The sequence below is a fragment of the Leopardus geoffroyi genome, chromosome X (genome assembly GCF_018350155.1).
Source record: "Leopardus geoffroyi isolate Oge1 chromosome X, O.geoffroyi_Oge1_pat1.0, whole genome shotgun sequence".
In the NCBI taxonomy this organism is placed as follows: Eukaryota; Metazoa; Chordata; class Mammalia; order Carnivora; family Felidae; genus Leopardus; species Leopardus geoffroyi.
The window spans coordinates 84,687,892-84,759,980 of NC_059343.1; the positions used below are offsets into that span (position 1 = coordinate 84,687,892).

The 72,089-nt window shown below is 39.3% G+C and overlaps 2 protein-coding genes and 1 long non-coding RNA gene across 10 annotated transcripts; 2 read left to right on the top strand and 1 right to left on the bottom strand.

The window, feature by feature from the left end:
• Positions 1-4,834: 4,834 nt before the first annotated feature.
• LOC123594929 lies at positions 4,835-13,850 on the bottom strand. The gene is made up of 3 exons (XR_006710948.1): positions 13,561-13,850; positions 12,708-12,871; positions 4,835-4,880 (listed from the first exon to the last, which is right to left on the bottom strand). It is a non-coding gene; the product is annotated as an uncharacterized LOC123594929 (long non-coding RNA).
• Positions 13,851-50,930: 37,080 nt separating this feature from the next.
• On the top strand, positions 50,931-52,952 carry TCEAL4 (transcription elongation factor A like 4). Of its 3 annotated transcripts, none has more exons than XM_045471955.1 (3): positions 50,931-51,056; positions 51,667-51,736; positions 52,078-52,952. In XM_045471955.1, the coding sequence occupies exon 3, from the start codon at positions 52,105-52,107 to the stop codon at positions 52,783-52,785; it is 681 nt and encodes a 226-aa protein (XP_045327911.1). In that variant the 5' UTR covers positions 50,931-51,056; positions 51,667-51,736; positions 52,078-52,104; the 3' UTR covers positions 52,786-52,952. The 3 variants fall into 3 exon arrangements, with proteins under 3 accessions (XP_045327911.1, XP_045327912.1, XP_045327913.1); XM_045471956.1 differs by having other exon boundaries at positions 52,083-52,952; XM_045471957.1 differs by lacking the exon at positions 51,667-51,736 and having other exon boundaries at positions 51,034-51,056.
• Positions 52,953-58,917: 5,965 nt separating this feature from the next.
• On the top strand, positions 58,918-61,620 carry LOC123594926 (transcription elongation factor A protein-like 3). 6 transcript variants are annotated; one of them, XM_045471950.1, is made up of 3 exons: positions 58,918-59,373; positions 60,293-60,362; positions 60,732-61,620. In XM_045471950.1, the coding sequence occupies exons 1-3, from the start codon at positions 59,363-59,365 to the stop codon at positions 61,359-61,361; spliced, it is 711 nt and encodes a 236-aa protein (XP_045327906.1). In that variant the 5' UTR covers positions 58,918-59,362; the 3' UTR covers positions 61,362-61,620. The 6 variants fall into 6 exon arrangements, with proteins under 6 accessions (XP_045327906.1, XP_045327909.1, XP_045327910.1 ...); XM_045471953.1 differs by lacking the exon at positions 58,918-59,373 and adding an exon at positions 59,544-59,743 and having other exon boundaries at positions 60,737-61,620; XM_045471954.1 differs by lacking the exon at positions 58,918-59,373 and adding an exon at positions 59,544-59,731 and having other exon boundaries at positions 60,737-61,620.
• The last annotated feature ends 10,469 nt before the right edge of the window (positions 61,621-72,089 follow it).

The window sequence follows — 72,089 nt, forward strand, 5'->3', positions numbered from 1 at the left end:
TTCCTTAATGCTCCTGGATATTGATTTATATTGAGGAAACTTGCCTCCACTTCCAGTTTATAGAATAATTCACCTATGTTTTTTCTAATACTCATATGGATTTTTTTTACATTTCATTCAGAACCAATTGGAATCTATCCTGCTATTAAGAAAAGATAAATGGGCCCCTATTTACTTTTTAAACTTATGGTTATCTATCTTAATACTACTTCTTAATCGTGCATTGTATCTCCACTGGTGTGAAATGCTATTTTAGTCATCCTCTAGGTTTTTTTTTTTTTAATGTAATTGGGCCTATGTCACTATTTTCTATCGTTACATTAATCTTTCTGTCAATTCATGGGCCAATAAAATTAAAAGGATCTTTTTTCTTCCACTAACATGGAGCTTTCTCTTTAACACAGGAAACTACGCTTTCTTCCTAGCTCTGCTCTCACTTTGTCTCAGTTCCCTGAGGGCTTATATTGATTGGCTTGAATTGACTTTAATGTGTTTAGCATGTAAAAGTAATTTATAAAACTATAAATAGATGAAGCAATCATAATCTTAAAAATGTGTAATTATATCTGCATAGTGGAATAGAAAAATATACAAATGATCACAGTGCTTATCCATAGGAAATAGACTTTCAAGGGTATTTAATGATTTTTTTTTCCTTTTGTGCATTACCCACTTTTAGCCATAATAAAAGTGTCTTGGTTTTGAAGGTGAAAAAATAATAATAATGAATAAATATCCCTAAACCTACCCATAGGGAAGTGGCTCAACATCAGAATGGGGAACATCCCTAAACCCAGGGAATTAAATACTAGGTGGCCCCAGAACTAATTTTTGAATCTATATGACAGTGTCAGGGACAAAATAGATGCCTAAGGGAAGTGCAAGCATGTTGCTCAAATAAACCTTACATTCTCAGGGGACTTCAACACCCCACTTACAGCCATGGACAGATCATCTAAATAGAAAATCAGCAAGGAAACAATGGCTTTGAATGACACACTGGACTGGATGCACTTAACAGATATATTCAGAACATTTTATCCTAAAACAGAAGAATACACATTCTTCTCGAGTGCACACGGAAACTTCTCCAGAATGATCACATATTTGGGATACAAATCAGCCCTCAACAAGTACAAAAAGATTGAGATCATACCGTGCATATCTTCAGACCACAAAACTATGAAACACAAAATCAACCACCAGAAAAAATTTAGAAGGGCGCCTGGGTGGCTCAGTCGGTTGGGTATCCAACTTCGGCTCAGGCCATGATCTCAAAGTTTGTGGGTTCAAGCCCCGCATCGGGCTCTGTGCTGACAGCTCAGAGCCTGGATCCTGCTTTGGATTCTGTGTCTCCCTCTCTCTCTGACCCTCCCATGCTCATGCTCTGTCTCTCTCTGTCTCTTGATAATAAATAAGCGTTATTTTTTTTTTATTTAGAAACACAACAAATACGTGGGGACTAAAGAACATCCTACTAAAGAATGAATGGGCTTACCAAGAAATTAAAGAGGAAATTAGAGAGTACATGGAAGCCAATGCAAATGATAACACCACAGCCCAAAACCTCTGGGATGCAGCAAAGGCGGTCATAAGAGGGAAGTATATAGCAATCCAGGCCTTCCTAAAGAAGGAAGAAAGGTCTCAGATACACAAGCTAACATTATGCCTTAAGGAACTTGAAAAAGAACACCAAATAAAATCCCAAAACAGCAGAATATGGGAAATAATAATGATTAGAGCAGAAATCAATGCTATTGAAATTAAAAAAAAAAACAAACCACAGTAGAACAGATCAATGAAACCAGGAGCTGGTTCTTTGAAAGAAAACAAAATTGATAAACCCCTAGCCATACTGATCAAAAAGAAAAAGGAAAGGACCCAAAGAAAAAATCAAGAATTAAAGCAGAGAGATCGCAACCAACACTGCAGTAATACAAACAATAATAAAAGAATATTATGAGCAATTATATGCTAGTAAATTGGGCAATCTGGAAGAAATGGACAAATTCCTAGAAACATATAAACTACCAAAACTGAAACAAGAAGAAATACAAAATTTAAACAGACCCATAACCAGTAAAGAAATCAAATTAGTAATCAAAAATCTACCAAAAAAACAAGAGCCCAGGGCCAGATGCCTTTCCAAGGGAATTCCACCAAACATTTAAAGAAGAATCAACACCTATTCTTTTGAAGCTGTTCCAAAAAACAGAAATGGAAAGAAAACTTCCAAACTCTTTCTATGAAGCCAGCATTACCTTGATTTGATTCCAAAACCAGACAAAGACCCCACTAAAAAGGAGAACTACAGACCAATTTCTCTGATGAACATGGATACAAAAATTCTCAACAAGATACTAACCAACCTGATCCAACAATACATTAAAAGAATTATTCACCACGACCAAGTGGGATTTATACCTGGGATGCAGAACTGATTCAATATCCCCAAAATAATAAATGTGATACATCACATCAATAAAAGAAAGACAAGAACTACATGATCCTCTCAATAGATGCAGAGAAAGCATTTGACAAAATACAGGATCCTATTTGATAAAAAACCTCAAGAAAGTAGGGATAAAAGGATCATACCTCAAGATCATAAAAGCCATATATGAAGGACCCACAGCTAATATCATCCTCAATAGGGAAAAGCTGAGAGCTTTCCCCCTAAGGTTGGGAACACAGCAGAGATATCTGCTCTCACCACTGTTATTCAACATAGTATTGGAAGTCCTAGCCTCAGCGATCAGACAACACAAAGGAATAAAACGCATCCAAATCGGCAAGGAGGATGTCAAAATTTCACTCCTCGCACACGACATGATACTCTATGTGGAAATCCCAAAAGATTCCACCAAAAAACTGCAAGAACTGATCCATGAATTCAGCAAAGTCGCAGGATATAAAATCAATGCACAGAAATTGGTTGCATTTCTATACACCAATAAGAAGCAACAGAAAGAGAAATCAAGGAATTGATCCAATTTACAATTGCACCAAAAACCATAACATACCTAGGAATAAATCTAACCAAAGAGGTGAAAAATCTATACACTCGAAACTATAGATAGCTTATGAAAGAAATTGAAGAATACACAAAGCAATGGAAAAACTACAGCAAAATCCATGTTCATGGATTGGAAGAAAAAATATTGTTAAAATGTCGATACTACCCAAAGCAATCTACATATTCAATGCAATCCTTATCAAAATAACACCAGCATTCTTCACAGAGCTAGAACAAGCAATCCTAAAATTTGTATGGAACCAGAAAACACCTCGAATACCCAAAGCAATCCTGAAAAAGAAAACCAAAGCTGGAGGCATCACAATCCCAGACTTCAAGATGTATTAATTACAAAGTTGTAATCATCAAGACAGTATGGTACTGGCACAAAACAGACACTTAGATCAATGGAACAGAATAGAGAACCCAGAAATGGACCCACAAACATATGGCCAACTAATCTTTGACAAAGCAGGAAAGAATATCCAATGGAAAAAAAAAGTCTCTTCAGCAAGTGGTGTTGGGAAAACTGGACAGTGACATGCAGAAATATGAACCTGGACCACTTTCTTACACCATACACAAAAATAAACTCAAAGTGGATGAAAGATGTAAACGTAAGACAGGGAGCCATCAAAATCCTAGAGGAGAAAGCAGGCAAAAACCTCTTTGACCTCGGCCACAGCAACTTCTTACTCAACATGTCTCCAGAGGCAAGGGAAACAAAAGCAGAAATGAACTATTGGGGCCTCATCAAAATAAAATTGGGAAAAATATTTACAACTTACATCACAAATGGTTATGTTAAAAATATATAGATAGTCATGAAAAAATGAAGAGAGAAATATCCATACACACACACACACACACACACACACACACCAGGAAAGAACAAAGGAGCAATACACACAAACAAGTATTTCACCAAAAATTCCCTAAACATCTAAAATTGCCCAACCTAACTCAAGATAAGACATTCAAAGGGGGGAAAAACCTACCTCTTCTCACCAATTAGATAGTCTGTGAGGAAATCAGCATTCTCATGCATCACTAAAGGTAATATAAAATGGTACAAACCCTGTGGATGGAATTTGAGCTCTCTAGTAAAATTACATATGTATTTCCTCTTAGAACCACTAATCTCTCTTTTAAGAATCTATCCTAAAGAAATAATACCAAAAATGAAAAGGCATACGTACAAGTTTATTCCTTAAAGAAAAATTCATAACAGCAGAAAACTAGAAACAAACAGCTGTCCACCAATAGTGAGTTGTATGAATAAGCTATGGCACATCTATATCCTGGCATACTATGCAGCTAGAAAAGCAATGAGAAAAGAAAAAAGAGAAAGAAAGAAAAGCAATGAGGACTCCCTCTCTGTACTGCTATGGATATATTGTTTGGTGAAAAAGGCAAGGCGCAGAAAAATGTTTAGAGCTGTTTCTGTCCAATACAGTATTCATAGCCACACAGGTCTATTTAAATTTAAATTAGTTACAATAAGTGTAATTAAAAAAATCAGTTCCTTAGTTGCAATAACCACATTTTAGACACTGTACACACACATGCAGCTAGTGGCTACCAAGTTGGATAGCACAGATACAGAATATTTTCATTTCTGCAGAAATTTTTATTGCACAACACTGGTGTACAATATGGCATCTTTTACAAATGAACAGGGGAAAGGGGCGCCTGGGTGGCTCAGTCGGTTAAGCGTCCGACTTCAACTCAGGTCACGATCTCGCCGTCCGTGAGTTCGAGCCTCGCGTCGGGCTCTGTGTTGACAGCTCAGAGCCTGGAGCCTGTTTCGGATTCTGTGTCTCCCTCTCTCTCTGCTCTTCTTCTGCTCATGCTCTGTCTCTCTCTGTCTCAAAAATAAATAAACGTTAAAAAGATTTAAAAAAATGAACAGGGGAGAAAACTAATATATGTATATTGCAAATTATATCTTTTAAAACTGGAATGTTAAAACCCAACTGATAAAGAAGATGTGATTTATATATACAATGGAGTATTACTCGACAATCAAAAAGAATGAAATCTTGCCATTTGCAACTACGTGGATGGAACTAGAGGGTATTATGCTAAGTGAAATTAGTCACTAGTCAGAGAAAGACAAATATCATATGACTTCACTCATATGAGGACTTTAAGATACAAAACAGATGAATGTAACAGAAGGGAAGCAAAAATGATATAAAAACAGGGAGGGGTACAAAACAAAAGAGACTCTTAAATATGGAGAACAAACAGAGAGTTACTGGAGGGGTTGTGGGAGGGGGGATGAGCTAAATGGGTAAGGGACATTAAGGAATATACTCCTGAAATCATTGTTGCACTATAAGCTAACTTGACATAAATTAAAAAAAAAAAAAAAAAAACAAAACCAACTGATAAAAATGATTACCTATAAGGTGACAGAGGAACCTATAAGCCCAGGATGGAAGGAGATGATGTATATTACCATAAAAATATAATACATATTTACAGGCCCCATGTAGTAAAAAGGACAATCAATAGTGACCAACCCAGTAGCAATGAGCATCTCTAGTTCCCAGACTTAATCCTCTAAAATATTTTCCCCTAAAAGAACCAGGTTTCCTTGAAGAAATAACTGATTCCAGATGACCCTGGACCAAACAGCTCATATCAGAAAGCATATCATAGACACAAAAGCCAACCCAAAGAGGCTCCCACAGGCCTAAGATAGAACAATTGAACATCAAAAACATTAATGACTGAAGACTAAAACCTCAAGTATATAAACATCTAGAGTTCATGATGACATTCTTAAAGAAAAAGAAACAACACACGAAACAAACTCATTGTTCACCTTTGGAGGATCCAAGGAAAACAACTCATTATTTTAAAAAGTGGACATAGGGGGTGCCTGGGTGGCTCAATCAGTTAAGTGTCGACTCTTGGTTTCTACTCAGGTCATGATCTCACGGTTCGTGAGAATGAGCACTGTGCTGACAGCAAAGAACCTGCCTGGAATTCTCTCTCTTCCTCTCTCTCTGCCCCTCCCCTGCTCACTCGCTTTCTCTCTCTCAAAATCAATAACTAAACATTTTTAAATTTTTTTAAAAATTAAAAGTGGACACAGTGCAAAAGAAGTAAGCATTCATCCTTCCCTTCTGTGTGGACCATACCACAGTGTAACCATGTAGTTGACAAAAGGAGTTTTGTTTTATAGAATCCTAACTAATAAACGCAGAAGAAATTATAGAATTAAAACATCACTCCTTATATCTGTTAAATTAATTTAAATCTAAGCAATTATCTTTAAGCTACAAAAAACCTGAGTTTACAGGTGGATTGAAAATTTAATAAAGGATGGATCAGGCTGACAACACCTGACAGCACATGGGGTAGAAAGGAAAGCTAGAGGAACGGAAAGCATATGAAACACAGAGGAAAGGGATGAGCATGTTCTCGCCTGTCCCCACTCAGGTCACTGGAAGCTATGCAGTGATGCTGTGCCTCTTCCGCAGCTCCATCCCACAGCCCCCTCCCTGCACACATCAGTGACACTGAAGTCTTCACATCATGGAAATGTGGGTTCATCCCTGCTTGCTGTTTCATGTCCAAGTATTCTCTCTGGTAGTCATGCTATAATGTTCATGTCAGGGCATCACGTTGACAGAATGAAGGAGGCAAAATTAGAATGAGGAACTAATATTTTGAGGTCCTCCTACATCCCCATGCTATAGGTTGTTGTTTTCAAGTTATTTTCAGATTTTTTTCTTTAAATACTTAAAGTGATGATCTGAGATGGACATTATTACTTCCTTTCTACAGATTGGGAGATACTCAGGCTCAAAGAACAAAATCCATGCTCAAAAAATTCTATGGAGGAAACAAGTGGACACAGAAGCTAACTTGAAGGGGAAAAAACTGGCCAATTCTGTGACAATGTGACCAACAAAACAAATAATTATAATGCTAGATGGTAACCCTTTCAGCAAAATAAGAATCTATGAGGCATAATAGTTAAATAAATGGATGAGTGAATGAATGAATGAATGAATAAATAAATAAAAGGGGACAATGGGAAGCTCTACCCAACATTTGAATGTCAATTAATATATCTAGAAGGAATGACAGAATTATAAAAGCAACACTTAACAACTATCATAGTAATGGGTGATTCAGATAAGAATCATAAATGCATTTTCAGGCTGTACCAAGTCCCACAGGAGTCACAGAGCCACAATGGTAACCATGCTGGCCAAGAAAAGCTCAAAAAAAAAACCATACAGCAACCATCCTGATTTGTCTCCTTACATGCTAGCAACTGAGGAGAACTGACATAACTCACAGTAACTCACCACACATATTCCTCATAATACATATTCCTCACAGCTTCAACAATACACACACACACACACACACACACACACACACACACACACACACAGTTATACATAATCTCTCCTCCTTATCACCCAATAACCCATAAATTCATCAAGGTGGATTTATTTGGGGATAAAGAAGGAAAACTCCACAATTCAATTTTAACCACACATATAAGGTTGAACACTACTAATCTATTTCATTTTAGTGACTGATTTTTCTCGAGGTGACCTATAGAATTTTCTCTGGAACATTTTTCTCCCTATGTTTAAGTACTTTGCCAATAATATCTAAAAACTAATATAGAAATCTAGGCAAATGAATATTGTGAGGATAAATTTTATGTGTCAACTTGGCAGGGCCACAATGTCCAAATATTTGACCAAACATTCTGGATGTTTCTGTGAGACTACTTTTGAAGAAGATATACATTTAAACGGGTCATCTTTGAGTCAAGCAGTCTGCCATAAGGTGAGTGGTCCTCATCCAATCACTTGAAGGCCTGAACAGCCTAAAGGGCTGATTTCCCCTGAGCCAGAAGGGATTCTGCCAGGAGACTGCCTTTGGAATTCATCCTCAACATCAGCACCTTGTGGTTCTCTAGCAGACAGCCTTCAGACTCCAATTGTAACTCACTCCTCAGTCTCCAGCCTGCCAGCCTTCCTTATCAGATTTTGGACCTGCCAACCCTCCACAATCTCATGAGTCAGTTACTTAAAATAAATCTCTATCTATATATAAACATGCTATCGTTCTGTTCTTCTTGAGAAGTCTGACTAATACAGGTGTTAAGCATCAAGTATCTTTTCTGACTTAGAGTAACATGTGCTTTCAACCAAAAAGATTCCTGGCAATAATTGGCTACTGACAGTGCAGTGAAAATGTAATACCTGGGAAATGTAATAAAAATACTACCATTGAGGGAACCTACTGAATGGAAGAATATATTTGTGAATAATATATCTGGTAAAGGGTTAATATCCAAAGTATATAAAGAACACATACAATTCAACAGCAAAAAAGAAAAACCCACAAATAATTTGATTTAAAAAATGGGCAGAGGACCTGAAAAGACATTTTTCCAAAGAAGGCATAGAGATGGCCAACAGACACATGAAAAGATACTCAACATCATTAATCATCAGGAAAATGCAAATCAAAACCACAATGCGATATCACCTCACATCCATCAGAATGCCTAATATTAAAAAGACAAGAAATAACAAGTGCTGTCAAGGATATGAAGAAAAGGGAACCTTTGTGAACTGTTGGTGGGAACGTAAATTGGTACAGCAACTGTGGAAAAAAGTATGGACATTCTTCAAAAAAATAAAAATGGAACTGCCATACAACTCAGTAATTTCACTACTGGATATTTACACCCCTCAAAAGAAAATACTAGTTTAAAGAGATGTAAATAACCCTACATTTACTGCAGCATTATTTACAATAGCCAAGATATGAAAGTAACCTAAGTGTCCATGATAGGTGAATGGATAAAGAAATGTGCTATACACTCACACACCCACACACCCACACACACACAGTAATATTACTCAACTATAAAAAAGAATAAGATCTTGCTATTTGTCACAACATGGATGGACGTACAGAGTATTAAGCTAAGTGAAATAAGTCAGAGAAATACAAATACAATATGATTTCACTTATATGTGGAATATGAAAAATAAAACAAATGAACAAACAAAAAAAGCAGAAACAGACTCATAAATACACAGAAAAAAAATGGTGGTTGCCAGAGGGGAGAGGGATGAGAGGATAGGCAAAACTGGGTAAAAAAAATACTGCTGCTGACAGCAGCATCAGAAAGTATGGGGGCGCCTGGGTGGCGCAGTCGGTTAAGCGTCCGACTTCAGCCAGGTCACGATCTCACGGTCCGGGAGTTTGAGCCCCGCGTCAGGCTCTGGGCTGATGGCTCAGAGCCTGGAGCCTGTTTCCGATTCTGTGTCTCCCTCTCTCTCTGCCCCTCCCCCGTTCATGCTCTGTCTCTCTCTGTCCCAAAAATAAATAAACGAAAAAAAAAATTAAAAAAAAAAAGAAAGTATGAACTACACAGAGGTAATCTATATAAGACAATTATGTCCACTGATGTGCAAGGACTATACTCTGAACAGTGCAAAACACTGCTGAGACAAATTAGACAAGGCCTAAATAAAGGAGGGACATATCATCTTCAGGGGTCAGAAGAGTCAGTATCATGAGGCGCCTTGGGTGGCTCAGTCAGTTAAGCATCTGACTCTTGATTTCAGCTCAGGTCATTTGTGAGATTGAGCACCACTTCAGGTTCTGCATTGACAGCACAGAGTCTGCTTGGGATTCTCTCTCTCTCTCTCTCTCTCTCTCTCTCTCTCTCTTCCCCTACCATGTCTCTCAAAATAAATAAATAAACCTTTATAAAAAACCCTCAATATCATTAAGATGTCTGTTCACCCCACGGTGATCATAGATGAAATGCAATTCCAAAAAATCCTAGCATTTTTTTTTGAGAAGAAATTAACAAGCTTTTTCTAAAAGTCATGTGGAAATACAAAGCGCCTAGACTATGAAAACAACTTTGAAAAAGAAGAAGACAGTTGGAAAATAAGCATTACATTATTTTAAGACTCATTATGAATCTACAGTAATCAATACAATGTGCTATTGGGACAAATGTAGAAATGTATATCAAAGGAACAAAATGAAGAGTCTACAAATACCCACACATATATAGATAACTGGTTTTTGACAAACCTACAAAGTCAGTTCAGTGAAGAAAGGATAGCCTTCTCAACTAATGCTTCCAAGACAAGTGTGTATCCATATACACAAACATAAACTGTGATCCATATATTGTACCATATGCAAAAGTCAACTCAAAATGAATCACTAACAAAAGTATAAGGGCTAAAACTATACAAATTCTAGAAGAAAACACAAGAAAAAATCTTGTGGCCTTAAGTGAGGTGAAAATTTCCTAGATATGACACCAAAAGCAATATAAAAACCAAAAATGAACAAATTAAAACTTAGATGTCCTCAAAATTAAAAACTTCTGTTCTTTCAAAGACACTGCTGGAAGAATTAAAAGGCAAGCTTCTGACTGCAAAAAAAATATTTGCAAATCTTATGTCTGATAAAGAACTTGTATCCAGAACAAAAAACCTTGCAAAGTCAATACAAAGAAAACCAACACCAAATAAATAAGTGGGCAAAAGATTTGAAAAGATGCTCCACCAAAGAAGGAATACAAATGTCAAGTAAGCAAATGAAAAGATGCTGAACATCATTAGCCATTAGGAAAATGTAATCCCACTATATGCCTCTGAGAATGGCTAAAATAAAAACACTGACCATACCAAGTCCTGACAGAGTTGTGGAGGATGGAACTCTCATATGCTACTGGTGACAATGAAACATTGCACAACCATGTTGCAAAACAGTTTAACACTTTCTTACAAAGTTAATTTTACCAATCCTCTTATTATTTTTTTAATGTTTATTTCTTTCTTTTGAGAGAGAGTGCAGGGAAGGGGCAGAGAGAGAGGGAGACAAAATCCGAAACAGGCTCTGGGCTCTGAGCTGTCAGCACAGAGCCTGACATGGGGCTCAAACTCTCAAACTGAGAGATCATGACCTGAGCTGAAGTCAGATGCTTAACCGACTGAGCCACCCAGGTGTTCTTACAAATCCTCTTAATAAATACACTTCAGCATTAGAGAGAGAAAGCATATGTCCAAGCAAAGACATATCTAAATGTCCATAGCAGCTTCATTTATAAGATTGAAAGCAACCCAAACACCCATTACCAAGTGAACAGAAAGAACAAATTGTGGTATATCCATAAAATGGAATATTAGGCAATAAAAGGAAGGAAATATTAACGCATGTAAAAAATGGATAAATCTACAAATAATTAGGTTGAAGGAAAGAAGATTGGCAAAACAGAATACACATTGCATGGTTCCATTCACATAAAATTATAGGAAATAACCCTAATCCATAGTGACAGAATATCAGTGGTTGCCTGAGAATGGGGTAAGAGTGACAAGGAGAGAAAGACTGGAGGGAGGTAGATGGGAGCACTACAAAGGGACATGAAGAAGTTTTTTGAGGTGGTTATTTTCATTATCTTGACTGCAGTATTGGATTCAAAAGTGCATACATATCAAAAATTATTAAAGCAAAAACTTTAAATGTGTATATTTGTATTTATATATTCATAATTCTGTGATGCAATTAATTAAATGAAAGATTCCCACGATTATGTTCTTATAGTATTAACAGATCCACCCTATACATCTTGTCAAATTGATCCATGGTACATAGAACCAAAACAGAAATAATCATTTCCAATGAAATATATCCAAATATTTAGGGAAAGCTAATGTCCATTTCCTTCCAAAGTACAGAAAAACTATTAAGAAAATAGTCATAATGATATCAATGAGTAACTGGTTATTTTAGGGAACATGGTGTGGCTGAGTATCATTATAATAGGGCAAACTCTAGGGTAACAAATGATTTTTAAAATATTAAGTTCTAGGGGCACCTGGCTGGCTTAGTTGGTGGAGCATGTGACTTGATCTCGAGGTCATGAGTTAGAGCCCCACACTGGGTGTGAAATCTACTTAAAAAGCAAAACAAAACAAAATGAAATAATAAAATAAATAGTACATTCTAGTTACTGACATTTTAAACTAATACTTGGAAAATTTCTGGCTCTTTAAAAAAATGTCATGGAGGCAAACCATAAGAGACTCTTGAACACTGAGAACAAACTGAGGGTTGATTGGGGGTAGGGTAGAGGGGAAAGTGGGTAATGGGCATTGAAGAAGGCACCTGTTGGGATGAGCACTGGGTGTTGTATGGAAACCAATTTGACAATAAATTATATTTAATATAAAATAAAATTAAATAGAAATTAATTTAATTTAATTTAAAATTTAAAAATGTCATTATATAATGGAAGAAAACTCTGATCACCAGGGGGAAGTCTATATTACAATATCAAATTGCTATGAGGATCTAACAACTGCATATTTCCACACCCATCTATGAGGTACATGAGAATTGCCTATTTATTATTTATATGGTGAGAAAATTTTAAGTATATTTATTGTAAATGCATGTTAAAGACAAACTTCCTTCACCAACTAGACAATTATTTTTCAGCAAAAAAGGGTTTCTCTAAGATGGACCTCAAGGGCTACTACAAATCATATAGCTGCTGAAGGAATGAAATTCCACCTGCTAAACTCTTCTCCCATTAGACCACTTTGTGAATCTCACAAGAGCTATTCCACATCATACTTTTTGCTTAGAACTATTAACTCACTTGTGCCAGGCATCAATTTCCACCAGGGGTGTGAAGTGTTGGGGTCTCCTGAGAACTGCTGACCTTGAACCTGGAGTAGAAGCTTCAGCAGCCATCAGGACACACATCCTCAGAACCTGCCCTCTTCACGCACCTGATATGAGCTGGGCCACCGGCATGAAGAGCTGCACAGGGAGAAACAGATCCAGCAATCACTATGATTGGGCTCAGCACCATGCCAGACACTGGGTTAGTGGCAATGACACTGATACAACTGGGTCGTGATTGTAACAACCACATGTTTTATTTTTAATTTTTTTTTCAAACGTTTATTTATTTTTGGGACAGAGAGAGATAGAGCATGAACGGGGGAGGGGCAGAGAGAGAGGGAGACACAGAATCGGAAACAGGCTCCAGGCTCTGAGCCATCAGCCCAGAGCCCGACGCGGGGCTCGAACTCACGGACCGCGAGATCGTAACCTGGCTGAAGTTGGACGCTTAACCGACTGCGCCACCCAGGCGCCCCACAACCACATGTTTTAATGGGCTTCTCACGGAGCCTTTTTTTCCTCCTTTCTTATTTATCCTCCAAAAACAAAGTTGAAAAGAAGTAAGAAATGGCCTGAATTCATACAGACATTCATGAGCACACAGTAACCACAGGGCTATGAGTTCACTCATTTGTATCACTGGCTGTTTTCAGCAATCCTGTGGGTGAAGCATTCTCATCCCCGTCTTATAGAGGGCTCGGGCTCAGAGTCCTTATCTGTCTTAACTCCCGCGTCTCTGTCTTTAAAGGAAAGCATCTCCAGGACACCCCTGGGGCAGGACCCACACTAACTGCGCCCGGGCGAGAGATTCCCAATGGTTTTACCTACGAGACAGCGGCCGTGCCGACTCCCAAGGCAAGAACGAAGCAACTTGGATCTGAATCCCTTTGTCTCCTTCCATCCCAGGGCGGTTTAGCCCCGACCGCGGGGACCCACACCCTCAACAACGCCCCCAAACACCTGAAGGCGGGCCCCTGCTCTGCTATGGAGGGCACTTCTGTCTCTATTAAAAAGTCGTCACAAAGGGGCGCCTGGGTGGCGCAGTCGGTTGAGCGTCCGACTTCAGCCAGGTCACGATCTCGCGGTCCGTGAGTTCGAGCCCCGCGTCAGGCTCTGGGCTGATGGCTCAGAGCCTGGAGCCTGTTTCCGATTCTGTGTCTCCCTCTCTCTCTGCCCCTCCCCCGTTCATGCTCTGTCTCTCTCTGTCCCCAAAAAAATAAATGAACGTTGAAAAAAAAAAAAAAAAGCCGTCACGGTCGCCACATGACGTCAGGTTTCTATGCTAACCACGAAGCGTGGGCCAGACCTCCACACCCATAATGCCTCTTCACACTCCTCTACCTGGTCACCCAGAGTTGCAAGCAAAGCACCTGACTTTTCAGGCCATCACGTGAGAATGCATAGTAATTAGAGGCACCAGACTGGGATTGAGCAATTTATGGAACTCTCCCCGTGTTGAAGGAACAAAATATGTCCCTGTCTTCAAGAATTTTGCTTCCTTTGAAGAGACACTAGGAGAGTATCATCAATATGCAGAGCCCCAGGGAGATATCTTAGGATTCTGGAAGGTAAACTAGCCCTCGGAGGGTAAACATAAAATTCAAGGCCATGCTAAGCAAGTAGCTATCTGTGGCAGAAAACTGAAAGATTGTCTATAACAATGTGACTGAACAAAAAAAAAAAAGTCACTGATTGATCTAGATACATACACAAATAATGTCATTTCAGAAATCTCAGAGTAATTTCAGGGATTCAGGCCTATACTGTTACAGTCAGTTAGTAGGCAGACACCTAGACAGTTGAACCACACATTGTTTTTTTTTCCTGGGGAATTCTTATCTTCCATTTCCCATATTTTCTTACAGGTATAGGGACATCTACAACCAAACACATTTAACATCTCTATACACTCACTCCCAAAAGAATCACTTACCTGATTAATGAGGTTGGAAGGACAAATGACTTGCATGGCTCAAGCCCTCTCTCTTCAAAACTGTAGCAAGCTGCCCTTATGGAGCACGTTTTCCTCTGCCCTCGGGATGATTCTAAAAATAGACTTACAGGTCTTCTTCCCTTTTCTGTGTCTTGCTGTCTCCCCAAGTGTTCTTATGGTCTTATTCCAAAATGCGTGGGCCTTTAAGGAACACCCAAAATACACCCCTTCTCCACACCTGGGCTCTTAAAACACCTAAAAATATGAAAAAGGAATAAAGGAAAAGTATATCTACTTTATTTTTTATACAGGTAATACTGGAGAATGTGGCTTAGATTTGCCACAAGGGAATTAGGTTTCCTATTAATGAACCCCAGAATTGGACAGACATTTCTATCCATCAGTGCTGCACAGGGGCAGTCAGAAAAATCAAGGACTACAATGCATATATATCTGCTGTCTCTTGAAAAAATTCAATGTGTATTCAAGAAGAGTGGCTTCCTTGCAAGGCTATCTCTGTAGCAGGAAAAAGTATTTCAGGACAATTTCTTTGAGAAAAGTTCTCAAGATGACTAAATAGTCCTTTTCTGATTATGTATTTACCAAGCCACCTTCTGAGGATATGGTTTTCCATGTGTCTCAGGGAGCAGTTTGAAGCATTTACCCTACCATTTCCTTGATAAGTATGATTTCACAGAACTCTCTCCTTGCAGAAGGGGATTGGAATAAATTTCTAAATTCCAAGAGTAGGATGAAAATCATACATCATGAAAATTTTAGTTGGAAATCTTTTCAAAAAGGAATTCAAGAAATGTTCAAAATCGATACTCACACTTAAACTCACACTAACCATAGCCAAAATTATAATTAAGTCCTACAAAACCTTCAAGAATAAGCAAAATCCCTATCTTATCCAGTGATTACAGACCACAGAAAAAGAGAGTTCACCAAAAGCACATGTTTTGGATATCCATTTCTGTTTAACAAACATCACCAATAGCCAGTTTTTAATTCCTCAGCATTCTGTGCGCTGACTGGGCTCAGCTAGTTTTCTGCTCCATGTGATATTTGTCACCTGGAGCTGCAGTCATCTGGAGGCTCCAATCACCTGGAACATCCAGTCACTCACGTGGGTCATTGTTGTACATTGTTACTGAGGACTCAGCTGTAGCTGTTCACCTATGCACCTTGGTTCTCCTCCACAGAGCCTTACTTGTGTAGGGTAGCCAGATAAAATAAAGACACCAAGTTAAATTTGAATTACAGATAACTAACAAATAATTATTAGTGTAAGTATTTCACATGCAATATGACTTTGTCTGAAATTCAAGTTCAACTGGGCATCCTGTACATGTAGTTGCTAGATCTAGCAACCCTAGGAGAGGAGCCTATGAATCTAAGTTTAACAACTGACTGAGATGACTTTTCCAATGTACCTAGTTTGGGAAAAGTAAGCAGATCAGAATTGGCAATAAAGAAAAAAATCTGTTAATACCTGACGCTGATGGAATGAAGGGGAAGTGGACACTGGCATACACTGTTAAGTGTTAAATGAACATATTCATTTCCTGAGGTCCATATTATCATGCCTTAATGATTTGAATGGCCTTGAAATGGAAGTCTTATTTCTACCAAGAAGGGAAATTCAGAGGAGGGTTTAGAAAAGGATCCCCAAAGTGATTCTGGGCTGCAATCTGGTTAAGGGGCCCTGGGTGACAGGGAAGTTCAGGACCACATCAATTCTCCAATTGAAAGAGGAAAAATAGCTAATATTTATGGAGCAGATTGTTTTGATGTGCCTAGATCAGGTTCTTCATCTTAGTGGTGGGATTTAATCTCACAATAGCCCTGCTAGTGAGGTATCAGTATTCTCTCTTCATAGATGTATGTTACTCCAAAGCACATGCTCCTGGGCACAGACACAAATGACAAAAAGGTTGCTCCCCATGCCGACTGCCAGAGCCAGGAATGGGACATGACAGTCTGGGCACCATTAGTTACTAACGGCAAGTTTTAGCAAAGGTATCAGGACACATTCTATTGAGGTGGTTAATCTCTGTTCTTCTGGTGTTTACACTCCCTGCTGTAGGGTGCCAGGCTTGGTTCCCCCCCTGCCCCGGCCTCAGGGGGAGTTGGGGAGGGGCCTGGAAGCAGAAGCTGTCTGAAGCCTGCGTTTGGAAATTAAATTTATGGAAATGATTTGGATGCTTGTACCTGGTAGGTAGGAAAAAGCCTCTGAGGACACAGAGAAGGGATTAGGTTGGAGGTCTACAGGTCTCTTCAGGAGTAGGGACTTTCATAAACTTCATAAACACTGGGCTTCATAAAAACTGGGGGTATCTCCGTGGATGGTCCATCAAGGCTGGGCATCTAGTTGTAATGGATTTTCTAGTATGGACACAGATATGGATGAAGCAAGAATGGCATTCCAGCTTTTTCCCTAATTACAATACATCATGCATTCTCAACAAAGTTGACATTACACCAGAGGGTTGAAGATTGATTCTTGGGGGTAGAGTTTTCATACACATTAAAATGGTTGGTGAACCTTCAAAGGACCACAGTATAAAAACAAATAAAATACATTTGTGATATTAAAAATGTCATATTTCTCATTTGGTCCTCAGTTGGTTAAGTGTCTGACTCGTGGTTTTGGCTCAAATTATGATCTCATGTCTCATGGGTTTGAGCCTCACATCAGGCTCTGCACTGAGAGTGTGGAGCCTGATTGGGGATTCTCTCTCTCTCTCTCTCTCTCTCTCTCTCTCTTCCCCTTGCCCCCTTTCTATTTCTCGCTCTGTCTCTACCTCTCTTTCTCTTTCTCCCTCAAAAATAAGTAAATAAACATTTTTTAATGTCATATTCCATTGGGGAGTGGGGTTGCAGATCATTCAGCCAAAAATGTCTGAAAAGGATCCTTGGAGAGGGTGATAATGAAAAAAGGTTGACAAACACGTCATGTACACAGTGACCTTTTATGTATGTAATGGCCCATCAGGAGTTATGTACAGGTTATTTAAGCTTCCCCCATGGATACACACTCAACAATCACTCCAGGTGGTGACAGTGATGGTGATGGTGATGGTGATGATGATGATAATTATAAAAATGAAATCCTGCCCCTAAGGTAAAGAGAATTGTGTATCTGAATTGTTGTTGGTTTTTAAGATGACCGAAAAGGATCAGTCAGAACAGGTATTTCCTCTGGGAAAGATGATATAGAGGGTAGGAAATTAATGTTTACAAAATTAGTGTAAACAAGTGGTATTCTAAATTGTAATCTCCTTTAATCTTTTTTTAAGTAGTCTCCATCGTCAAAATGGGGCTTGAACTCAAGACCCCAAGATCAAGAGTCACAAGCTCCACTTACTGAGCCAGCCAGGCTCACCTTATCCTAACACTTATTCAAGTTACTTATTTAATCCCATAGTTCAGATCAGTGTAGGAAGTTAGGAGAGGTTAAGAAAATCAGGAAAACTACTTTGAAAACCCACTCAGTGGAGGAACCTGGAATTATTCTAAAGATTTTCCCATTGTGTCCTAAAGATGCCAAGCCTCTGATGTTCTAAATATTTCTGGGCATTGACATTCAATGCTGCCCAAAGTGTTGTTTAACTTATTAACAATAATCTCTGTAACTTTTAAATTATAATATTATTGTGAATTTTAAACCACTGTGAAAGGCAATTTTTTATTCCCATTGTTTTCTAACCCAATTTGGGTCTCTTGGAGATCTAGAGAGGAAGTGAATATGAAGATACTGCTGAAAGGGCTTCAAAAAACATGGTAAATATTAGAAAATCATAGCAAAATATAACACTGAGGAGTTTTTAATAATGTAAATATAGTTTATATCTGTGTGGATTTCACAGTAAGTATAATATATAAAGCCAACATACCAGAAAGGGGGGGAGGAGGATAAAGGACCCTATTAAGGTGAGGTTTCTATATATTAATGGAAGTGGTAAAGTACTGATTTTAAGTGGACTGTGAAGGGGTGCTTGGGTGCCTCAGTCGGTTAAGTGTCGGGCTTTGGCTCAGGACATGATCTTATGATTCGTGGGTTCGAGGCCCATGTTGGGCTCCATGCTGACAGCTCAGAACTTGGAGCCTGCTTCAGATTCTGTGTCTCGGTCTCTCTCTGCCCCTCCCCCGCTCGTGCTCTGTCTTGGTCTCTCTCTTTCCCAAAAATAAAGAATTGAAAAAAATTTAAATGGACCGTGAAAAATTAAGTAGGTAGTTTGTAATCCATAGAATGGCCATAAAAATGTTATACAAAGATATATTCAAAACCACAATAGAAAAATTAAAGTGAAGTATGAGAAAGCATTCAAATGAGACAAAGAAAGTCAATAAAAGGGAAAAGGAATAATGAAAAATAGAGGGGACAAAAAAATAATAAAGTAGTAGATCTGAATTGAAACATCAATAATTACATTATTTGTCAGTGGCCTAAATACATAACCAAACGACTGAGATTGTCAAAGTGGATTTAAAAATCAAAATAAAACAAAAAGTTCCCAACTCTATGTTGTCTACAGGAAACTCCCTTCAAATATGATACAGGTAGCTTAAAAGTAAAAGGATGAATGCAAATATACTATGCAAACACTTATCAAAAAAAATCAGAAACATATGCATTATCAAACAATTTAGACTTGAAAGCATACACAGCTAACAGAGATAAAGAGGGTCAGTCAATTAGCCAAAAAGATATAATAATTTTTTTTAACATATGAAATTTATTGTCAAATTGGTTTCCATACAACACCCAGTGCTCATCCCAAAAGGTGCCCTCCTCAATACCCATTACCCACCCCCTCCTCCCTCCCACCCCCCATCAACCCTCAGTTTGTTCTCAGTTTTTAACAGTCTCTTATGCTTTGGCTCTCTCCCACTCTAACCTCTTTTCTTTTTTTTTTTCTTTTTTCCTCCCCCTCCCCCATGGGTTCCTGTTAAGTTTCTCAGGCTCCACATAAGAGTGAAACCATTTGGTATCTGTCTTTCTCTGCATGGCTTATTTCACTTAGCATCACACTCTCCAGTTCCATCCACGTTGCTACAAAAGGCCATATTTCATTTTTTCTCATTGCCACGTAGTATTCCATTGTGTATATAAACCACAATTTCTTTATCCATTCATCAGTTGATGGACATTTAGGCTCTTTCCATAATTTGGCTATTGTTGAGAGTGCTGCTATGAACATTGGGGTACAAGTGCCCCTATGCATCAGTACTCCTGTATCCCTTGGATAAATTCCTAGCAGTGCTATTGCTGGGTCATAGGGTAGGTCTATTTTTAATTTTCTGAGGAACCTCCACACTGCTTTCCAGAGCGGCTGCACCAATTTGCATTCCCACCAACAGTGCAAGAGGGTTCCCGTTTCTCCACATCCTCGCCAGCATCTAGAGTCTCCTGATTTGTTCATTTTGGCCACTCTGACTGGCGTGAGGTGATACCTGAGTGTGGTTTTGATTTGTATTTCCCTGATAAGGAGCGACGCTGAACATCTTTTCATGTGCCTGTTGGCCATCCGGATGTCTTCTTTAGAGAAGTGTCTATTCATGTTTTCTGCCCATTTCTTCACTGGGTTATTTGTTTTTCGGGTGTGGAGTTTGGTGAGCTCTTTATAGATTTTGGATACTAGCCCTTTGTCCGATATGTCATTTGCAAATATCTTTTCCCATTCCGTTGGTTGCCTTTTAGTTTTGTTGGTTGTTTCCTTTGCTGTGCAGAAGCTTTTTATCTTCATAAGGTCCCAGTAATTCACGTTTGCTTTTAATTCCCTTGCCTTTGGGGATGTGTCGAGTAAGAGATTGCTATGGCTGAGGTCAGAGAGGTCTTTTCCTGCTTTCTCCTCTAAGGTTTTGATGGTTTCCTGTCTCACATTCAGGTCCTTTATCCATTTTGAGTTTATTTTTGTGAATGGTGTGAGAAAGTGGTCTAGTTTCAACCTTCTGCATGTTGCTGTCCAGTTCTCCCAGCACCATTTGTTAAAGAGGCTGTCTTTTTTCCATTGGATGTTCTTTCCTGCTTTGTCGAAGATGAGTTGGCCATACGTTTGTGGGTCTAGTTCTGGGGTTTCTATTCTATTCCATTGGTCTATGTGTCTGTTTTTGTGCCAATACCATGCTGTCTTGATGATTACAGCTTTGTAGTAGAGGCTAAAGTCTGGGATTGTGATGCCTCCTGCTTTGGTCTTCTTCTTCAAAATTCCTTTGGCTATTCGGGGCCTTTTGTGGTTCCATATGAATTTAGGATTGCTTGTTCTAGTTTCGAGAAGAATGCTGGTGCAATTTTGATTGGGATTGCATTGAATGTGTAGATAGATTTGGGTAGTATTGACATTTTGACAATATTTATTTTTCCAATCCATGAGCTGGGAATGTCTTTCCATTTCTTTAAATCTTCTTCAATTACCTTCATAAGCTCTCTATAGTTTTCAGCATACAGATCCTTTACATCTTTGGTTAGATTTATTCCTAGGTATTTTATGCTTCTTGGTGCAATTGTGAATGGGATCAGTTTCTTTATTTGTCTTTCTGTTGCTTCATTGTTAGTGTATAAGAATGCAACTGATTTCTGTACATTGATTTTGTATCCTGCAACTTTGCTGAATTCATGTATCAATTCTAGCAGACTTTTGGTGGAGTCTATCGGATTTTCCATGTATAATATCATGTCATCTGCAAAAAGCGAAAGCTTGATTTCATCTTTGCCAATTTTGATGCCTTTGATTTCCTTTTGTTGTCTGATTGCTGATGCTAGAACTTCCAGCACTATGTTAAACAACAGCGGTGAGAGTGGGCATCCCTGTCGTGTTCCTGATCTCAGGGAAAAAGCTCTCAGTTTTTCCCTGTTGAGGATGATGTTAGCTGTGGGCTTTTCATAAATGGCTTTTATGATCTTTAAGTATGTTCCTTCTATCCCGACTCTCTCAAGGGTTTTTATTAAGAAAGGGTGCTGGATTTTGTCAAAGGCCTTTTCTGCATCGATTGACAGGATCATATGGTTCTTCTCTTTTTTTTTTGTTAATGTGATGTATCACGTTGATTGATTTGCGAATGTTGAACCAGCCCTGCATCCCAGGAATGAATCCCACTTGATCATGGTGGATAATTCTTTTTATATGCCATTGAATTCGATTTGCTAGTATCTTATTGAGAATTTTTGCATCCATATTCATCAGGGATATTGGCCGGTAGTTCTCTTTTTTTACTGGGTCTCTGTCTGGTTTAGGAATCAAAGTAATACTGGCTTCATAGAATGAGTCTGGAAGTTTTCCTTCCCTTTCTATTTCTTGGAATAGCTTGAGAAGGATAGGTATTATCTCTGCCTTAAACGTCTGGTAGAACTCCCCTGGGAAGCCATCTGGTCCTGGACTCTTATTTGTTGGGAGATTTTTGATAACCAATTCAATTTCTTGGCCGGTTATGGGTCTGTTCAAGCTTTCTATTTCCTCCTGATTGAGTTTTGGAAGAGTGTGGGTATTCAGGAATTTGTCCATTTCTTCCAGGTTGTCCAATTTGTTGGCATATAATTTTTCATAGTATTCCCTGATAATTGTTTGTATCTCTGAGGGATTGGTTGTAATCATTCCATTTTCATTCATGATTTTATCTATTTGGGTCATCTCCCTTTTCTTTTTGAGAAGCCTGGCTAGAGGTTTGTCAATTTTGTTTATTTTTTCAAAAAACCAACTCTTGGTTTCGTTGATCTGCTCTACAGTTTTTTTAGACTCTATATTGTTTATTTCTGCTCTGATCTTTATTATTTCTCTTCTTCTGCTGGGTTTGGGGTGTCTTTGCTGTTCTGCTTCTATTTCCTTTAGGTGTGCTGTTAGATTTTGATTTTGGGATTTTTCTTGTTTCTTGAGATAGGCCTGGATTGCAATGTATTTTCCTCTCAGGACTGCCTTCGCTGCGTCCCAAAGCATTTGGATTGTTGTATTTTCATTTTCGTTCGTTTCCATATATTTTTAAATTTCTTCTCTAATTGCCTGGTTGACCCACTCATTCGTTAGTAGGGTGTTCTTTAACCTCCATGCTTTTGGAGGTTTTCCAGACTTTTTTCTGTGGTTGATTTCAAGCTTCATAGCATTGTGGTCTGAAAGTATGCATGGTATGATTTCAATTCTGGTAAACTTATGAAGGGCTGTTTTGTGACCCAATATATGATCTATCTTGGAGAATGTTCCATGTGCACTCGAGAAGAACGTATATTCTGTTGCTTTGGGATGCAGAGTTCTAAATATATCTGTCAAGTCCATCTGATCCAATGTCTCATTCAGGGCCCTTGTTTCTTATTGATCGTGTGTCTAGATGATCTATCCATTTCTGTAAGTGGGGTGTTAAAGTCCCCTGCAATTACCACATTCTTATCAATAAGGTTGCTTATGTTTATGAGTAGTTGTTTTATATATTTGGGGGCTCCGGTATTTGGCGCATAGACATTTATAATTGTTAGCTCTTCCTGATGGATAGACCCTGTAACTATTATATAATGTCCTTCTTCATCTCTTGTTACAGCCTTTAATTTAAAGTCTAGTTTGTCTGATATAAGTATGGCTACTCCAGCTTTCTTTTGGCTTCCAGTAGCATGATAAATAGTTCTCCATCCCCTCACTCTCAATCGAAAGGTGTCCTCAGGTCTAAAATGAGTCTCTTGTAGACAGCAAAGAGATGGGTCTTGTTTTTTTATCCATTCTGATACCCTACGTCTTTTGGTTGGCGCATTTAATCCATTTACATTCAGTGTTATTATAGAAAGATACGGGTTTAGAGTCATTGTGATGTCTGTATGTTTTATGCTTGTAGTGATGTCTCTGGTACTTTGTCTCACAGGGTCCCCCTTAGGATCTCTTGTAGGGCTGGTTTAGTGGTGACAAATTCCTTCAGTTTTTGTTTGTTTGGGAAGACCTTTATCTCTCCTTCTATTCTAAATGACAGACTTGCTGGATAAAGGATTCTCAGCTGCATATTTTTTCTGTCTAGCACACTGAAAATCTCGTGCCAATTCTTTCTGGCCTGCCAAGTTTCAAAAGAGAGATCAGTCACGAGTCTTATAGGTCTCCCTTTATATGTGAGGGCACGTTTACCCCTTGCTGCTTTCAGAATTTTCTCTTTATCCTTGTATTTTGCCAGTTTCACTATGATATGTCGTGCAGAAGATCGATTCAAGTTCCGTCTGAAGGGAGTTCTCTGTGCCTCTTGGATTTCAATGGCTTTTTCCTTCCCCAGTTCAGGGAAGTTCTCAGCTATTATTTCTTCAAGTACCCCTTCAGCGCCTTTCCCTCTCTCTTCCTCCTCTGGGATACCAATTATGCGTATATTATTTCTTTTTAGTGTATCACTTAGTTCTCTAATTTTCCCCTCATACTCCTGGATTTTTTTATCTCTCTTTTTCTCAGCTTCCTCTTTTTCCATAACTTTATCTTCTAGTTCACCTATTCTCTCCTCTGCCTCTTCAATCCGAGCCGTGGTGGTTTCCATTTTGTTTTGCATTTCATTTAAAGCGTTTTTCAGCTCCTCGTGACTGTTCTTTAGTCCCTTGATCTCTGTAGCAAGAGATTCTCTGCTGTCCTCTATACTGTTTTCAAGCCCGGCGATTAATTTTATGACTATTATTCTAAATTCACTTTCTGTTATATTATTTAAATCCTTTTTGATCAGCTCATTAGCTGTTGTTATTTCCTGGAGATTCTTCTGAGGGGAATTCTTCCGCTTGGTCATTTTGGATAGTCCCTGGCGTGGTGAGGACCTGCAGGGCACTTCCCCTGTGCTGTGGTGTATAACTGGAGTTGGTGGGTGGGGCCGCACTCTGACCTGATGTCTGCCCCCAGCCCACCGCTGGGGCCACAGTCAGACTGGTGTGTGCCTTCTCTTCCCCTCTCCTAGGGGCGGGATTCACTGTGGGGTGGCGTGGCCCGTCTGGGCTACTTGCACACTGCCAGGCTTGTGATGCTGAGGATCTGGCGTATTAGCTGGGGTGGGTAGGCAAGGTGCACAGGGGCAGGAGGGGCAGGCTTAGCTCGCTTCTCCTTAGGTGATCCACTTCAAGAGGGGCCCTGTGGCAGCGGGAGGGAGTCAGATCCGCTGCCGGCGGTTTGGCTCCGCAGAAGCACAGAGTTGGGTGTTTGCACGGAGCGAGGAAGTTCCCTGGCAGGAACTGGTTCTCTTTGGGATTTTGGCTGGGGGATGGGCGGGTAAATGGCGCTGGCGAGCGCCTTTGTTCCCCACCAAACTGAGCTCTGTCGTCCGGGGGCTCAGCAGCTCTCCCTCCCTTTGTCCTCCAGCCTTCCCGCTTTCCAAGCAGAGCCGTTAACTTATGACCTCCCAGACGCTAAGTCGCGCTTGCTGTCGGAACACAGTCCGTCAGGCCCCTCAGCTTTTGCAAGCCAGCCTCCGGGGCTCTGCTTGGCCGGTGAGCCGCCCCTCCGCCCCGGCTCCCTCCCGCCAGTCTGTGGAGCGCGCCCCGCCTCGCCGCCCTTCCTACCCTCTTCTGTGGGCCTCTCGTCTGCGCTTGGCTCCGGCGACTCCGTTCTGCTAATCCTCTGGCGGTTTTCTGGGTTATTTAGGCAGGTGTAGGTGGAATCTAAGTGATCAGCAGGACGCGCGGTGAGCCCAGCGTCCTCCTATGCCGCCATCTTCCCTCCGGTCCAAGATATAATAATTTTAAATGTGTACTGTATTATATCTAACAGCAATCTCAAATACATGCAGCAAAAGTGATAAGATAAATAAATCCACAATTGTAATTGAGGTCTTCGACCCTCTTTTCTCAGAATTAGTGGACAAAGAATCAGCAAGGTTATAGATAAACTGAACACCACCATCAACCAACTGGATCTAATTGACATTTATAGAACACTTCACCCCAAAGCAGCAGAATACACACTCTTTTCAAATGCACATGTAACATTAGGCAAGATCAATTACACCGTGGGTCATAAAACAAACCTTAACAAATTTAAAGAATTGAAACCAAACAGAATGTGTTATCTGACAATAATGAAATAAAACTCTAGAAATCAATAATAGAGAGATCACAGGAAAATCTCCAAGAACTTGGAAACTAAACAATACATATCTAATTAATTCATGAATCAAAGAAGTAGTCTCAAGAAAAATAAAAAATGTACAGAACACAGAGAAAGCGTTACAATGGTGGAGGAGTAAGGCAACCCTAAGCTTGCCTCCTCCCCCCATACAGACAGATAAATATTGAAACATTCTGAAGAACCAAGAAGTTAATTAGAAGCCTTAGAGAACAAAACTGCACATCTACAAACAGAAAAAAACAATGGGTGGAAACTTGTCTTAACAAGCAGACTGGGGGCACCTGGGTAGCTCAGTCAGTTGAATGACCAACTCTTGATACTAGCTCAGGTCGTGATATCATGGTCATGAGATCACATCCCACATTGGGCTCTGCACTGGGCATGGAGCCTGATTAGGATTCTTTCACTCACTCTCTCTCTCTATCTCTCCTCTCTCTCTCTCTCTCTCTTTCTCTCAAAATAAATAAATAAACACTTTTAAAAATGAATAAAATATGGGCCGAAGATCTGATACACATTAAAAACAATGACAACAAACAACAACCAGACCAAAACACACATAGGATCCAACTTTTATTATTTTTTTAAATTTTTTAATTTCAATTTTATTTTATTATTTTTTTCCTCCAAAAGGACAAGACAGAGTAATTCACCCCAAAAGAAAGAACAGGAAGAAGTTATGGCCAGGGATTTAATCAATACAGTTATAAGTAAGATGTTTGGACTAGGATTTCAAACAATTATAAGGATCCTACTTGGGCTTGAAAAAAGCAGAGATAAAAGATAAAAGAGTTAAAATCTAGTCAAGCCAAAATTAAAAAGGCTATAACCGAGATGCAAATCCAAATGGATATCATAACAGTGAGTATGGACAAAGCAGAGAAATGAATTAGTGATATAGAAGATAAAATTATGGAAGATAATGAAGCTGAAAAAAGAAGGAAAATGGATCATGGATGTAGACTTAGGGAACTCAGAAACTTATCAAAATGGAATAACATTCATATCATAGAAATCACAGAAGATGAAGAAAGAGAAAAAGTGTCAGAAGGTTTATGGAGAAAATTATAGCTGAAAACTTCCCTAATCTGGGGAAGGACACAGACATCAAAATCCAAGAAGCACAGAGAACTCCCATTAGATTCAACGAAAGCCAACCATTGTCAAGGCATATCATGGTCAGATTCACAAAATACACAGACAAGGAAAGAATCCTGAAGGCAGCAGAGAAAAAAGTCCTTAACCTACAAGCGAAGACAGATCACATTTGCAGCCAATCTGTCCACAGAAACTTGGCAGGCCAGAAGGGAATGTCAGTATATATATAATGTGCTGAAAGGGAAAAATATACAAGCAAGAATACTTTATCCAGCAAGGTTGTCATTCAGAATAGAAGCAAAGATAAAGAGTTTCCCAGACAAACAAACACCAAAGGGGTTCTTGACCACTAAACCAGCCCTTCAGAAATATTAAGGGGGATTCTTTGAGTGGGGGGAAAAAGACCAAAAGCAACAAAGACTAGAAAAGACCAGAGAACATCACCAGACACAAACTCTACAGGCAAAACAATAGCACAAATTCATATCCTTTACTAAGGACTCTTAATGTAAATGGACTAAATGTTCTAATAAAAAGACATAGGGTATTGGGACTCCTGGGTGGCTCAGTCGGTTGGGCATCTGACTTTGGCTGAGGTCATGATCTGGCTGTTCCCAAGTTCTAGCCCCGCATCGGGCTCTGTGCTGACAACTCAGAGCCTGGAGCCTGTTTCGGATTCTGTGTCTCCCTCTCTCTCTCTGCCCCTCCCCTGCTTCTACTCTGTCTCTCTCTCAAAAATAAATAAACATTAAAAAAATATTTTTAAAGACATAGGGTATCAGAATGGATTAAAACAAAAAACAAGAAACAAGACCCAACTATGCTGCCTACAGGAGACCCATTTTAGACATAAAAACATTGGCAGTTGAAAGTGAGGAGATGGAGATCCATCTATCATGCTAATAGGTGCCAAAAGAAAGCCAGAGTAGCCATACTTATATCAGACAAGCTAGATTTTAAACCAAAGATTGTAAGATGAAGAAGGGCAATATATCATAATTAAGGGGTCTATCCATCGAAAAAAATCTAACAACTATAAATATTTATTTCCCCAACTTGAGAGCCCCCAAATATATATATATATATATATATATATATATATATATATATATATAACATAAATAAACTCATTGATAATGATACAAAAATCTATGGGGACTTTAAAACCACACTTTCAGCAATGGACAGATCATCTAAGCAGAAAATGAAGTAGAAAACAATGGCTTTGAATGGCCAGATGGACTTAACAAATATACTCAGAACATTCCATCCCAAAGCAATGGAATACACATTCTTTTTTTGAGTGCATTCTCCAGAATAGATTACATACTGGGTCACAAATCAGCCCTTAACAAGTACAAAAAAAAATTGAGATCATACCGTGTATATTTTGAGACCACAACACTATGAAATTTGAAGTCAGCCACAAGAAAAAATTTGCAAAGACCTACTAAGAACATCCTACTAAGGAATGAATGAGTTAACAAGGATTTTTTTTTAATTTTTTATATGAAATTTATTGTCAAATTGGTTTCCATACAACACCCAGTGCTCCTCCCAACAGGTGCCCTCCTCAATGCCCATCACCCACCCACCCCTCCCTCCCACCCCCCATCAATACTCAGTTTATTCTCAGTTTTTAAGAGTCTCTTATGGTTTGGCTCCTTCCCTCTCTAACTTTTTTTTTCCCTTCCCCTCACCCATGGTCTTCTGTTAAGTTTCTCGGGATCCACATAAGAGTGAAAACATATGGTATCTGTCTTTCTCTCTATGACTTATTTCACTTAGCATAACACTCTCCAGTTCCATCCACGTTGCTACAAAAAGCCATATTTCATTCTTTCTCATTGCCAAGTAGTATTCCATTGTGTATATAAACCACAATTTAAGGACATGGAAGCAAATGAAAATGAAAACAAGACAGTCCAAAACTTCTGGGATACATCCAAGACAGTGCTAAGAGGGAAGTATATTGTAGTACAAGCCTACTTGAAGAAGAAAGAAAGGTCTCAAATACACAACCTAACCTTACACCTAAAGGTGCTAGAAAAGGAACAGCAAATAAAGCCTAAAGCCAGCAGAAGAAGGGAAATAATAAAGATTAGAACAGAAATAAACAATGTAGAAACAAACAAACAAAAAAAACCCTGTAGAACAGATCAATGAAACTAACAGCTGATTCTTTAAAAGAATAAACAAAATTGATAAACCCCTAGCCAGGCTTATCAAAAGAGAGAGAAAGAGAGAGAGAGAGAGAGAGCGAGCGAGCCCAAATAAATAAAATCACAAATCAAAGGGGAGAGATCACAACCAACACCACTGTAATACAAACAATTATAAGAGAACATTATGAAGAATTACATGGCAACAGACTGGTCAATCTGGAAGAAATGGATAAATTCTTAGAAACTTACAAACTACCAAAACTGAAACAGAAAGAAATAGAAAATTTGAACAGACCCATAACCAGCAAAGAAATGGAATAAGTTATCAAAAATCTCCCAACAAAAGTCCAGGGCCAGGTGGCTTCCCAGAATTCTACCAGACATTTAAAGAACAGTTAATACCTATTATTCTCAAACTGTTTCAAAAAATAGAAATGGAAGGAAAACTTCCAATATCATTCTATGAGGCCAGCATTACCTTGATTCCAAAACCAAAGACCCCACTAAAAAGAAATACAAGCCCAAATCCCTGATAAACATGAATGCAAAAATTTTCAACAAGATACTAGCAAATTAAATTCAACAGTACATTAAAAGAAGTATTCACCATGATCAAGTGGGATTTATTCCTGTGTTGCAGGGCTGGTTCAATTATTTGTAAATCAATCAATGTGATACACCACATTAATAAAAGAAAGGATAAGAATGATATGATCCTTCCAATGCAGAAAAAGCCAATAAATGCAGAGAAAGCATTTAACAAAATACAGCATCCATTCTTGATAAAAACTCTCAACAAAGTAGGGATAGATGGAACATACCTCAACATCACAAGGACAATATATGAAAGACCCACAGCTAATATCATCATCAATGGGAAACAACTGAGAGCCTTTCCCCTATGGTCAGGAACAAGACAAGGATGTCCGCTCTCACCATTACCATCTAACATAGTACTGGAAGTCTCAGCCTCAGAAATCAGAAAACAAAAAGAAATAAAAGGCATCCAAATTGGCAAGGAAGAAATCAAACTTTAACAATTTTCAAATTTTCACCATATTCTACTCTATATAGAAAACCCAAAAGACTCCACTAAAAAATTACTAGAAGTAGTATATGGATTCAGCAAAGTGGCAGGATATAAAATGGACATATAGAAGTCTGTTGCATTTCTGTACACAAATAACTAAGCATCAGAAAAAGAAAGCAAGGAACTGATCCCATTTGCAAATGCACCAAAAGCAATTAGATGCCTAAGACTAAACTTAACCAAAGAGGTAAAAGATCTATACTCTGAAAACAACTGACGGAAAGAAATTGAAGAGAACACAGAAATGGAAAAGCATTCTATGCTCATGGATTGGAAGAAAAAACAGTGCTAAAATGTCTATAGTACCCAAAGCAATCTACACATTTAATGCAATCCCTATCAAAATACCCCCAGCATTTTTCACAGAGCTAGAACAAACAATCCTAACATTTGTATGGGACCACAAAAGATTCTGAATATCTAAAGCAATACTGAAAAATAAAGACAAAACTGGAGGCATTACAATTCTGGATTTCAAGCTATATTGTAAAGCTGTAGTCATCAGACAGTATGGTACTGGCACAAAAACAGACACACAGATCAATGGAACAGAATACAAACTTAGAAATGGAACCACAACTTATATGGTCAACTCATCTTCAACAAAGCAGGAAAGAATAACCGATAGAAAAAGAAAACAGTCTCTTCAACAAATGGTGTTGAAAAGACTGGACAGCAACATGCAGAAGAATGAAACTGGACCACTTCTTACACTTTCCACAAAAATAAATGCACAATGGATGAAAGACTTAATGTGAGACAGGAAATCATCAAAATCCTAGAGGAGAACACAGGCAGTAACCTCTTTGACTTCAGCTGAAGCAACTTCTTACTAGACACATCACCAAATGCAAGAAAAACAAAGCAAAAAATGAACTATTGAGACCTCATCAAGATAAAATTTCTGCACAGCAAAGGAAACAATCAACAAAACAATAAGACACCTTATGGAATGGGAGAAGATATATGCAAATGACATATCGGATAAAGGGTTAGTATCCAAAGTCTATAAAGAACTTATTAAACTAAACACCCAAAAAAACAAATAATCTAGTTAAGAAATAGGTAGAAGAAATAAATAGACACTTTTCCAAGGAAGACATCCATATGGCTAACAGACACATGAAAAGATACTCAACATCACTCATCATCAGGAAAATACAGATCAAAACTACAAAGACATATCACCTCACACCTGTCAGAATGGCTAAAATTAACAATGCAAGAAACAACAGGCATTGGCAAGGATGCAGAGAAAGGGGAACCCTCTTGTACTGTTGGTGGGAATGCAAACTGGTGCAGCCACTCTGGGGAACCATATGGAGGTTCCTCAAAAAGTTAAAAATATAACTGCCCTATGATCCAGCAATTGCACTATTGGTTTTTATCCAGAGGATACAAAAATACAGATTCAAAGGGGTACATGCACCTCAATGTTTATAGCAGCATTATTAACAATAGCCAAGCTATGGAGATAACCCAAATGTCCATCGACTGAAGAATGGGTAAAGAAGATGCGGTATATCTATACAATGGAATGATACTCAGCCATCAAAAAGAATGAAATCTGGCCATTGGCAATGTCATGGATGGAGCTAAGTGAAATAAGTCAATCAGAGAAAGACAAATACCATATGATTTCATTCATATGTGGAATTTAAGAAATAAAATAGATGAATATATGGGAGGAGAAAAAAAAGTTAGAGGGAAACAAACCTTAAGATAATCTTAAAGATAGATAACAAACTGAGGGATAATGGAAGGAGATGGGTGGGGGTGGGGTTAGATGGGTGATGGGTATTAAGGAGGGCCCTTTTTGTGATGAGCACTGGGTGTTGTATGTAAGTGATAAATCACTGAATTCTACTCCTGAAACCAATATTGCACTGTATGTTGACTAACTAGAATTCAAATAAAAATTTGAAAAGAGAAAATGTATTGAATACAATTTAAATGAAAATACAAAACAAAAAACTACAGCTATCAAAATTTTGGGGTCAGAAAACAGTTTGTTGTCAGGGTTGAGAATGGGTGACTACAAAGAGAGCAGAGGAATTTGGGGGCAAAATGGAACTCATATATCTTTGATTGTAGTAGTGGATACGCAACTGTATGCATTTTTCAAGACTCATGGAACTGTATATTAAGGGAGTGAATTTTATTTTCTCTAAATCATACTTTAATGGGAATAAGTTTTAAAACATTTATATTGTTAAATGAAGAACATAAGTAGATCACTGTTATTCTGTGATTCTAATTTCATATCTAAAAAACAAATAAATCAGTTGATGAAAAGACCAATGTATCCAGTCATGTATGTATATTTCAATATGTACAGAAAAGTGGATGCCAGGTAAAATCAAATCATGGTACTGGTTACCTTTGGGGAACAGGATGGAGGAATATTGTTCAGGAAAGAGACTTTACTTTGGTTGTGAGGCATTTTAAACTGCACATAAATTATTTTTATTTATAATTCATTATGAAATAGCATGTATGGAAGATGATCTGATAGCGCGTAAGGGTACTGAGGAGAAATATAAAAATGATTTTCAGTAGGAGTGCCTGGGTGGCTCATTGGGTTAAGCGTCTGACTCTTGGTTTTGTCTCAGGTCATGATCTCATAGCTCATGGATTCAAGCCCCACATCAGGCTCTGCGCTGACAGTGCAGAGCCTGCTTGGGATTCTCTCTCTCCTCTCTTTCTTTCTCTGCCTCTACCTAACTCATGTTCTCTCTCTCTCTCAAAATAAATAATAAAAATTTAAAAAATTATTTTCAATATATACTTAAAACATATTTGTCTTTGTTCCACTAAAATTAATGTAGTAATGATAACTAGCTCATATGATTTATGATATAAAAATGCAAAAATAACATGTTCAGTGGATGCAGCTAAAATTTAAATAAATGTGATCTATATTCCTTCTGAATTTGGGTTCATTAAAGGAAAATGTTATGCCCTGGGTGAGTAATAATATTATCTTTTAAAGAACATTAAATGATTCAGGAACTGTAGCCAAGTATTATTATAATAGAAAAAAAGTGTCACAGAGGAATACAGGCCTCTTGTCATGAACATAAGAGTTTCTAGGTGTTTCAGACCCAGACAAGGAAAGTGGGCTGTGTTTCTCAGTGACCACTGTCCTACCTTAGGAAGGCTTATAGGTTGGCCTGAACCCCATGAAGGATCAGCTGCCTCCCAACCCACTTTACTTTGTGCAATACATTCACTGAGGTGGGAGAATTAAGAGTCTCACTTATAAGACCAAAGCCTGTGACATGTCATCACCACTCTCACCAGCCACTAGCCATACATCAGTTTTCCATAGTAACAGGGACACAGTCCTGTTACCTCAGCAACAGAGGCTCCATCCATAAGGCTGCTCTTCCTGAATGCTCTGTTCTGTTTGCAAGAAAGGGTAATATGTCTAATCTCAGAGTCCAACACCTTCTTGACTGCCAATAGTGAGTGGGCTCTCACGTGTTTACAAACTCTCCAGAGCCTTGCCAGTACTCTGAAGGTAGAATGCAAAGTCCTGACCAGGGCCAATAGGGCCCTGTGTGCTCTGGCCCCTGCCTTCCTTACTAGTCCTATCTGGGGCCACTCCCTCTCTCACACTCACTCTGATACATTGGCCTCATTCCATTTCAAAAGGGCCAAACTACTTCCCACCCCAAGGCCTTTTCACATGCTTCTCCCCCTGCTTAGGAATCTCTCTGACCCTAGCTCTCTCCTGCTCACACTTCAGGTTACACTTTTCTTTTTAAGTTTATTTATTTATTTTGAGAGAGAAAGAGAGAAAGCATGCGTCAGGAAGAAGCAGAGAGAGAGGGAGAGAAAGAGAGAGAGAGAGAGAGAGAGAGAGAGAGAGAGAATCCCAAGCAGGCTCCACACTGTCAGCACAGAGCCCAATGTGGGGCTTGAACCCACAAACTGTGACATCATGACCTGAGCCAAAGTCAGACACTTAACCAACTGAGCCACCCGGGTATCGCTCAGGTTGCCCTTTACTTATTTATTTTTTTTAATTTTTTTTAATGCTTATTTATTTTTGAGACAGAGAGAGACAGAGCATGAACGGGGGAGGGTCAGAGAGAGGGAGACACAGAATCCAAAACAGGCTCCAAGCTGTCAGCACAGAGCCCGATGCGGGGCTCGAACTCACGGAGTGCGCGATCGTGACCTGAGCCGAAGTCGGCCACTCAACCGACTGAGCCACCCAGGCGCCCCCTTATTTATTTTTAAAATATATGAAATTTATTGTCAAATTGGTTTCCATACAACACCCAGTGCTCATCTCAAAAGATGCCCTCTTCAATACCCATCACCCACCCCCCCTCCCTCTCACCCCCCATCAGCCCTCAGTTTATTCTCAGTTTTTAAGAGTCTCTTATGCTTTGGTTCTCTCCCACTCTAACCTCTCTCTCTCTCTCTCTTTTTTTTTTTCCTTCCCCTCACCCATGGGTTCCCGTTTAGTTTCTCAGGATCCACATAAGAGTGAAAACATATGGTATCTGTCTTTCTCTGTATGGCTTATTTCACTTAGCATCACACTCTCCAGTTCCATCCACGTTGCTACAAAGGGCCATATTTCATTCTTTCTCATTGCCACATAGTACTCCATTGTGTATATAAACCACAATTTCTTTATCCATTCATCAGTTGATGGACATTTAGGCTCTTTCCATAATTTGGCCATTGTTGAGAGTGCAGGTTGCCCTTTAAATGTAATTTCTCACAGAGGATTTGTGTACCTCCTTACCATATAAATTAGATCCCCAATATTGCTCCTTCACAGGATTCTGGACTTTGCCCCATGAAGGCCACTTGAGCAAAAGTACTTGACAAAAGGGGAAAGATGCAAGTAAAGTAGATAGCACAGTGCCTGGAACATAGTAATTACTCAATCCAGTACCATACCTTAATTGACCTGCTCCATGGTATAATTCACTTTGGTAGCTGAGGAGACAGGAAAAAAGAGAGGAGATAACTCACCCAAGGTCCTGTCAATAGTGAAGACTCAGGCATTGAGACTCAGGCAATGTTTATAACTCTTGCTCCAGTGTCCCTCCCTGCAGATCCACACAAAATGCTTCATCTTTCTGGAGCTCCAAGAAGGACCCAGCCTCCCAGCTCATGAATACACCTGAACTGAGCCTACTGGACCCAAAAAGGCCACAGCAAAGCCTTATCATTCAATGGAATATATTAAATCTTTTTCTCCCACCCCACTCAATCAGACAACTCATTCTATAGCATGTTTTTTTTTTATTTTAAATTTATTTATTTAAACACAAGTTAGCCAACATACACTGCAGTATTGGCTCTAGGAGTAGAATTTGGTGATTCATCACTTACGTACAACACCCAGTGCTCATCCCAACAAATGCACTCCCCAATTCCCATCACCCACGAAGCCCATCTCCCTACCCACCTCCTGTCAAGTAACCCCCAGTCTGTCCTCTGTACTTAAGAATCTCTTATTGTTTCCTTCCCTCTCTGTTTTTATCCTATTTTTCCTTCCCGTACCCTATGTTCATCTGTTGTGTTTCTTAAATTGCACATATGAGTGAAATCATATGATATTTGTCTTTCTCTGCCTGACTTAATTCTCTTAGCATAATAAACCCTAGTTCCACCCATGTTGTTGCAAATGGTAAGATTTCATTCTTTTTATTTTTTATTTTTTTTGTTTTTGCCTTTGATTTTGATGTCTCTGATTTCCTTTTGTTGTCTGGTGATGCTATAACTTCCAACACTGTGTAACAATAGCGGTGAGAGTAGACATCCCTGTCGTGTTCCTGATCTCAGGCGGGAAGCTCTCAGTTTTTCCCCATTGAGGATGATATTAGCTATGGGCTTTCCATAAATGGCTTTATGAGATTTAAGTATGTTCCTTCTATCCCCACTTTCTCGGGAGGGGGTTTATTAAGAAAGAATGCTGAATTTTGTCAAATGCTTTTTCTGCATCGATAGGCAGGATCTTTTCTTTTCTTTTATTAATGTGATGTATCACATTGATTGATTTGCCAATATTTAACCAGCCCTGCAGCCCAGGAATGAATCCCACTTGATCATGGTGAATAATTTTTTTTATATGCTGTTGAATTCGATTTGCTAGTGTCTTCTTGAGAATTTTTGCATCCATTTTCATTCAGGGATATTGGCCTGTAGTTCTCTTTTTTGCTGGGTCTCTGTCTGGTTTAGGAATAAAAGTAATGCTGGCTTCATAGACTGAATCTGGAAATTTCCTTCCCTATTTTTTGGAACAGCTTGAGAAGGATAGGTATTATCTCTGCTTTAAATGTCTGGTAGAATTCCCCAGGGAAGCCATCTGGGCCTGGACTCTTATTTGTTGGGAGACTTTGGATAACTGATTCAATTTCTTCACTGGTTATGGGTCTGTTCAAATTTTCTATTTCTTCCTGTTTGAGTTTTGGAAGTGTGTGGGTGCTTACGAATTTGTCCATTTCTTCCAGGTTGTCCAGTTTGTTGGCATATAATTTTTCATAGTATTCCCTGATAATTTCTTGTATTTCTGAGGGATTGGTTGCAATAATTCCATTTTCATTCATAATTTTATATATTTGGGTCATCTCCCTATTCTTTTTGAGAAGCATGGATAGAGGTTTATCAATTTTTTTTTTATTTTTTCAAAAAACCAACTTTTGGTTTCATTGATCTGCTCTACAGTTTTTTAGATTCTATATTGTTTATTTCTGCTCTGATCTTTATTATTTCTCTTCTTCTGTTGGGTTTGGGGTGTCTTTGCTGTTCTACTTCTCATTCCCTTAGGTGTGCTGTTAGATTTTGTATTTGGGATTTTTCTTGTTTCTTGAGATAGGCCTGGATTGCAATGTATTTTCCTCTCAGGACTGCCTTTGCTGCATCCCAAAACGTTTGGATCGTTGTCTTTTCATTTTCGTTTGTTTCCATATATTTTTAAATTTCTTCTCTAATTGCCTGGTTGACCCATTCATTCTTTAGTAAGGTGTTCTTTAACCTCCATGCTTTTGGAGGTTTTCCAGACTTTTTCCTGTGGTTGATTTCAAGCTTCATAGCATTGTGGTCTGAAAGTGTGCATGGTATGATCTCAATTCTTGTATACTTATGAAGGGCTGTTTTGTGACCCAGTGTGTGAACTATCTTGGAGAATGTTCCATGTGCACTAGAGAAGAAAGTATATTCTGTTGCTTTGGGATGCCGAGTTCTAAACATATCTGTCAAGTCCATCTGATCCAATGTATCATTCAGGACCCTTGTTTCTTTATTGATCCTGTGTCTCGATGTCTCGATGATCTATCCATTGTTGTAAGTGGGCATTAAAGTCCTCTACAATTACTAAATTCTTATCAATAAGGTTGCTTATGTTTGTGATTGTTTTATATATTTGGGGGCTTCTGTATTTGGTGCATAGACGTTTATAATTGTTATCGCTTCCTGATGGATAGACCCTGTAATTATTATATAATACCCCTCTTCATCTCTTGTTACAGCCTTTAATTTAAAGTCTAGTTTGTCTGATATAAGTATGGCTACTCCAGCTTTCTTTTGACTTCCAGTAAATAGCATGATAGATAGGACTCCATCCCCTCACTTTCAATCTGAAGGTGTCCTCAGGTCTAAAATGAGTCTCTTGTAGACAGCAAATAGATGGGTCTTTTTTTTTTATCCATTCTAATACCCTATATCTTTTGGTTGGAGCATTTAGTCCATTTACATTCAATGTTCTTATGGAAAGATATGGGTTTAGAGTCACTGTGATGTCTATAGGTTTCATGCTTGTAGTGATGTCTCTGGTACTTTGTGGTCCTTGCAACATTTCACTCACAGAATCACCCCTTAGGATCTCTTGTAGGGCTGGTTTAGTGATGATGAATTACTTCTGTTTTTGTTTGTTTGGGAAGATCTTTATCTCTCCTATTCTGAATGACAGACTTGCTGGATAAAGGATTTTTTTCTGTTCATCACATTGAAGATTTTCTGCCATTCCTTTCTGGCCTGCCAAGTTTCAGTAGATAGGTCTGCCACTAGTCTTATGGGTCTCCCTTTGTAAGTTAGAGCCTGTTTATCCCTAGATACTTTCAGAATTTTCTCTTTATCCTTGTATTTTTCCAGTTTCCCTATGATATGTCATGCAGAAGATCGATTCAAGTTACACCTGAAGGGAGTTCTCTGTGCCTCTTGAATTTCAATGCCTTTTTCCTTCCCCAGATCAGGGAAGTTCTCAGCTATAATTTGTTCAACTACACCTCCTGCCCCTTTCTGTCACTCTTAGTCTTCTGGAATTCCTATGATACGGATATTGTTTTGTTTGATTGCATCACTTAGTTCTCTAATTCTCCCCTAATACTCCTGGATTTTTTTTATCTCTCTTTTTCTCAGCTTCCTCTTTTGCCATAATTTTACCTTCTAATTCACTTATTCTCTCCTCTGCCTATTCAATCCGTGCTGTGGTCGCCTCCATTTTATTTTGCACCTCGTTTATAGTATTTTTAGCTCCTCATGACTATGTCTTAGTCCCTTGATCTCTGTAGCAATAGATTCTCTGCTATTATCTATGCTTTTTTCAAGCCCAGAGATTAATTTTATGACTATTATTCTAAATTCTTGTTCTGTTATTTTGCTTAAATCGTTTTTGATCAGTTCATTAGCTGTCGCTGCTTCTTGGAGTTTCTTTTGAGGAGAATTCTTCTGTTTTGTCATTTTGGGTAGTCCCTGGGGTGGCTCCCAACTGCAGGGCACTTTCCCTGTGCTGTTCGGAGTAACTTGTGTTGGTGGGCGGGGCCACAGTCAGACCTGATGTCTGCCCCCAGCCCACCACTGGGGCCACAGTCAGCTGGTGTGTAACTTATCTTCCTCTCTCCCAGGGGCAGGACTCACCTTGGAGTGGTGTGGCCCCTTTCTGGGCTACTTATGGTGCTGCTTCGATGGAATCTGGCGTATTAGCCAGGGTGGATCCACAGGGTACACAGAGGTGGGAGGGGCAGGCTTAGCTCACTTTGCTGGCAGTGGTCCCCTGTGGGAGGGGCCCTGCAGCACTGGAGGGAGGCAGACCCGGCAGAGGGATGGATCCACAGAAGCACAGCGTTGGGTGTTTGCATGGTGCAGGCAAGTTCGGTGATAGGAACTGGTTCCCTTTGGAATTTTGGCTGGGGAATGGGAGAGGGAGATGGTGCTTGCCAGTGCCTTTGTTCCCCCACTGAGCTAACCTCTGTCTTCCCGGGCTCAACAACCCTCCCTCCCGGTGTCCTCTCACCTTCCCCACTCCCTGAGAGCAGAGCTGTTGACTTTTTAAAAAAATTTTTTTAAATGCTTATTTATTTTTGAGACAGAGAGAGAGACAGAGCACATGCAAGGGAGGAGCAGAGAGAGAGGGAGACACAGAACCCAAAGCAGGCTTCAGGCTCCTAGATGCCAGCAGAGAGCCTGATGTGGAGCTCGAACTCACCAGCCGTGAGATCATGACCTGAGCCAAAGTCGGACACTCAACCAACTGAGCCACCCAGGTGCCCTGAGCTGTTGAATTTTAACATTCCAGATGTTAAGTCTCCCTGGCTGTCAGAACTCACGGAGTCTGGCCCCTCCACTTTTGCAAGCCAGACTTCGGGGGCTCTGCCTTGCCGGGCAGGCTGCCCCTCCACCACCCCATCTCCCTCCCACCAGTCCGTGTACCACGCACCACCTCTCCGCCCTTCCTACCTTCTTCCATGGGCCTCTTGTCTATGCTTGGCTCTGGAGAGTCCGTTCTGCTAGTCTTCTGGCGGTTTTCTGAGTTATTTAGGAAGATATGGGTGGAATCTAAGTGATCTGCAAGACGAGGTGAGTCCAGGGTCCTCCTACTCCACCATCTTCTATCCCCAGTCGATTTCATTGTTTTTGATTATTGAGTAGTATTCCATTGTATATATTATACCACTTCTTTATCCATTCATCAGTCAATGGACATTTGGGTTCTTTCCATAATTTGGCTATTGTTGATAATGCTGCTATAAACATTGGGGTGCATGCGCCCTTTAGAATCAGAATTTTTGTTTCCTTTGGATAAATACCTAGTAATGTAATTGCTGGGTCATAGAGAAGTTCTATTTTTAATTTTTTGAGGAACCTCCATACTTTTCACCAGAGTGGCTGCACCAATTTGCATTTCCACCAACAATGCAAAAGGGTTCCCCTTTCTCCACATCCTCATAAACATCTGTTGCTTCCTGAATTGTTAATTTCAGCCATTCTGAAAGGAGTGAGGTCATATCTCATTGTGGTTTTGATTTGTATTTCCTTGATGATGAGGGATGTTGAACCTCTTTTAATGTGTCTGTTAGCCATCTGGATATCTTCTTTGGAAAAGTGTCTGTTCAGGTCTTCTGCCCATTTCTTCACTGGATTATTTGGTTTTCGGGTGTTGAATTTTGTTAAGTTCTTTATAGATTTTGGATGCTAACCCTCTCTCTGATATGTCATTTGCAAATATCTTTTCCCATTCTGTCGGTTGCCTTTTAGTTTTCTTCATTGTTTCCTTCACTGTGCAGAAGAATTTTATCTTGATGAGGTCTCAATAGTTCATTTTTACTTTTGTTTCACTTGCCTCCAGAGACATGTCATGTAAGAAGTTACTGTGGCCTAGGTCAAAGAAGTTGTTGCCTGTTTTCTCCTCTAGAATTTTGATGGTTCTGTGTCTCACATTTATGTATTTTATCCATTTTGAATTTATTTTTGTGTATGGTGTAAGAAAGTGGTCCAGGTTCACTCTTCTGCATGTTGCTGTCCAGTTCTTCCATCACCATTTGCTAAAGGGACTCTCTTTTTTCCACTGGATACTCTCAAATGCTTTGTTAAAGATTATTTGGCCATACATTTGTGGGTCCATTTCTGGGTTTTCTGTTCTGTTCCATTGATCTATGTGTCTGTTTTTGTGCCAGTACCATACTGTCTTGACGATTACAGCTTTGTAATACAGCTTCAAGTTTGGAATTGTGATGCCTCCAGCTTTGCTTTTTGTTTTCAACATTATTTTGTCTGTTTGGAGTCTTTTCAGGTTCTCTACAAGTTTTAAGATTGTTTATTCTAGCTCTGTGAAGAATGATGGTATAATTTTTATAAGGATTTCATTAAATGTGTAGATTGCTTTGATTAGTATAAACATTTTAACAATATTTGTTCTTCCAATCCATGAGCATGGAATGGTTTTCTATTTCTTTGTGTCTTCTTCAACTTCTTTCATAACCTTTCTATAGTTTTCAGCATACAGATCTTTTACCTTGTTGGTTAAGTTTATTCCTAAGTGTCTTATGGGCTTTGGTGCAATTCTAAAACAGATTGATTCCTCGATTTCTCTTTCTGCTGCTTCATTATTTGTGTATAGAAATGCAACCAATTTCTGTACAATTGATTTTATATCCTGGACTCTGCTGAATTCACATATCAGTTCTAGCAGTTTTTTGTGGTGTCTTTCAGGTTTTCCATGTAGACTATCATGTCATCTACAAAGAGTGAAAGTTTGACTTCTTCTTTGCCAATTTGGATGCCTTTTATTTCTTTTTGTTGTATGATTGTGGAGGCTAGGACTTCTCGTACTATGTTATATAGTAATGGTGAGAGTAGACATACTTGTTGTGTTCCTGACTTTAGGGGTAAAGCTCTCAGTTTTTACCCATTGAAGATAATAGTAGCTGTGTGCCTTTCATGTATGGCTTTTATGATGTTGAGGTATGTTCCTTCTATCCCTACTTTCTTAAGAGGTTTTATCAAGAAAGAATGCTGTAGGGGTGCTGGGTGGCTTACTCAGTGAAGCGTCCACTTCTTGAATTAGCCTCAGGTCATAATTTCATGGCGTTCGTGAGTTCAAGCCCCATGTCGGGCTCCATGCGGACAGTGCAGAAGGGAGTCTTTCCCTCTCTGTCTGCCACTCCTATGCTGGTGCTCTCTCTCTCAAAATAAATAAATAAACATTTAAAAAAGGATGCTGTATTTTGTCAAAAGCTTTTTCTGCATCTATTGAAAGGATCATATGGTTCTCAAGCTTTCTTTTTTTAATGTGGTCTATCACATTGATTGATTTGCGAATATTGAACCAGCCCTGCTCCCCAGGAATAAATCCCAATTGATCATGGTGAATAATTATTTTAATGTACTGTTGAATGATATTGACCTGTAATTCTCCTTTTCTGTGGGGTCTTTTCTTGTTTTTGGAACCAAGGTAATGCTGGCTTCATAGGGATTCTATAGCATTCTTTAGCACAGAAATTACCCTAAATCTGTTACTTAATGTACCTGAGGGTGTTTGTTTTCCTTCTTCTTTTAACATGCTCAAATGCTCTCTAAGATATAGTGATGATCTTGAGGAAAATGAAATCTCTCTTAAGAGGGGAAAAGATGGAATTAGCAGGAAACAAACATTTGCTGCCAGTCTATTCTATACATTCTGGATAATTCTGTTTGGTATCAGGATATCCTTCTACAGATTATAAGAGTGAGGCTCAGACAGGTTAAGTACATGTGCCAGGGTCACACAAGTACTAAGATAAAGAGATACTATCATAATCCCCATGTGCTTGATTCAAAGCCCTGTGTTTCAGACCAGGCATTCCACCTCCTCTTTAGATGGACTATGCAGAACAATGGGGACTCTCATACACAATTTGTTGGATTATAACTTTACATCAACTTACAGAGCAATTTGGTCATATGTAACAGATTGTGCCTATCTGATGACACCTCAAATGGACCCACAAGTATATACCCAGAACCACTATCAGGTGTGTTCAAGGAGGCCTGTATAGGAAAGACCTCTGCACCACTATTTAAAAGCACAAATCTGAAAATAACTCAAATATTCATCAATAGAATATTCTGGATAAGTAAATCATGGTACAACCATGACATGGTTATGTGCTTGGGAATATACTTTTAAGTGGAAGAATCAAGTAGCAGAATAATATATATGGTATAATTTCATTAAAAATAGAAACTGTGCATATGAAATAAGCATAGAAAAAAATTAATAATATTCAGCATACAGATCTATTTTCTACATTATATATGTTTATGTTTGTGTTTTTCTGAAATTTTTATAATCAAGAACATAGTTAACTTTTAGCTTATGTGTATCAAGAAACCTTAATATTTTCATAACTTTTGAGCCACCGAATCACCCCAAATATATTTCAATTTTAAAAACCCTCAAAACCCCAAAAGTAAAATTGGGTTATCTAGTTTGTTTTTTTTTTATTGAGTTGCAACAGGTCTTTATATATTCTAGATATAAGTCCCTTATCAGTTATATTACTTTCAATAATTGTCTTCCATTCAGTGAGTTGTTTTTTCAATTTCTTGATGTTGTCATTCGATTCACAAAAGTTTTACATTTTTTTTTATGTTTCTTTATTTTTGAGAGAGAGAGACAGTGTGAGCCGGAAAGGGCATAGAGGGAGGAGGAGACACAGAATCTCAAGAAGGCTTCAGGCTCTGAGCTATCAGTACAGACCCTGACACGGTGCTCGAGCTCACGAACTGTGAGATTATGACCTGAGCTGAAGTCGGACACAACCGACTGAGCCACCCAGGTGCCCAAAAAAAGTTTTACATATTGATAGAGTCATATTTATCCATATTATTTATCTATACCTATTATCTATTTATCTACACTTATTTATCTATATTATTTTGGTGTCATATCTAAGAAACCATTGCCTAAGCCAAGGTCATGACTTACATCTATATTTTCTTCTATGAGATTAATAGTTTTAGCTTTTACATTTTGGACTTTGATTTATTTTTATTTTATTATTATTATTTTTTTAAGTAAGCTGAGGGTGCCTGGGTGGCTCAGTCGGTTGGGCGGCCGACTTCAGCTCAGGTCATGATCTTGCAGTCCATGAGTTCGAGCACCACGTCGGGCTCTGTGCTGACACCTCAGAGCCTGGAGCCTGTTTCAGAGTCTGTGTCTCCCTCTCTCTGACCTTCCCCCGTTCATGTTCTGTTTCTCTCTGTCTCAAAAATAAATAAACGTTAAAAAAAATTTAAAGTAAGCTGTACGCCCAAAATGACACTTGAACTCACAATCCTGAGATCAAGAATTGCATGCTTTGCTGAGACAGCCAGGTGCCCCTATGACTTTGATATATTTTTAAACTAAGTTTTGTATATAGTGTGAGGTTGAGGTCCAAATTCATTTCTGCATGTGGATATCTAGTTGTCTCAGCATCACTTGTTGAAAAGAACTTTCTTTCACCATTGATTTTTCTTTGGCCTCTGGATGACAATCCATTGACTAAATGTGACTGTTTATGTCTGGACTCTAAATTCTATTTCATTGGTTTATATGTCCTTATGCTAGTACCACATGGTCTTGATTCCTATAGCTTTACAGTAAGTTTTGAAATCTGGAAGTGTGAGGCCTCCAACTTTGTCCTTCTTTTTCAAGACTGTTTTGTCTATTCTGGGTTGTTTGATTTCCATATACATTTTGAGATCAGCTTGTAAATTTATGCAAACAAGGCAGCTGAGATTTTGACAGATTGTGTTGAATCTGTAGATCAGTTTGAGAAATGTTACCCATCATAACAATATTAGGTCTTCCAATCTATGAATATAAGATGTCTTTACATTTATTCAAGCATTCTTTAATTTCTTTCAATGGTATTTTATACTTTACACTGTACATGTCTTAGACATTTTTAATGAATTTATTTCTAAGTATTTTATTCTTGTTGATGCTATTTTATTTTATTTTTTGCATTGAGTAATTTTATTTTTTTAATATGAAATTTAATGTCAAATTGGTTTCCATACAACACCCTGTGCTCATCCCAACAGGTGCCCTCCTCAATATCCATCACCCACCCTCCCCTCCCTCCCACCCCCCATCAGCATTCAGTTTGCTCTCAGTTTATAAGAGTCTCTTATGTTTTGGCTTCCTCCCTCTCTAAACTCTTTTTTTTTCCTTCCCCTCCCCCATGGTCTTCTGTTAAGTTTCTCAGGATCCACATAAGAGTGAAAACATATGGTATCTGTCTTTCTCTGTATGACTTATTTCACTTAGCATAACACTCTCCAGTTCCATCCACGTTGCTACAAAAGGCCGTATTTCATTCTTTCTCATTGCCACGTAGTATTCCATTGTATATATAAACTACAATTTCTTTATCCATTCATCAGTTGATGGGCATTAAGGCTCTTTCCATAATTTGGCTATTGTTGAAAGGGCTGCTATGAACATTGGGGTACAAGTGCCCCTATGTATCAGCACTCCTGTATCCCTTGGGTAAATCCCTTGCTATTGCTGGGTCATAGGGTAGATCTATTTTTAATTTTTTGAGGAACCTCCACACTGTTTTCCAGAGTGGCTGCATCAGTTTGCATTCCCACCAACAATGCAAGAGGGTTCCCATTTCTCCACATCCTCGCCAGCATCTATAGTCTCCTGGTTTGTTCATTTTAGCCACTCTGACTGGCATGAGCTGGTATCTCAGTGTGGTTTTGATTTGTATTTCCCTTATGAGAGGGATGTTGAGCATCTTTTTATGTGCCTGCGGGCCATCTGGATGGAGAAGTGTCTATTCATGTCTTCTGCCCATTTCTTCACTGGATTACTTGTTTTTTGGGTGTGGAGTTTGGTGTGCTCTTTATAGAGTTTGGATACTAGCCATTTGTCTGATATGACATTTGCAAATATCTTTTCCCATTCCATTGGTTGCCTTTTAGTTTTGTTGATTGTTTCCTTTGCAGTGCAGAAGATTTTATCTTCATGAGGTCCCAATAGTTCATTTTTGCTTTTAATTCTCTTGCCTTCGGGGATGTGTCAAGTAAGAAATTGCTGTGGCTGAGATCAGAGAGGTTTTTTCCTGCTTTCTCCTCTAGGGTTTTGATGGATTCCTGTCTTACATTCAGGTCCTTTATCCATTTTGAGTTTATTTTTATGAATGGTGTAAGAAAGTGGTCTAGTTTCATCTTTCTGCATGTTGCTGTCCAGTTCTCCCAGCACCATTTGTTAAAGAGACTGTCTTTTTTCCATTGGATATTCTTTCCTGCTCTGTCAAAGATTAGTTGGCCATACTTTTGTGGGTCTAATTCTGGGTTTTCTATTCTCTTCCATTGGTCTCTGTGTCTGTTTTTGTGCCAATACCATGCTGTCTTGATGATCACAGCTTTGTAGTAGAGGCTAAAGTCTGGGATTGTGATGCCTCCTGCTTTGGTCTTCTCATTCAAAATTACTTTGGTTATTCGGGGCCTTTTGTGGTTCCATATGAATTTTAGGATTGCTTGTTCTAGCTTCGAGAAGAATGCTGGTGCAATTTTGATTGGGATTGCATTGAATGTGTAGATAGCTTTGGGTAGTATTGACATTTTAACAATATGTATTCTTCCAATCCATGAGCATGGAATGTTTTCCCATTTCTTTGTGTCTTCTTCAATTTCCTTCATAAGCTTTCTATAGTTTTCAACATACAGATCTTTGACATCTTTGGTTAGGTTTTATGCTTCTTGGTGCAATTGTGAATGGGATCCGTTTCTTTATTTGTCTTTTTGTTGCTTCATTATTAGTGTATAAGAATGCAACTGATTTCTGTACATTGATTTTGTATCCTGCAACTTTGCTGAATTCACGTATCAGTTCTAGCAGACTTTTGGTGGAGTCTGTCGGGTTTTCCATGTAGAGTATCATGTCATCTGCAAAAAGTGAAAGCTTGACATCATCATTGCCAATTTTGATGCCTTTGATTTCCTTTTGTTGTCTGATTGCTGATGCTAGCACTTCCAACTCTATGTTAAACAACAGCGGTGAGAGTGGACATCTCTGTCGTGTTCCTGATCTCATGGGGAAAGCTCTCAGATTTTCCCCATTGAGGATGATATTAGCTGTGGGTTTTTCATAAATGGCTTTTATGTTGTTTAAGTATATTTCTTCTATCCCGACTTTCTCGAGGGTTTTTATTAAGAAAGGATGCTGAATTTTGTCAAATGTTTTTTCTTGCATTTTTGATGCCATTTTAAATGGAAAAGTTTTCTTACTTTCCATTTCAAATTATTCATTGCTAGCACATAGAAATACAATGGATTTTTATATATTGAACTGAACTCATTTGTTAGTTCTCATAGTTCTTTAGTGGATTTTTTGGAATTTTCTATATACAAATCATGTCATATGCAAATAAAGGAAGTTTTATTTCTTTCCTTACAATCTGGATGCCTTTTATTTCGTGATACTTGCTTATAAGAACTTGATTGTATGTCAGAAAATGAGGATCTTCATTTTTTAACTATTTATCCAATTATACAAATGTAATTTACATAATAACCTATTTTTCACTACTGACCAGAAATGGATTCTTATCACATACTAAAAACTTTTACACTTGGGTATGTTAGTGGGCTTTCTGTGTTTTATTCCTCCTGCTATGCTTATTCCAGTACCACACTAAGTTAAGCTTGTAGTTTTATAAATCATTCTGCTTCCTTGAAGTGTGAGTTCCTTTGTCAGGTATAAATGAAATCCACACCAGATAAAATGAAGTAGCTAACACAGTGCCTGGCACATAGGTGGCATTCTCTAGAGGGCAATACCACATCTTGTGGTTATCCTTTGTGTCTCACCACCCATAGCAATTGGGGATTATAAATAGTTAGTTATTTTTACTGTGTATTGAGAACCCAACATTTTCATTATTTTTCTAAACCAAACATCCAAGATAGCCAAGGAAAACAAATGTACTAAGAAGATTATGTAACTAAATCTGTACTGATGGACAATTGTGATATTCCATTTTTTACATTATAAACAAGGCCTACATAACTAATACTGTAGCCCCAGTTCCAGCAAAGAATAAATGCATAATAAACAGTTTTTATGGGAATTTTTAAAGTATAAAGCATTTTTAAAACATAAGATTATATTTTTGCACTTTATTAATTATCTCTATGGGTAAATATTAGAAGTGGAATTACTGAGCCAAAATATCATTTTTATTTTTTTAATTTTTTTTAATGTGTATTTTTGAGAGAGGGAGAGACAGAGCACGAGTGGGGGAGGGGCAGAGAGAGACAGAGACATAGAATCAGAAGCAGGCTCCAGGTTCTGAGCTGTCAGCACAAAGCCTGAAGGAGGGTGGTGGAGCTTGAACTCATGAGCCAGGAGATCATGATGTGAGCCAAAGTTGGGCTCTTAACTAACTGAGCCACCCAGGCTCCCTTCAAACATTTTTATTTTTAAAATTTTGTTAATGTTTATATACTTTTGAGAGAGACAGGGCACAAGAGGAGAAGGGGCACAGACAGAGACATAGAATCTGAAGCAGGCTCCAGGCCCTGAGCTGTCAGCACAGAGCCCGATGTGGGGCTCAAACCCATGAACCTCAAGATTATGATCTAAACCAAATTCGGACGCTCAACTGACATGTCACCCAGGTGCCCCAAACATTTTTATTTTTAAACAATTTACCAAATTGCTCCTCAGAACACTTTTTACCATTACACTCAACAAAGGCAGGGAAGAGTGCGTGTGTCCCCAAGCCCTCACAAAATTATTGCACATTTTCATGTGGTCAAATCTATCAATGTTTTCCTTAATTGTTTTTGTCTTTGTTATTATATTTTTTTATTTTTTAAGTTTATTTATTTATTTTGAGGGGGAATGGGCAGAGAGAGAGGGAGAGAGAGAATCCCAAGTAGGCTCCTCACTGTCAGCCCGACATGGGGCTAGATCCCAGGAGCCATGAGATCATGACCTGAGCCAAAATCAAGAATCAGACACTTAACCAACTGAGCCACCCAGACGCCACTGTTATTATATTTTTAAAGGCCTTACACACAAAACGCTTAAATAGAAATAGAGGTTATTTACTCAGAGCTTGTTATAACAAGGGAGTCAGCCAGCATTACTTGTGTTTGGCAGAAACTAAAAGTCTCTAAGGAGTGGAAAAGCATTACAGTGAACAAAAGGGAAGACTTTAGGTATTCTCTGATTGGAGATTGTTGGCATGGGGAAGCGGGAAGCAGGCTAACGAAAAGCAGGGCATCTTATTTGATTGGTTTGGGTAGCATATTTGAATGGGGGGAGGCAAAAAATAGGGAGGTTGGCAGTCATTGATCAAATCCTGAAGATTGCTTTGGAAGTTGTGGTTTGGCTTCCTGGGCTGCTTGCTGCAAGGTTGTGGGTCCTAGTTCTATTGTCACGTATGGTCAGGTCATTGTCCGTTGAATATTCAGTTTCTCACTTATAAAAAAATAATTGTTCTTTTATTCTGTTTCTAAGATAGATTTATTTTTAGATTTAAATAATTAGTTAGAAAATTTATGTTTTCACTCATCATCAGGGAAATACAAATCAAAACCACAATGAGATACTACCTCACACCAGTTAGAATGGTTAAAATTAACAACTCAGGCAACAACAGATGTTGGCTAGAATGTGGAGAAAGAGGAACCCTTTTGCATTACTGGTGGGAATGCAAACTGGTGCAGCCACTTTGGTTAACAGTATTGAGGTTTGTCAAAAAATTAAAAATAAAACTACCCTACAACCCATCAATTGCACCACTAGGTATTTACCCAAAGAGTAGAGGAGTGCTATCTTGAATGGGCACATGCACCCCAATGTTTACAGCCATGCTATCAACAATAGCCAAAGTATAAAAAGAGTCCAAATGTCCATCGATTGATGAATGGATACATAAGAGGCATGATGGAATACTATTCAGTGATCAAAAAGAATGAAATCTTGCATTTGCAACAAGGTGGATAGAACTAGAGTGTATTATGCTAAGTGAAATTAGTCAGAGAAAGGCAAATATCATATGGCTTCACTCATATATGGAATTTAAGATACAAAACAGATGAACATAAGGGAAGGGAAGCAAAAATAATATAAAAACATGGAGGGGGGGAAAACCATAAAAGACTCTTAAATACAGAGAAAAAACTGAGAATTTCTGGAGGGGTTTTGGGTAGGGAGGTGGGCTAATTGGGCAAGGGGCTTTAAGGAGGACACTTGGGATGAGCACTGGGTGTTATCTGTAGGTTATGAACCACTGGATTCTATTCCTAAAATCATTATTGCACTATATGTTAACTAACTTGGATGTAAATTTTTAAAAAGAATAAATTAACCAAAAAAAGGTTAAAAATAGATACAAATGTCAATAAAATAAAATAAAATAAAATAAAATAAAATGGAAGGCAGCTACAGTAGTCTCCCTTATCTGAAGCGGATTATGTTCCAAGACCCCCAGTGGATGCCTGAAACCACAAATAGTATGGAATCCTATATATATTCTATGTTCTTTCCTATACATACATACCTATGGTAAAGTTCAATTTCTAAATTAAGCAGTGTAAGAGATTAACAACATTAACTAATAATAAAATAGAACAATTATAACAATGTACTGTCATAAAGTTACTGTGAATGTAATGTGGTCTCTCAAAATATCTCAGACTGTATTCACCTTCTTTTTTGTGAGATACTAAAAAGAAAAAAAAAAACATATGTTTGCGCGCACGTTAGGAAAAGGGACAATTTCATTTTGAGGGGAATATTTTTCGTGACTTTTCCTAAAGTGCAGTATTCTATGGAAGACATTAAAGTTCACATTGATAGGATTTCATTGGTTGGCTCTACATTCTATCAATGGAAATTAAGAGCAACATGATCAAGACTCCTTCCCCGAACTGCCCAATCCATTTTTTAAAAGCCTCTGTGGTTTTTATTAAAAGTACTCCTTCTACCGCCTCTAGGAGTTAAAAAGGACAAAAGCCTTCCCCCGCCCGACGCAGAGATGAGAGGGCACGCCGTCCAGAGAGGTGGTGTGGTGACTGGCAGACGCGGATGGTGGGCGGGGGCGAGCTTGGGTGACGTGATGCTCACATGACCGCCCCGGCGCAGATGTGGGCACCAGAACTGGAGCCCGCCCTCTTCCCCTGCGGTCGGGTCCGGAGCGATCTGTGAGCTCCTAATTGTTGCTGCAGGTTCTTTCAGGTCAGTGTGAGGCCCTTCGTCGCTGCCTGCGGAAATCTGGAATGAGCCGGGGGGCGGGGGGGGCAAGGCAGGAACACCCAGAGGAAAAAGAGTGGGGATGGGGCCCAGATCGAGGGAAGCTGGCCGGAGAGTGTAGTTAGAGATGGCGGTGGGAAAATGGCCAATGGGGAGCTAACGGCCAATTGGCAGAGGGTGGGGACAGCGGACACACCTAGTACCCGTGTCCCGTTTGTCTGCACCTCCTTCTCGTTGCCCTCCGTCCATTTTGGAATCGGAGCTGGTGAGCTGGGCCCCCACCCCCGCAGTGAGACAGTGGAAATAAACCCCTTCTACCAGTCCATGTGTAGAGAAAAAAAGTTAACCTCGAGGGTGGGGAGGCGAATTGTCTCCCCGCAACAAGGACACAGAGATCCAAAATTAGTTTGGAAAACGTCCTGGTCTGGTGCCCAAGGCGTGAAAAGAAATGGCGGCTGGAGTACGGGGTGGGGGGGGGGGGGCGGAGGAGGCGGGGGAGGGAAACGTTGGATGAGGAGGGCCAGGATTCAGAAAAGGGACTCGAGTCCCTAAGCATCCACCAAACGCGCAGGCCCTGTCTCCTGTCTGTCTGCAGGTCTGCGTGTCTTTTCTCAGCACTTTGCAAGGCTAGAAAAGGAGGAGGAATCTGTTCAGAATCCCTGCAGGTCAGTAAAGGAAGGGGGTCTGTGGATAGGGACCTAGAGGGGTGGGTAGTATGGAGGGTACAGCACCAGCAGAATATGGGGCGCCACTTCCCACCTCCTAACACATTTATACACACTCTGCAGTGCTGAGCAAACATAGAGAAAATGGCAGGGCCTGCCAGAGAAATAGTCTGGCTCACGTGTGTGAGGGGAGAGGGTGGGCAGAAAGCACACTTAGGGGCCGGGCCAGGTCAGGGAACCCTGACAAGGGGAGCGTGCCAGTAGTATTCTAATGTGCATTCCACCCCCAAGCCCTCAGTCTCCCTTGTCTCCTCTTTGTCTCCTCTTCCTCCCCACCCCAGGACAGGAAAAGGAGGGGAAATCTCAACATGGAAAAACTCTGCAATGAAAATGAAGGAATGTCTGAGAACCAAGGAGAGATGGAATGTAAAGAACAGCCACAGGATGTGGGAAAGCCAGAAGTAGCTTGTACTTTGGAAGACAAGGAAAAGTTAGAAAACGAGAGAAAGACAGAAGATGAGGAAATACTAAAGGATAAGGAAAAGCCAGAGAGTATGACAAAGCCAACAGATGGAAAGCCAGAGAGTGAGGGAAAGTCAGAGAGCAAGGGAAAGCCAGAGAGCGAGGGACAGCCAGTGAGCGAGGAAAAACCAGTGAGCGAGGGAAAGCCAAAAGAAGAAAAATCAGAGAGTGAGGAAAAGCCAAAAGAAGAAAAACCAGCCAGTGAACCAAGGGCTGCAGGAAAGCGCCCAGCTGGGGACGATGTACCCAGGAAGGCCAAAAGAAAAACCAACAAGGGGCTGGCTCAGTGCCTCAAGGAATATAAGGAGGCCATACATGATATGCATTTGAGCAATGAGGAGATGATTAGAGAATTTGATGAGATGGCCAGGGTCGAGGATGAGGTGAAGAAAACCAGGCAGAAGTTGGGGGGATTTATGTGGATGCAAAAAAGCTTACAGGATCCCTTCCATCCGAGGGGCCCAAGGGAACTCAGGGGTGGCTGCAGGGCCCCACAAAGGGGCTTTGAAGACATTCCTTTTGTGTAGTGCCCCTGGCAGGCATTTGTCAGGCCATGTGCTTTAACCTTACGCTAATACTTGCTTTAGCGATCACTATTAGTCCTCGATGTTTCAGTAGTAGATTTTTGTCCATTGCATGGAAAAATGTTTATGGCACATTGTAAAATTAAAAAGAAAAAGTTTGATGAACCATATATATGCCATCAGTCCATTTTTGTACAACTACAAAGGTATTTACCTAGTGACCTGTGTACAGAGAAAGCTCTGAAAGCTGTGTCCTGGTTATCTGTGGGTGATTTTATTTCTGTTTTTTTTTTATCCTTTGTATATTTTCTCCTAAAAAACACAGGTTACTTTCATCATGAAAACAATGAAATATAAAAAGTAGGAAAACAATGTATACCCAGCAACCAAAATCACTGTTGAGTTAGCTTATGAATGCAGTGGAGACACCTAAAATTCATGGTCAGGATGTAAAATGTTTTGTAAAACTCCTATTAAATTTGGCACTGGAAGTTGGAATACTCAACCTGGCTGTTACTACAGATCCATTGCTGTAAAAGACAGTCTTGTCATCTGTCAAGTGGGTAAAACTTGCCTTCTAAGGCTGTGGAGAAGATCAGATGAAGTAATGAGTGTGTGAGCTGTGTGGGGCTGACTCCTACCGTTTGCGCTGCAGTAGCAGAACGAAAACTGTGTCAGATGTTTGGGAAAGGGATGAGGGAGGTCTCACTTGCGTCCAGGAATAAGTTCAGACAGGTAAAAGGTGGGGGCCACTCTCCTCTGGGTAATGCCATGTATCTTGGGCACTGTGCCCCTTCTGAGGGGCTCTGTACCCTTCTGAAGCCCCCATTGCTACTGGTGGGCTGGAGACCATGATGGACTAAGGCAACACTGTCTCAACAGAAAGGTGGAAAATTCTTCTCTACCTACAATAGTTATCCTAATTCAGGTGGGTAGTATCCAATTGTTACTTGGGCCTTGATATTTTATAAAGATTTTTATAAAACATTCCTTTACAGAACTTTTGTTGGTTTGTGTGTGTTTTTGCATACAGCCATCTCCACTGGATTTAGATACTGTAGATTGAGCCAGAAAAATCTGAGCACCTAGATGCTGTGCTGTCCTCACCTATTAATCTCTTGTCTGCTGACACTTTTTTCTTAGGAGGAATTGTCTCTCAGGGAATTCCTGTTAAGCCCTGCCTTACATTTGAACATATCCATCTAACTATGTGATTTACCCCCTTGGTTCTTCATTAGCCTTTTATTTGTCTTTAGCGTTTTTTAAATAAATTTTAATCTTTAGGACAATTTTAGATTTACAGAATTATTGCAAAGATAGTATGGAGTTTCTGTATACCCCATACCCAGTATCCTCGATTAACATCTTACCTTAGTATGGTGCATTTGTCACAATAAACCAATATTGATACATTATTTACCAAAGTACATACTTTATTCAAATTCCCTCAGTTTTCCCCTAATGTCCTTGTTCTGTTCCAGGATCCTATTCAGGTTACCACTTACATTTAGACATGTCTCCATACGTTCCTTTTGGCTGTGACAGTTTCTCCGACTTTCCCTGTTTTTCATGCCCTTGACACTTTTGAGAAGTACTGGTCAGGTATTTTGTATAATGTCCCATAATTTAAGTAAGTTTGATTTGTTTTTCTTGTTACACATGGATTAAGTGCTTTTGGGAAGAGGACCACAGAGGTAAGTGCCATAGTCACCACATCATATAAAGGGTACATGATATTAGGGTGCCTTGCTGGCTGAGTTGGTAGCACATGAGATTCTTGATCTTGGGGTCATGAGTTCAAGCCTCACATTGGGCATAGAGTTTACTTTTAAAAAAAGGTCCAAGGGTGCCTGGTTGGCTCAGTTAAGTGTCTGGTTCTTGATTTTGGCTCAGTTCATGATCTCACAATTGTTAGATTGAGCCCCGTGTCAGGCTCTGTGCTGAGCGTGGAGCCTGCTTAAGATTTTCTCTCTTTTCTTTGCCCCTCCCACGCTCTAAAATATAAATAAGTAAATAAATAATATATAATTGGATTAATATCAACCATGTTTATAACTTTTCTGTTTATTTCTGAGGTTTCTTTTTCTGCCTTCTCTAGTTTTGAGTATTTTACATAATTCCATTTGTCTTCTCTCTTAGTGTATCAATTATATTTATTTAAAAAATGTTTTTAGTGATTTCCCTCAAGTTTACAAAATACATTTTTAACTAGGATCACTTTCAAAGAACATTCTTCTGCCTCATTTATATGTTGTATAGGCACCTTATTACAGGGTGTTCATCATTCATTTCGCTTATCCATATGGTATAATCACTCAATATATTGTTAATATTATTACTTTAAACATTTATCTTTTAAATTATTTAAGAATTAAAAAAAAACTATTTCATTTTACTATCATTTGTTCCACTTCAACTGCTTTTTAAGGAAGAGTTGAGTTGCTGACCTATATCAATTTTCTTCTGCCTGGAGAAAGTCTTTTAACATTTCTTTAAGGGAAGGTTTGCTAATCATCAGTTTTTGTTTGAGAAAGTCTTTTTTTCTCCTTCACTTTTGAAGGATAATTTTGTTGGACATAGAATTTTAGTTTGGTGGGTTTTTTCTTTCAACACTTTAAATATTTCAACAGTTACAGAGATAGGAGTGTTAATGCTAAAATGGAAGATTTATTTCTCCTTGTAGTTCTGTAAAATTTTGATTTATTTATTTTCAGGTCAATTTAATAAGTATACAAGTTTTATTTTTTATTTTATTATTTCTTTTCAGGAGTAAAAGTTAGTGATTCATCACTTACATATAACACCCAGTGCCCATCACCCATTTAGCCCATCCCCTGCCCACCTCCCCTCCAGCAACCCTCAGTTTGTTCTCTCTAGTGAAGAGTCTCTTATGGTTTGCCTCCCTCTTTTTTCCCCTTCCCCTATGTTTGTCTGTTCCATTTCTTAAATTCCACACATGAGTTAATCATACAGTATTTCTCTTTCTCTGACTGACTGACTTTGCTTAGCATAATATACTCTAGCTCCATCCACATCATTGCAAATGGCAAGATTTCATTCTTTTTGATGGCTGGGTAATATTCCATTGTGTGTGTGTGTGTGTGTGTTTACCATATCTTCTTTATCCATTCATCAGTCAGTGTACGTTTGGGCTTTTTCCTTAAGTTTCAGCTATTGTTGATAATGCTGCTATATTTTCCTTAAGTTTCAGCTATTGTTGATAATGCTGCTATAAACATCGGGATGCGTGTATCCCTTTAAATCTGTATTTTTGTGTCCTTTGGGTAACTACCTATTGGGGCAATTGCTGGGTCATAGGTAGTTCTATTTTTAACCTTTTGAGGAACCTCCATACTGTTTTCCAGAGTGGCTGCACCAGTTTGCATTCCCAAGTGCATACAAGTTTTAAAATATCAGGGCACCTGGGTGGCTCAATTGGTTTAGTGTCCAACTTCAACTCAGGTCATGATCTCATGGTTCGTTAGTTCGAGCCCCGCATCGGGCTCTCTGCTGTCAGCGTGGAGCCTGCTTCGGATCCTGTGTCTCACTCTCTCTGCCCCTCCCCTGCTCTCATTCTCTTTCTGTCTCAAAAGTAAATAAACATTAACTTTTTTTTTTTTTTACAGGCACCTGGGTGGCTCAGTCAGTTAAGCATCCAACTTCGGCTCAGGTCATGATCTCACAGTTCGTGAGTTCAAGCCCTGCATTGGGCTCTGTGAGCCTGGAGCCTACTTCAGATTCTGTGTCTCCCTCCCTCTCTGCCTCTCCCCCATTCATGCTGTGTCTCTCTCTGTCTCTCAAATATAAATAAACATTTTTAAAAAACTTATTTTTTTTAATATCATAAAGTAACACTTATGTTTTGTAATGCTTTTTGCTTTAAAGTCTATTTAGTTATTTAACTACAATGACTTTCTTTTGGTTAGTGTTTTCATGTTATAATTTTTTTCTACTTTTACTTTCAGTCTCTATGTACTTTTATATTTCAGATGTCTTTTTTAAACGGTATATTATTGTGTTTTTTCCAGTCTGAAAATCTTTCTTTTAATTGCATCATATAAACCACTTACATTTAATGTACTTACGGATATTAATAGATATAAGTTAACCATTGTACCAAGTTCCATCTCTGTGTCCTGTCTGACCTATGTTAGTTTTCTCTCCTTTAGGATTATTTTCTTATTTTTGCCCCTCTATTAGCTTAGAAGTTTTACACTTTTACTCTTCCTTAATGGTTTTCTGGCAATTATAGCCTACAGTCTTGGCTTATCAAAGGCTAATACTAATTTTGTACTTTTAATAGACTCCCCAAATAATGCCAGAATTTTAAATACATTTACTCCAGCTCTCTTGACTCATATGTTATTTGTCGATATGAATTAACAAGATATTACTATTTTTATGTAGTATTGATTTAAATTTACATACCTATCTGTCATTTTATCTTTCTCTTTTCTCTTTCTTATCTCCAGTATTCCATCTGAGATCACTTTCCTGTTATCTGAAAAATGCCATGTATCATTCAATACTTTCTTTGGTTCATGCCTGCCAATGGCAAACCCTGTTTTTATTTATTTGTAAAGGTCTTCATTTCACCTTCAATTTTTAAGGTATTTTTGCTGGTTATCAATTTTTTGGCTGGCATTTCTTTCAAGTCATTAAAGCCATCATTCTACCATTTTCATACCTCCATTGTTGCTAATGAGAAGCTATCAATCAGCCTAAATTTTGTTCCTTTCAAGGCATACTCTATTTTTTCTGGCTACTTTTGTGATTTTCTTTGATTCTCTGCAAGTTCACTATTATGCATCTATGTGTGAGTTTCTTTTTATCCTGTTTGGGATTTCTTGGACTTAGATCTATGGATCAATGTCTTTCATCAGTTCTGAAAAAATCCTCAGTTGTATTCTCAAAAGTTGCCTCTGAACACTTCCATTTCTCTTTTCCTTCTGGAACTCCAAGTAAACATTTGTTAGATCTTGATCATGCCCTCCCATCTGTGTTTTCCATCTTTTTGAATACCTGTGCAGTTTTATGGATAGTTTCTTCTGAAATAATTTCTAGTTCTTTAATTCTCTTTTGAGCCACATCTAATCTGATACTAAAGCCATCCATTGAGATTCTAATTTCAGCAAAGTGTTCTTGTAGTTTTAGAATTCCCTTTTTTCACTTTTTCTGATTTCTAGCTTCCTGTTGAATTTTCAAGATTTCGATTTTTTTTTTAATCTGAATTCACTAAGCATTGTGGTTTAATAATCTTTATCTGATGATTCAGATAATTGAAGGCCAACAGATTTGTGTTGGCTGTTGTCTCTACTGCTTCTTACTTATAATGTCCTTTTTTCTTATATTCCTGGTCATCTCTCTCTGTGGGCATTGTACATGAACAATTGTTGGTTGAAATAATTTGGGGCCTAGGATGATGTATGCTTACTCCAGAGATTTTGTTTTCCTTGGTCAGGGCTTATAAGGGTTCTTCTTGGCTGGAACCACCATAATCTATTCAAAGCTTAAAGTTTACTAGTCCACCTAGATGTTGCAAAGCCAAACTAAAAGACTGTATGAGAGCTAGTTTATTTCCAATTTACACTTACCCTTTAACTGAAACATTTGAGGTTCCTAGTATCATATGGGTGATGGTTTGTTAGGAAACTCCCCCCCCCCTTGTAATAAGCCTTGGGTTTGATTTTTGTTACTCTAGTGTCTTGAGTCAGCAGTAGATTCAACTCAGTTTGGCACTGTTGTATCACTTAACTTCTATTCTTAACCAAAGATGCTCTCAAGACAAAGTTAACCATATGAGTACTAAAAGAAAACATGGGTGAATTCCTCTCTGACTTCATGTAGGAAATGAATTCTTAACTATGAATCAAAATCTAGATTCAATAAAAGAAAAGTTTGATAAATTTGACTTTTTTATGCATGGCAGAAATATATACAAAGAAGAAAAGCAACTCACAAGCTCGAAGTAAATATTTGTAACATATATAACATAAAGGCATAATATAATTGATGTAAAAAGAATACTGAAACCTGAGGGGAGAAGGACCAACAACCCAATAGAAAAATGTAGAAAAGACATGAACAGACAATTCACAATGATATTAAAACTCAATAAACATGCAAAGTAAAATACCATTGAAACACTACTACTCACGTATCATGTTAGTGAAAAGAAGTATTCTAACACATGTTGGAGGAGGTGTGAAGAAACAAGCACTCTCCTATACTGCTGGTAGGAAAGCAAAACACGGGTCTAAGACTCAAGGGAGAGGATAGCCTGGTGATGGAGATTGGAGAATCATCTGTGCTTAGAGGGAAATGAACAGAAATAACTCAGGGAGAGAGAACGTGTGGACTGAGGAGAGAGGAGGCCCAGGAACACAGCTACTCAAGGTGGCAGCTCTACTTTGGCGGACACTACCACCAGAGCTCTGGAGTCTGGCAGAGCCTGTCTTGAAAGCAGCCTGTGGGATTCCGTTGCTGAGTGCTCTCGGCAAAGTCGGGTACCCTCCCTGCGATCAGCTGTCACACCTGGCAATGACGTACCTCTCAGAGGGATGCTGTGTGAGGACCTGAGATGCGCGCCAGGTAAAGCACCTGCGGTAAAGAAGCCTCTGGGCTGCCCTCTCGGCGACCCCCTTTTGCCACACTGCTCCCCACCGTCTGTGGCTGGCTGGTCCCTACGGGATGGGGATGAGGGGGCGGAGCGGGGTGGGGAACCGAGCTTGGGTGACGCGGCGCTCACGTGACCGGTCGGGCGCCGACGTGGGCAGCAGCCCCCGCGCCCGCCTGCTCACCCACCCTGCGGTCCGGTGCCTGCGCTGTCCGCTCCCGTCGCCCGCGCAGAACCAGCTCCCTGAGCTGCCCGGGCGGCGGGCGAGGGGCCGGCGGGCTTTGGCGAGCCCGAGGAGGCACAGGGCTGCCCCGGGCCCCGCAGGTCCCTCAGGTCGGTGTGAAGGTGGGTGCTGCCGGTGGCCCCGGGCAGGGGTGGAGGTGGATGGGAGTAGGATCTGGGAGCAGCGCGGGGTGGGGAGGGGTCCGGGAGGTTGGGGAGTAGGGGGACGCGGCGGGGAGGTGGGCAGGTGAGGAGGGAACATCTTGCAGCAGGCTCTGTCGCCTCCTCGACGCCCCTCCTCTGCGCTCTCCATACATTTTTGGACCTGAAATGGGAGGGGGGCGCCCCCGCAGTGCGACAGTGAAATGTAGACAGACATATTCTAGAAATAACCCCCTCTCACACTCTGCACCTAAGTGGAAATATTGACCTCCGCAAAAAGAGGGTGAGGGCGGGCGGCTTGTCTGCAGGGGAGGGGGTCACAGAGATCCAAACAGTTTGGACAGCATCCTGGTCTGGAGCCTGAGGCCTGGAAAGTAATGGCGGCTGGGATGCGGGGGAGGTAAGTGAGGGAAATGTTGCATGAGGAGGGCCCAGATTCAGGAAAGAAACATCAATTTGCTGAGAGCAAATTGCTGAGACGCCCTGCCCCTGTCTCCTGTCTGTCTGCAGGTCTGTGTGTCTGTCCCCAGCACTCTGCAAGACTAGAAAAATAGGAAGAACCTGTTCAGAATCCCTGCGGGTGAGTGAAAGGAGGGAGGGACACTGGACAGAAACAGTGAGGGGAGGGTGTAGAAAGCACAGCTTGGGCAGAATTTGAGAGCCCCACTGCCCATCCCCCACCACATATATTGCACACACCCCACCACGCTTTAGGATGGTAGAGAAGATGGTAGGGCCTGCCAAGGAAATGGTTGGCTCTCAAGTGTGGGATGAATTGTGGGGTAGAGGGTGGGCAGAAGACACACTTGGAGGGCTGGGCCAGGTCAAAGGAACCCAGCCAAGGGGAAAGATGCCAGTACTATCAGGACCTGCATTCCACCTCCAAGCCCTCAGTCTCCCTTGTCTTCTTTATCTTCTCTTCCCCTTACCACCTCACCACACCCCCCAGTACAGGAAAAGAAGGGGAAATCTCAACATGGAAAAACTCTACAATGAAAATGAAGGAAAGCTGGAAATCGAGGGAAAGCCAGAAGATGAAGTAGATACAGAAGATGAAGGAAAATCAGATGAGGAAGAAAAGCTGGAAGTGGAGGGGAAGCCAGGGCATGAGGGAAAGCTCCAGAATGAGGGACAGCCAGATGGTGAGGGACAACCAGAAGATGAGGGAAAGCAAGAAAAGCAGGGCAAGTCTGAAAATGAGGGAAAAGCACACAGCGAGGGCAAGCCAGAATCCCTGGCAAAGGCTGAGAGTGAGTCGCGGGCTGCCGAAAAGCGCCCAGCTGAAGATTATGTGCCTAGGAAAGCAAAAAGAAAAACGGACAGGGGGACAGACGATTCCCCCAAGGACTATCAGGAGGACTTACAGGAAAGGCACTTGGGCAGTGAGGAAATGATGAGAGAATGTGGAGATGTGTCAAGGGCTCAGGAAGAGCTAAGGAAAAAACAGAAAATGGGTGGTTTTCATTGGATGCAAAGAGATGTACAGGATCCCTTTGCCCCAAGGGGGCAGCGGGGTGTCAGGGGAATGAGGGGCGGAGGTAGGGGCCAAAGGGGCTTACATGATATCCCATATCTTTAATGTCTTTGGCGTTCATTTCTGATTTCTCTAATGAGAATATTGCTGATCCTGCTTTTCCTGGCAGGCATTTGCCAGGCTATGTGCTTTAAACTTAGGCTGATACTTTGCTTTAGGTGTCACTCTTGTTACCAGCAGCCTTTTGATTCAACTACAGTGTTCTCTGTCTTTCATTAGGGGATTTTCACCCATGTGCATGGAAAAGATGTTCATGGTACACTGTTAAAATAACAATAAAGAAAAAACAGTTTTCAGAACCACATATACAGTATCGGCCCATTTTTGTAAAAATATAAATGTTTGGGGCGCCTGGGTGGCTCAGCCGGTTAAACATCCGACTTTGGCTCAGGTCATGATCTCACAGTTCATGGGTTTGGGCCCCACATCAAGCTCTCAGAGCCTGGAGCCTGCTTCAGATTCTGTGTCTCTCTGCTCCTACCCTGCTTGTGCTCTGTTTCTCTCCCTTTCAAAAAATAAACATTAAAAACTTTTTTAAAAATATATAAATGTTTGCATAATGGCTTTGTGCATAGAGAAAGTTCTGAAATGTGTACGCTAAAAAGTAGGTGATGGTTTTTCCTGCGTGGTAGCCAAAAATAGGTCTCATCTGTACTCAAACATAAGTCCAGTCACCTGACCCCTCCATGCCATTCCTCTGTGAGCGTGCCCATTCCCGTGCCTTCCAGAATGTAAAATGATAAGTAAAACTTGTGTTATCTCTGGGATTCATAGCTAGAGAAATCAACCTGGTGGTTATAACAACAGATCCAGTGCTGTAAAAGTCAGTCTTGTCATCTGTGAAATGGGAATAAAACTTAACCTCACAGATTGCTGAGTGGATCAGATGGGATACTGAGTATGTGAGCTATGTTGGGCTGGCACCTTTGCAATAGTAGGACCCTGGACTGCCAGACACTCAGGAGAGGGCTGAAGTTAGGTCTCACCTGTGCCTAGGAACAAGTCCAAGCAGCTGAGAAGAGGATGCCATCTTTCTCTGGATATCTGCTGGGCATTCTTGTTCTGCTCTGCCCTGTATCCTCTGCTAACAGCTATTGACATGGAGTCCTCATGATGACAAAGCCCCTCTGATTCCCTATAGTCTCCAAAGGGCCAAAGTACTTACTGGACTGCCATAGGAGTGTGGATAAAACCCCTCTCCCAACTTCAGAATTGTGCCTGCTCAGATGGTAGTGCCCCACAGCTACTTGGGCCTCCCTGTATTACATAGTTCTGAGCACAGTCATTACCATTTTTAGTTCATTTTATATGTGCTTAGAGTTTGTTTTTTTTTTTCTCTTCAAAGGACTCGGATATTAGGGGTCCGCTAGGGGCCTGTGTCCTGAGACTAATCTACGGAGCACACGTAGATGATGATTTGAACTGAATATTACACTACAGTACCCCAGGTAAACCATGTCTAAACTCACATACACCTTTCTTAGTGTGAGTTTTCTAAAAAGTCTCCAGGCTGGCTAGTTATATAAAATCAAAAGACCTGTCCACACATAATCACAGAGGTTACACTACTGAGTTTCAAGCTGAAAATACCCCTTTCCATTGCAAACTAATTCCAACTGAAAACGGTAATAGTACTCTTAAAAAAATTAAAAACTCTCAATGTTAGGCATTTTCTTTAATCCACCAGTATGTACTTTGATCAAAACACTTTCTTATTCATCCTGATATCCCTTACGCTGCCCTTTACACATGTACTTAATAAATTGATTGGATCAGGAGCCCTGAGTTTAAACAGATAATTGTTCATGGATTAGAAGACCCAATAGTGTTAATATGGAAATAAATTCTCTCTAAAACTAATCTGTAAAGTCGATGCCATCCCAATAGAAATCCCAGAAAACTGGGATTCTAAAAGTTATATGGAAAGCGCAAAGGACATAAGATAGCCAGAATATTTTGAAAATGAAGAATAAAATTGGAGGACTCACTGCCTGACTTCAAGACTAACTAAAGCTACAGTAATCAAGACTGTGTAGTACTGGCATAAGGATAGACCTATAGATCAATGGAATAAAACAGACATTCCAGAGATAGATCCACATATATATAGTCAATTCATTTTTTAACAAGATCCCAAAGTGGGGAGCCTGGGTGGCTCATTCGGTTAAGTGTCCGACTTTGGCTCAGGTCATAATCTTGGAGCTCATGAGTTCGAGCCCTGTGTTGGGCTTTGTGCTAACTGCTCAGAGCCTGGAGCCTGTTTTGAATTCTGTGTCTCCCTCTCTTTCTGCCCCTCCCCCACTTGCACTCTCTCTTAAAAATAAGTAAACATTAAAAAAATTTTTTTAAAGATCCCAAAGTAATTCGATGGAGAAAAAGATACTTGTCAATAAATGATTCTGGAACAATTAGATGTTGTCTTAGTTCTGGCTGCTATAACAGAAATACTATAGACTGTGTGGCTTAAACAACATTTATTTCTCACAGTTCTGGAATCTGGGAAGTCTAAGATCAAACCACAGGTAATTTGGTGTCTGGTGTGAGGCCTTATTCTTGGTTCATAAAAAGATGTTTTCACATGACATAAGGTGCAAAGGAGATTTCTGGTGTCTTTTTTTAAATGTTTATTTATTTCTAAGAGATAGAGAGAATGAGGAAGATGGAGAGGGAGAGAGAGAATCCCAAACAGACTTTGCGCTGTCAGCGTAGAACTCAATGTGGGGCTCAAACTCATGAACCCTGAGATCATGACCTGAGCCAAAATCAAGAGTTGGACACTTAACCAACTAAGCCACCCAGGCGCCCCTCTGGGGTCTCTTGTATAATGGAACTAACCACATTCATGACAGCTCCACCACATGATCTAAACACTTCCCAAAGGTCCCACCTCCAAACACCATTGGATGTTAGGATTTAACATACAAATTTTGGGGTTACACAAATATTCAGTCTGTAGCAGACATCCATATACAAAAACAACCTACCCTTGCCTCATACCATATACAAAATATGAAGTCAGAATGGTTCAAATCAAAATGCAAAACCTAAAATTATTAAAACTTCATTTAAAAATAGGAAAAAATATGGAATAGTCTGTAGCTGCAAAGTAAAATATTGATTATTTAATGTTTTAGTGGTTTAAAGACTTTGAAATTATTTTTCTGCCACTATCTACTTAATACGTTCCAGTTTTTCCTACTAAGAAATAGAAAAGGAAAATGCTAGTGATAAAACATTTAAATGCAGACAATAAGGGGCACCTGGGTGCCTCAGTCAGTTAAGCATCTAACTCTTGATTTCAGCAATGCTCTCTCTCTCCCCTGCTCACCTTCTCTAAATAAATAAATAAATAAATAAATAAACAAACAAACAACAAACAAACAAATAAAATGCAAAGAATAAAATTTAAAATATTGTTAGAAGAGCACCTGGCTGGCTCATTTGGTGGAGCTTTACAACTCTTGATCTTGGGGTTGTGAGTCCAAGCGTTTGTGAGTTCAAGCCCCATGTTGGAGGTAGAGATTATTTTTAAAATACATGAAATAAAATATTGTCAGAAAAATAGGAATAAAGGTGTAATCTTGGGTTAGGTAAACATTTCATAGGGGTGCCTGGGTGGCTCAGTCAGTTAAGCATTCTGACTCTTTATTTCAGCTCAGGTCATGATCTCATTGTTTGTGGGATCAAGCCCCGCATTCAGCTCTGCGCTGATAAGACAGAGCCTGCTTGGAATTCTTTCTCTCTGTGTCTCTCTCTGTCCCTCCCCCACTCATGCTCCCTCTTTCTCTTTCTCAAATAAACATTTTTTAAAAAATTATTCAGAGCTTGGCTCTCTGAGCCCCTCCCTGTCTGTACAGAAGTCTGGTCATCTCAATTACTTTTTCAAAAGTTTATTTATTTATTTTGAGGCAGAGAGCAAGTGAGTAAGGGGCAGAAAGAGAGAGAGACAGAATCCCAAGCGCAGAGCCCATTGCGTGGCTCAAACCCATGAACCGTGAGACCAAGTTCTTTCCTGTTTCCAACCACTGGGAGGATCTTGACATCTAAAGGCTACTAGGACACATTCCCTTCTAAATGGCCCATCTATATATTCAGATAGTGAGTGTACCCACTGGGGGTGTCTGCCACAGAGGAAACTCTAAATAATTGGGAGACAAAAGACGACCATCTCTGTAGATATCATCCAGTTTTTCCTCCCAACAATCCCAATGTTTGCTCAGTGAGCCCATGTAAAGTGGCCAGGGAAGCAAGAACAGAGCTAGCAAGAGTGCAACAATATTGACTCTCCTTACCAACCTGATCTGACTACTGTCACAGCTGAGTACAGAACCTGCCAACAGCAGAGGCCAGTGCTAAGACCCTAATATGGCACCATCCAGGGGGTACCAGACATTCACTTGGGAAACATTGATTACAGTGGACCTCTTCCACCACAGAAAAATGGTGCTTTGTCTCTAAATGAAAATAGATACACTTTCTTAGATACCAGTTTTATTGAGATATAATTCACATGCCACAAAGTTCACCCCCTCTTTAAAGTATACAGTTCAGTTATATTAGTACATTCACAAAGTCGTGCAACCATCACGTTTTAGAATATTCTCACCATCTCCCAAAGAAAACCTATATGTTATCAATCACTACATATTCTACTCCACCACCAACCTCACCCTACCCAGTAACTGGCAACCACTAATATACCTTCTTGGCTCTATGGATTTGGCTATTGTGGACATTTCATACAAATGGAATCACACAACATGTGTTCTTTCATGACTGGCTTCTTTTACTCAACATAATGTTTTCAAAGTTCATCTATGTTGCAGCATGTATCAGTACTCCATTCCTTTTTACTGCCTATTAATGTTCCATTAGATGGTATATCACATTAATTCATTCATTCACCAGTTGATGAACATTTGAGTTGTTTTCATTTTTGATTATGATGAATAATGGTGCTATGAACATTTGTGCAAAAGCTATTGTTTGAACACGTTTTAATTCTTTGAAGTATATATGTAGGAGTAGAATCCTGGGTGATATGGTAACTCTATGTTTAACATTTTGTGGAACTATCAAATGTATTTCAAAGTGGCTGCACCATTTTACATTCCTACCAACAATGTATGAGTTTCCAATTTCTTCACATTCTCACCAGGACTGTTATAGTCTTTTTATTTTATCTATCCCTATTGATATGAAGTGGTATCTCACTATAGTGTGATTTGCATTTCCATAATAGGTAATGATATTGCACATGTTTTCATGAGCATAGTCACCACCATTTGTATATCTTCTTTAGAGAAAGGTCTACTCAAAACATTTGGCCACTAAAAAATAAATTCAGTTACTTGTCCTTTAAATGGTGATTTAAGAGATCTTTATATGTTCTGGGTAAAAGTCCCTTGTCAGACATTTGATTTGCAAGTATTATCTCCCATTCTGTAGGTTGATTTTTAACTTTGTGGATGCTGTCTTTTGAAGCACAAAAGATTTTCATTTTGACTAAGCCCAATTCATCTATTTTATCTTTCATTGCCTATGCTTTTAGTGTCATGAGAGTATTATAGGCTTAGCTCTTATACATAGAACTATGATTCATTTTTAGTTTTTTTAGGAAGTGAGGTACGGGTTCAAATTAATTATTTTGCATGTAGCTATCTAGTTGTCCTAGCACCATTTCCTGAAAAAAACACTATTTTTTCTCCCATTGAATTGTCTTGGCACATTTGTCAAAAACCCATTGACCATAAGTATGAGGGTTTAGTTTTAGACTCTGAACTATATTTAGGGTTTAGTTCTAGACTCTGAACTATATCTATATGTCTATCCTTATGCAAGTACCACACTGTCTTGATTATTGTAGCTTTGTACTAAATTTGGAAATAGAGAACTCTGAGGCCTCCAATTTTCTCTTTTTTCAATATTGTTTAGAATATTCTGGGTATTTTGGATGTCAAAAAAATTTTTGAGATCAACTTGTCAAGTTCTGAAAAGATGTCAGCTGGAACTTTGATAGGGGTTGCAGGAAATCTGCAGGTCAGTTTGGGAAGTATTGCCAAGTTAACAATACTAAGTCTTCCAATCCATGAACACAGAATATCTTTACATTTATTTAGGTCTGATTTAATTTCTTCAAACAACATTTAAAAAATTTTCCAGTGTACAATGCTTGCATTTCTTTGGTTATATTTATTCTCAAAAAAAAAATATTCTTTTGGGGGAGCCTAGGTGGCTCAGTCGGTTAAGTGTCCAACTTTGGCTCAGGTCATGATCTCATGGTTGGGAAGTTCGAGCCCCACATTGCATCATTAGTGGGGAGCCCACTTTGGATTCTCTGTCTCCCTCTCTCTCTGCCCCTCCCCCACTCACACTCTGTATCTAAAATACAAATATTTAAAAGAATTATTCTTTTGGGGGCACCTAGGTGGCTCAGTCAGTTAAGTGTCTGACTTTGGCTCAGGTCATGATCTCACCATTCATGAGTTTGAGCCCCATGTCAGGCTCTGTGCTAACAGCTCAGAGCCTACTTTGGATTCTGTGTCTCCCTCCCTCTCTGCCCTCCCCCACTCATGCTCTGTCTCTCTCTCTCTCTCTCTCTCAAAAATAAACATTAAATTTTTTAAGTACTCTTTTTTATCCTATTGTAAGTAGAATATTTTCTTAATTTTCATTTTCAGATAGTTCATTGCTAGCACATAGAAATACAACTCATTTTGTATGTTGTTATGGTATTCTGCAACTTTTTTGAATACACTTAATAGTTCTAAAAGCTTTCTTGTGTGTGCATACCTTAGGAATATTATTTATAAGATCATGTTGTCTATGAGCATAAATTTACTTCTTCCTTCAAATCTAGAGCCTTTTATTTTTTATTTTTATTTATTTATTTTTTTACCTAATTGCCCTGCTAGAGCCGCCAGTACAATATGGAATAAATGCATGGGGCTAAAATATTCTTGCTTTGTTCCTGATCTTAAGGAAAAAGCATTAAATCTTTCATTATGAAGTATAACATAAGGTGTAGTTACATTATATCTTTGTCAGGTTGAGGAAGTTCCCATTTTGTCAAATGATTTTTCTGTGCCTAGTGAGATGATGGTTTCTTTCTTTATTGTATGAATATGGCATTTTATGTTGATTGATTTTCAGATGTCAAAGAGCTTGCATTCCTGGAGTGAATTCCACTTGGTCATGGTATCCTTTATATATGATGCTGGATTATTTTGTTAGTATTGTGTCTATATACATAAGGGACATTGTTTAATAGTTTTCTTTCTTGATATTTTTATCTGGTTTGGTATCAGAGTATTTCTCACATTATTGAATGTGTTTAAATGTGTAATAATAAATAATAAATGTGTAAACCTAGACGTTTATTAATTTTTCTTTAAAATTTTAGTACAATTGGGGTGCCTGGGTGGCTCAGTTGGTTAGGCGGCTGACTTTGGCTCAGGTCATGATCTCACAGTTTGTGAGTTCAAGCCCACGTAGGGCTCTGTGCTGACAGCTCAGAGCCTGGAGCCTGCTTCAGATTCTGTGTCTCCCCCTCTCTCTCTGCCCCTCCTCTGCTCTGTCTCTCTTTCACTCTCAAAAATAAATAAATAAACATTAATTTAAAAAAAATAAATAAATAAAAGTTTAGTAGAATAAACCAGTGAATCTGTCTGGGCCTGGGCTTTTCTTTGTGAAGTTTTTTGATTACTAATTCCATCACTTTACTTGATATAGGTCTATTCAGATTTTCTAATTCTTCTTGAATCAGCTTCAGTACAGTATATCTTTTTTTTTTTTTTATCTTTGAGAGAGAGAGACAGAGTGAGAGCAGAAGAGAGGCAGAGATAGAGAGGGAGACACAGAATCCGAAGTAGGCTCCAGGCTCTGAGCTGTCAGCACAGAGCCTGACATGGGGCTCAAATCCACAAACTGTGAGATCATGAACTGAGGCGAAGCTGGATGCTCAACCAACTGAGCCACCCAAGTGCCCCAGTAGAGTGTATCTTTTAAGAAAATGTCCATTACTTATAGGTTATCTAGTTTGTTGACTTGTAACTGTTCACAGATTTCCCTTACAATCCTCTTCATTTTTGTAAGGTCAGCAGTGATGTCCCCACTTTTGTTTCTGATTTTAATAATGAGAGTCTTGTTGTTTTTTCATAGTAAGTGTAGCTAACAGTTTGTTAATTTTGTTGATCTTTTTAAGGAACCAATTTAGTTTCATGGATTGTCTCTATTTTCCTATACTCTATTACATTTATTTTCACACTAATCATTATTATTTCCTTCCTTCTGTTTGCTTTCATTTAGTTTGTTCTACTTTTTTTCCAAATAATTATGTTAAGCAATAGAATAAATCTCAAAATACCTAAAAGGATTAAAATCATACAAAATATGTTCTATGACCAAAATGGCATGAAATTAGAAATCAATAACATGACCTCATGTGGGGAATTCACAAATATTAAGGAAATTAAAAACACACTCCTAAATAACCAATAGGTCAAAAAAGGGGGAGGGGGATTACAGAATCACTTGAGATAAAGAAAATGAAAACACTACATACGAAAACTTATGGATGCAGCTAAAGCAGAGCTTAGAGGAAAAGTTGTAGCTGTAAACACCCATATTTTAAAAAGAAGAAAGATCTCAGTAACTAGTCTTCCACTACTCAAGAAACTGGAAAGAGAATACCAAACTGAACACAAAGCAAATTAAAAAAGGAAATAATAAAGATTAGAACAAAAATTAATGAGATAGGGAACACAAAAACAAAGAAAATCAATGACTTGAACTTTTCTTCTTTGAAAAGAACAACAAAGGCAACAAATCATTAGATGCACTGACCAACAAAAAGAGAGAAAAAAAAGTGAGAAGATTCACATTACTAAAATCAGGAATGAAACAGAGGATACCACTATCAACCTTATACAAATAAAAATGATTGTAAGACAATACTATAAAAAATTGTATGACAATGAATCAGGTAACATAGATGAAATGGACATTCCTAGAAAGACTTAAACTACCAAAGCCAAGTCAAGAAGAAATACAAAGTCTGAATAGGGAATTTGTTATTTAAAAAACAAAACAAAACACCAAAAACTTCCTGCAAAGTAAAGCCCAGGTCCAGATAGATGCACTGGTGAAATCTACTGTGATATCGTGGCTTATAATAAAAACTATAGGGATGCCTGGGAGGCTCAGTTGGTTAAGCCTCTGATTCTTGATTTTGGCTCAGGTCATGATCTCATGGTTCGGTTTGAGATCAAGCCCCATGTTGGGCTCTGTACTGACAGCATGGAGCCTGCTTGGAATTCTCTCTCTCCTCTCTCTCTCTCTAAAATAAATAAACTTTAAATAATAATAATAATAACAATAATAATAATAATAATAATAATAATAAATATATGTATTTGGTCTTTGTCCTGTTCCTGACACAGAGCTCCTAAAACCCTTGGAATTGCCAAAGTGATGAGAGCAATAAAGGTGTCTTATTATTCATAACAAGCCCTTTTCAACCATACCAGTTTATATTAATGAGCTGACCTTTGAAAAGTCCCTAGGGTGGAGGAGGCTGGTCGCCAAGTGAACTAACCATAATTAGAGGGATGAAACTTTCAGCCTATCCCTCACTCCCCCATCCCACCTTAGGAGAGGGAAAAGGGGCTAGAGGTTAATTGCCAATGGCTGATAATTTAATCAATCATGTCTATGTAATGAAGTCTCCATAAAAATCCCTGAATATGGGGTTCAAGAAGCTTCTCAGTTGGCAAACACACGGAAGTTTTGGTAGAGTAGCTCTCCCAGAGAAGGCATGGGAGCTCTACATCCTTTCCCACATACCTTGCCCTATACATCTCTTCTATTTGTCTGTTCCTGAGTTACATCATTTTATGATAAATTGGTAATCTAGTAAGTAAAATGTTTTCCTGAGTTCTATGAGTTGCTCCAAATTAATTAAACCTGAGGTGGGGGTCATGGGAGCCTCCAATCTACAGCCAGTCAGAAGCACAGGTATCCTGGAATTACAATTGACATCTGAAGTGGGGGTGGGTGCAGGGTTGTAGAACCACTCTACCTGTGGGATATGATGCTATCTCCTTATACACAGTGTCAGAATTGAGTTAACAGACAGAACACCTAGTGAGTGTCGCAGAATTGCTTAATGTGTGGAAAGCCCACACAACTGCTGTCATAGTGAAATAGTGTTGTAGTAGAGTATTGAGAGTAGACACAGAAGAGTGTGTTTTTTCTTTATATCTACCAATGTTTAAATAAATAAATGCCAGTACTTTACAAATCACCCAAAGTGTTGTTAAAAGATACACTTAAGCATATTAACATTTTTAAGAATTTGAGCAAACATCAATTCAAATCGAACAGTGCCACATTGGAAAAGGTTAAGAGTGCTCCATAGACTGGAGTGAGGGGCAGGATTTTTATAGAGAAGATGCAGAAGCAAAGTGAGAAAATTATTTAATTGGATATATCTTAAGTGGTTGCATTATCTGGGAAGCCTAATTGGCTGTTTGTGATTGTTTTCCTTAACCTTGAAGCATTTATAGGAATTGACTCTGGTTTAGGTTTTAGTTTGTTTAATTAGGCTACCAAGTCATTACAGCCAGTTCGGTCTAATGACCTGTTTGTTCAATTACTTTAATAATTGCCTCCTTTTGGTCATCTTCTCATACATAAGAGATTAACCAAAATTTTGGTATTAGTGCCATTCTCAGTCACCATCAGGTTTAAACTATTCTTGTCTCATGAAACTCA

Coding starts and splice junctions, on each gene's coding strand:
- TCEAL4 (XM_045471955.1), top strand. CDS start 52,105: ATGGAAAAACTCTGCAATGAAAATGAAGGAATGTCTGAGAACCAAGGA.
- LOC123594926 (XM_045471948.1), top strand. CDS start 60,160: ATGGCGGCTGGGATGCGGGGGAG. Junction 60,183..60,292: donor GCGGCTGGGATGCGGGGGAG/GTAAGTGAGGGA, acceptor GTCTGTCTGCAG/GTCTGTGTGTCTGTCCCCAG. Junction 60,363..60,731: donor CCTGTTCAGAATCCCTGCGG/GTGAGTGAAAGG, acceptor CACACCCCCCAG/TACAGGAAAAGAAGGGGAAA.